The 56,176-nt window shown below is 39.7% G+C and overlaps 3 protein-coding genes across 3 annotated transcripts; all 3 read left to right on the top strand.

The window, feature by feature from the left end:
* The first annotated feature begins 1,653 nt into the window (after positions 1-1,653).
* Positions 1,654-4,797, top strand: LOC143875577 (zinc finger protein GAI-ASSOCIATED FACTOR 1-like). The gene is made up of 4 exons (XM_077377167.1): positions 1,654-2,439; positions 2,548-2,944; positions 3,073-3,245; positions 3,822-4,797. Exons 1-4 carry the CDS (start codon positions 2,304-2,306, stop codon positions 4,583-4,585), a joined length of 1,470 nt encoding a protein of 489 aa, XP_077233282.1. The 5' UTR covers positions 1,654-2,303; the 3' UTR covers positions 4,586-4,797.
* Positions 4,798-31,992: 27,195 nt separating this feature from the next.
* Positions 31,993-41,982, top strand: LOC143875664 (laccase-6-like). The gene is made up of 6 exons (XM_077377270.1): positions 31,993-32,106; positions 35,041-35,192; positions 36,168-36,412; positions 38,335-38,463; positions 39,171-40,148; positions 41,252-41,982. Exons 1-6 carry the CDS (start codon positions 31,993-31,995, stop codon positions 41,380-41,382), a joined length of 1,749 nt encoding a protein of 582 aa, XP_077233385.1. The 3' UTR covers positions 41,383-41,982.
* Positions 41,983-46,322: 4,340 nt separating this feature from the next.
* LOC143875576 (cytochrome P450 734A1-like) lies at positions 46,323-53,143 on the top strand. Its single transcript, XM_077377166.1, has 4 exons — positions 46,323-46,628; positions 49,316-49,560; positions 51,449-51,809; positions 52,486-53,143. The coding sequence occupies exons 1-4, from the start codon at positions 46,338-46,340 to the stop codon at positions 52,897-52,899; spliced, it is 1,311 nt and encodes a 436-aa protein (XP_077233281.1). The 5' UTR covers positions 46,323-46,337; the 3' UTR covers positions 52,900-53,143.
* The last annotated feature ends 3,033 nt before the right edge of the window (positions 53,144-56,176 follow it).

Below are 56,176 nucleotides of genomic sequence, written 5' to 3'. Positions count from 1 at the left end.
TCTCATTTTTACCATTCACCACTCCCTACAATTTGAAAGAGGAGGAAGAAAAAGAAGAAAAGGAAGAAGAAGATGAGAAAGAAGGAAAAAGAGAATAATCGATGTCGGAAAAAATGAAAGACGTTGAAAGAGATGAAATATGCTTAGAATTGGTCGATCTCGAGAATCTGGAAAAAATTAAAGGAGAAGAAGATGACATTTTTTGTGATTTATTTGTACTTGAAGGCAAAGTTGAATTTTGCACCGTACGACGCCAAAATCTAATCACCTCCATTTTAGTTGCCTTTCACAGAAAATTTAAGAAATTTTACATAATTTTGAGTCTTTTTTCTTAAGAAAATGTTTTTTTTTTTTTTTTTCATAATTTTCGTTTCCAAAGTTCCAAGTACCTACTAAGGATTTATTCTATAACCATTCTCAAAATCATTCTAGTGGAGCGAGAATCACATAATCCTAAATTCTTTCATGTCGACCATTCAATCATAGTAGCAAGTAGCAACTCTGTTTCGTTCCACAAATTCGAGCAATATATATATATATATATATATATATATATATATTTTTTTTTTTTTACCACAAATTCGAGCAATATATATATACTCTAGGGAACGATAGAATAATAAAAAAAAAAATTAGTTCCAAAGAAAGGTCAGTAAAGCAGCCCAAACATTCATCTTCACCCGAGGTTTAGAAGATATAAAAATGTAACAATTTGGCATCGATTTCTTTATAACAACACTCTAATCTCTTTGTCTTTTAACTGAAAATGGCAATAGCAGAGGAAATTAAACCTATTAAAGAAGTCGGCAAAAACTGGTGTCTTTAATAAAAAAGGGGTGTTGTAGTCAATACTACTATACTAGTCTCATGGTCCGAAAGAAATTCCGTACGCCGAAACCGAATTAGTGCTTCTAAACGGAGTGGCATATCCGTTATTTTTCTAAAGTTGATATCCGAAGTAGACATTTCAAAAAGAAGACAAACATCATCCATCCACGTCAGCGAAAAAAGAAAAAAAAAACATTTAATAAAATAAAATGATATCAGCACAACCATGTTATTATAATTGCACTAACCCATCTTGTCATTTATATTTTTAAAAGAAAAGACAAGCTGCGTTTGGGTGATTATTAAAGAGTGGTTGTGCTGATATCATTCTACTTACTAAAAGGGGAATGATTTATTTCCCCCATTTTCATCCTCTGGGCACCCACCTTGTAGTGTTAAAAAAGCAGACATAAAGAAACTAGAGGGGTTGGTCCTGGGAAGAAAAGGGGGCTTCCCTAAGAGAATAAAAGATGAAAACTCAGTATGTCCTATATGCACATAGGACAAACTAGTAAAGGTGGAATTACCGAATTTAAGGATGGGGTAAAAAAGTCTTTTCGAAAAAAATAGATAAAACTCTTCGAACAATCAAATCCCCTTCCTTCCGCTACACGACAAAGAACCCGGGTGCCACTTATTCCGACCCCTTCCGACAAATGCCGAACCTCCAGAGCATCGCATCTTCTTACACATGGACGAATCACAGCCGTCCGATTTGAATCAGCGGAGACTTGGGGTTGGGGCTTTGACCTTAACCTATGGTTAGAAAACTAACCCATAGTTAACTGTCGCCGCTTTATAATTTTTTTTCTTTTGTCTTTTTTTTCATTCTCTGTTTCAAAAAAGAAGAAGAAGAAGAAGCGTCTCTCTCTCTCTCTCTCTCTGGCAATGACTTGCAGGCGAAATCGGATTATCCGAGTCGGTAACTCGCTTTGAAGAATCGGATTCGAATCGTTTCGTTTCTTTTGGGGCTTGAGGGGGAAAAAAGGGGGAGATTTCAGGGACCAGAAATGGGAGTTGGGTCTCTTTTTTTCCTTTGGAGAGTTTTCAGGTTTTTGGTGTGAGAAATCTGATCTTAGGGATTGGATGTTTTGTTCGTGGGACCAGTTCTAGGTGGGTTTTCCGGCGAGGTTTTTCCGGCCTGTGGACTGGTGGTTGGAGCTAGGGTTTTGAATCATTAGAAGGAAATTGCTTTTGGGTTGGTGGAGAAGGAAACTGGTAGGTGGAGATATAAAAGCAAAGTAGAATTCCTTTTTGCCTTTTTCTCCGGTGACTAGGACTGGTAGCTGGGTAGTAAACCCTAGAATTAAGGTGACTGTTTTTTCAAGTTCTTCCAATCCAAACATCGCAAAACCCTAGAAATTTGACTCAAAGGATTCCTTCTTATTTACTCGGAATCAAGGGTTTTTATCAAAGGGTTTTTAGGGATTTTGGATTTATTATTGCAGCTGAGAGTGGATAAAAACCTAGAATTCATGGAATCCATGGAATTGGATAATTCCATGGCGACTTCGGCCTCTGGAGAAGCGAGCGTATCGTCCTCCGGTCAGCAAGTGGCCGCACCGGTTGCCGCTCCGGCAAAGAAGAAAAGGAGTCTCCCTGGAATGCCTGGTAATAAAATGGAAGAAAATAAATCAGAGAAATCTGTGGAATTCTTATGAATTTCTTTGTAATCTCTCTCTTTCTAATAGTCTTAGCCCATTTTTTAATTTTTCACAGATCCAGATGCGGAGGTGATTGCCCTCTCCCCAAAAACCCTAATGGCGACGAACCGATTCGTATGCGAGATCTGCAACAAAGGGTTCCAGAGAGACCAGAACCTGCAGCTCCACAGAAGGGGACACAATCTGCCATGGAAACTCCGGCAGAGATCGAGCAATGAGATTAGAAAAAGGGTTTATGTTTGCCCGGAGACATCTTGTGTTCACCATGACCCATCTCGGGCTCTTGGTGACCTCACCGGAATCAAGAAACATTTCTGCCGGAAGCACGGTGAGAAGAAATGGAAGTGCGAGAAGTGTTCTAAGAAATATGCAGTACAATCTGATTGGAAAGCCCATTCCAAAACATGTGGCACAAGGGAGTATAGATGTGATTGTGGCACTCTGTTTTCTAGGTCAATCTCATATTGAATTCTTCTTTCATTTCTTTAATTATTGATTAGGATTTCATCAGAACTCCAAAGCTAAAGGGTGTTACTAAAATGAGATACCTTTGTGTTTATTTCATTGTTGTTTTTTACAGGAGGGATAGCTTTATCACACATAGGGCTTTTTGTGATGCCCTAGCAGAGGAGAGTGCGAAGGCTCAGACTGTGGAGGAAGATCCGAAGCTGAAGAAGAAGGATGTGGGTTCTTCTGCTGTTTCTTCGCCTCGCACTGCTGTTGTACCTTCAGTTTTGCCAATCCAACAGAGAGGTAAGATTTTTTTTTTTTTTTTTAAATGGAAGTGGAGAAAGAACAAAGATCCGAGATACGGAGGGTTTTGAATTTTTCATTCTGTTTTTGTCGGATTTTCAATTTTTCTTTTTGTTTTTGTCGGATCTGTTAGATAAAATAAAAACCCACCAATGTTTTGGATTTTTTGATGTGGGTTTTGTCTGGTAATGTAAGATTAAAAGAGGGACTGAGGGAGTTATAAAAAAAATATAAAAAAGATAGGGAAAGAGAAAGGGAAAGGTATAAATCTTCTTTTGGAGAGTTCTCCTAAAAGTTCTGATTAACTTTCTGAAGTTTTTGGAGAGTTCTCCTAAAAGTTCTGATTAACTTTCTGAAGTTTTTATCAATCTCTGCTGCAATCCATAATAAAAGAGACGAGAAAGAGAAAGCCAGAGATTAAAAAAAAAAAACAAACTGAATAAGAAAAAGATTGATAATTGCTTTCTTTCATCTTTTCATTTTTAAAAAGGTACAACAAACAGAACCATTTCTTTACTTTCTCAAATAGTAACATGCTCTTATCTGGCTCTATTTTTTTTTGTTATTGAATCACAGAGCCAGAAAACCAACCGGAAATCTTACAGCTTCCGCCACCTCCGGCAACAGTAATCGGAGGAAACACCATCATGGGAAATAGTACTAGTGGTAATAGTAGTAATCTTTTTGCAAGCATTTTGGCGTCTGCCTCTACAAGTAGCAGCTTAAACAAGCCACATAACTCCTCAGCAATCTCTGATCTATTCAGTGCCATGACCCGTTCTGATAATGGCAACCACGAAGAAATAGCAGAACCCACTTCACTATGCCTCTCATCCAGAGACTCCACCCTATTCTCCCCACTCTCCACTACTAATTCAACTCAAAATCGCCCCCAGTTCGCAATCCCTTCACCCCACATGTCCGCGACTGCTCTCCTTCAAAAAGCCGCCCAAATGGGCGCAGCAGCTTCAAGTGCTTCTCTTCTTCGCGGATTCGGACTTTCTTCTTCAAATTCATCAGCAGCTCAACAGGAACAACAGAATTTACCATGGAACCATCGGATGATTGAGCCCGAGAGCACTGTTTCTGGGCTCGGCCTCGGCCTTCCTTATGATGGTGTTGGATTCCCTGAATTGATGGGCCAATTTGGGCCCAAACCAACTACACTTGATCTTCTCGGATTGGGAATGGGTGGTGGGGCTACTGCTGGTGGGCTTTCAGCTCTGATAACCTCAATGGGAAGTGGGCTTGATGTTAGCAACTCGTTTGGTGGTGGAAATTCGCCGGGAAAATCATGGGAAGGACCTGAAAGAAAGCCCAATACTCCAGCTCTCATGTAGTATTCTTCTGTGCAGGTAATGGTGGATACTGGATAGGGATGTTTCTATTTTGTCTCAGAAATCTCTTTTTGGTTGTTTAGTCTTCAATTTTTTTCTCTCTTATTTTGTAATCCTAGAGGATGAAAAGTTACAGGGTATTTAGTAATTTTATCCTTTTTTTTTTTTTTTAATGGAGTGATGGAAATTCAAAGTTCTGCTTTTTGTTTTTTGAAGTGGAGATTCAGATGCCCCCTCTTGGGATATTTCATTTGTTTTTTTTTGTTATTTGTTATTCTCATTACCTTTCTTTTCGGGGCTTTTTCTTCTTTTATTTTCCGCTTCATTTTGCAGCGGAGAGAAAATTCCTCGAATCGTCTGGGTATGCCTGGGATGAGGCTGGGTTCGTCTTTCTTCAATTGATAAGAGGGTTGTCCTGGGAGATGACCATAATATCCTCACGTTTACTACCTGAATGTAGGGGGTGGGCACGTGGGCCGGGCTCAGAAAACGAGAAAGATTGGTGCCCTTAAGCCTCTCTGAACCGGCCCAGTTAATGTGGACTGGTCATGAATACGTTTCATTTGACCTCCTTCTTTCCCTCTGTACACTCTCCTTTCTATTTTGGATGAAATTTGACTGCAAACGATTCATGTTTTCCCTTCTATTCTACCCCTTGATCTGGGTAATTTCCACTACTCACATGGGTAATTGTGACAGACAAAGAAGGAGTTTAAATGGTAAGACTGAGAGACCTGATCTGCACCATTCATATGACATTATTGTTTTCTGATTTGGGTCCTTCAGATTTGGGGCCCTAAATTTTTTCGCAAGTTAGCTGGAAACCATGCTTAAAAAAACTTGCGATGACAGAGGAGGAGTTTAAATGGTTAACATTACTGTTGATCGCATGTTTGTATGGTTGTAAAATTCTGCTCGGCTATTCTCTCGCGAAATACTTTTTGAAAAATTGCTTCTGACAATCCCTAAAATTTCTAATGGTATTTAATTCCTCTTAAAACATTATTTTTGTATGGTTCAAATGACTTGGCTGGTTCAGAGTCTCGCCCTTGACTTCATTGTGAATTCGGCTAAGGTGGGGGAAGTTTAGCTTTTATCATAGGGACCGTGGAAAAATTCTCCAAGTAATGTGACCTTTACCCTACCATCCCTTTGCCGACTGTTCTTCCGTTATGTTGTAAAGTGTTTAGGAGTACCCTAAAATATTGCCATATCAGATCAGATGTAGTTGATGGATGGAGGTTCATTAACAATTCACACAACCAATTAGCCAATTAAAATCTGGTGTCAAAAAAAAATCAACTCTCCTCCCATATCTTGCATCTGGTGTTTCGTGAATATAATATAAACAAGTTTATATTTATAGATATAAGCGAAAACAAACAAAAAATCTTTGAATTATTTATTTAGTCCTTGTGGACAAAATTTTAAATTTATAATTTAAAAATAGAAAATTTAAAATTTTGAATGCGAATCTATTAGGTTGCTAAGGCTCTCTTCACTTGCGTTCCCGGGAAAGCAAATCCCTGGAAAACATCTTTTTTCCTTGACAAGACAAAATTCTGGTGTTCACTTGCTCTCTCGGGAAAATAGAATTACACATGTGGAATTTCTACAATAACTCAAAAAATGACATGGAAAAGCCCATCCCCCCCACCCTCTTTTAGGGATTTCATTTCCGACAAAAGACACTCGGATTTTGTTTCCCGGAAAACTAGTGCAAAAAGAAGGGCAAGCAGTTTCCCTGGAAACCTTTTCCTGCGCAAGTGAACAGTCCAGAAACAGTCCAGGGAAACCTTTTCCTGGCACAGATTCCCTGGATTTCTTTTTCTAATGCCACGTCAGATTCCCGGGAAAACAAGTGAAGAGAGCCTAAGTGAGGTTGCTAAGTGGGAGATGACGGGTTCAAGATTCCAAGTCAGGCTTGAAAGTTTAATGGAATTTGAATTAAAGTCTAGTCATTTGAATTTATTGGGCGTGGGTGATTCTAGTGGCCAAAGTTAGGTTTATCTTGGGTAACAATTCCGATTAGGAACTGTGTAGATTAACTTTAGATAAATTGGATGCATGTAATCTGAAAGAAATGGTTAAAAGTGTTTAATGAACCGATATTTACAAATGCTTCACTTTAGCAATCTAAGTTTTACAAATGGCTCACTGAACTAAGATTTACAAATGATTCACTTCAATGAAAAAATATTTGTAAATCTTATAGGGTACTGATATTGGCACTACAATGTTTTGATAATTGTGCAAGCTCAACTAGTCGTTTTTTTAATGGGCTTCTGAGAGCTTTTTGGGAACTGTAATAGCCTTTGACAGCTGTTTAAATAATAAAAGACAACTAGAGTTTGAGCAATTATCAGAACATGGTAGTGCCAATATCAATATATTTGGTACAAATGAATTGGATGCATGTAATCTGAAATAAATGGTTAAAAGTGTCTACTTTGAACTAATATTTACAAATGCTTCACTGTAGCAATCTAAGTTTTACAAATGGCTCACTGACCTAAGATTTACAAATGATTCACTTCAATGAACAAATATATATAAATCTTATATGAAAAATGATATGAAAAACTTTAAAGTAGGAGCATAGTGGGAACAATCTCGAATACTCTTTAATAGTTTTCAATAACACTTTGGTAGCATACAAATCGGAAAAAAAAAATCTGTAATTATTCAAAAGACAACTCCCTTTAATGTGAAAGGGTTCTTTGGGTTACTTACAAAAAAACTATTCTTTTTGTCTCATAGAGACGGTTAATATTTTTTTTGTGTTTTATTTATTTATGTTTTATAGGTAAGCTGGGGTTTGGCGGAGACCCATATTGGTTTATTAAGATGAGATAGATATTACAGTCAAGTGCACAAAACACTAACCCTATCACAAGAATAGGGATACAAACCAAGATAATGATGACAAGACCCATCCTTTAATACAATATCTAAGAAAAAGTGAAAACACATAGCATCTCAGGAACCACATTAACCCATAATGTTCCAGAAGGTATACCATCCTCTGACTCAATTCCTGGCTCTCCGGCTCTTCCTCAACTTCTGTTGGTTTGTTTTCAGTGTTTCATCCCCACTATTAGGGGGATCCTCATTGAGGAATGGAAAATTACTTTTTTCTTTTCACCTCCTGTTGCGCTTCATCCTTCAAGTTATTATCTACCGAATTGACAGTAGAATCCTGAGGGCGCTCTTTGGAATTTTGATCTTCCTGGTCGCCTTTGTCATTCTTTGCATCTTCAAAGATAGAGTAATTGTTCATCTTCAGAATGCTTTTATCAATTTCTAGGGATAAGCCTCCTTTTGCTTGGTGATATTCCACTGTTTATAGGGTTGGAGATTGATGGGACATAAATACGGCGTTGCTCTCAGATCTCGCCACGTGTCGTCCATGCACCAATAGAGCCTAACCATCATGAAGAAAGGCGTTGGAAAATGTCAAGACTACACGATCACGACGCGTGTTGCTCTCTCGCCGTCCAGGCTTCATCATCACAAGTTATGGAAGGAAATATCCGGTAAAGCCACGCGCGCCGGCGGAGCAGGAGAATGGCCCAATCCTGCAAAGGAAGGTTTTCTCTTCATAATGATGAAAAGGTCCGCCCGCCTCCCTTTAAAAGGGAGGGAAGGGAAGAAGAGAGGGGGGCACGACGTCTTTTGAAAGACATCATTTTTCTCAGCTCCAGCATAACAACCGGAAAAAGAGGCGAGGCAACAACGGAGGAGACTAGGAACTTAATCCCACTCTCCCTGTTAGTCCCCTCCGATCCACTCATCCGCACACCCAGAAAAGAACCTGCGCCTTGGTCCTGGTAACCCTGATCAGACCCCCTCCTCTTCTTGCTGTCCTTTATATTGATTGGTCGAAGGATCTGACTTGGGTGTCGAAGTGGTCGTCCGGGACCCACCCCGGACCCCCTGACCCCCTTTGTTTGTGATTGCAGACCCCGTGGAGGCCCTCTACCGACCCGCGATCGCAGACCCGGATTCAGACGCCATCAGAGATGTATTTGCTTTCCTTGATTTTGGAGATTTTCTTGTCTCTGGAGAGGTCCTTCTCTGATTTTCCATTTGTGAGTCCCCTGCAGGTTGGGGATGTTGGATTGCTTCCTGGAAGTCAGGTGGCTCCCCTATACATTGCTGTTGTTCAATTGAGTCGAGAGTAGAGTAGCTGTTTCCTGGATATATAGATGTCATAGTGGTGCTTAATTTTGCTCTGTGGATCTTTTCTCGGGAGTTCATCTGGTTCAGCTAGGTTTGGGGGTGAGTAGATGTGCTCCATCACGGTATTTTTGACCTCTTTTGTTGTGCTGGCCTCCCGCTCGTCCCTCCCTCTCTGTTTCCTCAATTGCTTCCTTTTGGTGATAACTAACCGGCCTCCAATCTTTATGTGGCTTTGTAGGCTTTGGGAGTGTTGTAGTTGTCTTTGGGCATCTATCAGTGCTGTGGCTGAAGTTTTTACAACTTGTATGAGAGCCTGGCTTCGATTCATATTCTATTTTTTGTCTATGTTCGAGTCGAGATTGAATTTTTATGAAGTTGGGGAATTGAGTACCAGCTTCCACTTCGATGCAAAGACGGGCATCGTTGAGGCGCCAAGCTTCGGTGGTTTGAACGTCCATTTACAACAGTTTGCCAATAGCACTAGCAATCTTGCCGATTACAAACATGGGAACAAAGGGAAGCAGATATATCCTATACTTGATAATTATAAATGTTTACAACGGTTTGCCAATAGCACTAGTAATCTTACCAATTACAAAGATGGGAACAAAGGGAAACAAGTATATCCTGTACTTGATAATTATCAATAGGCAATACACAATGAAAAATAAATTTCTTTTCTTTTTACCTGGGATTTACACGTCAGCATTACTCTTTTACCATTAACCCCTTTGCTGATATCTAACATCTATCTCTATGAGAATTTATTTGAGGGTAAAATCGTAATCTACATACGAAAAGTACCGACACAGAGTACCTGTCTATGACAATTACGGAAAAAAACTACCAAGAAGAGATAAAGATATATGACAATGACGAAAAACTACTTTTTATTCCGCATGCATGCCAGACACTTGCAAAATAATGACAGATTCCGGGCACCTGAAGAGGAACAACAATTATGGAAACCTCTATCGATTGGAAGGCTAAGATCAACCTATATCGATTGGAGGGCTAGGATCAACTTATGGAAATGATTTTACGGGCACAACCAATTGATGTTGTGTTCCATCACATGGACGGTTTGAATCAACCTATAACCCTCTACAGATCGGAGGGTTCGGATCAACCTATGAAAATTATTTTTGGGGCACAACCTATGTAGGCAGTGGCCCTTCTAATGGACGGTTTGGATCATCCTATGGTACGGGCCATATCGTACATTTTAATAAAGAGAGGAGTGCGATCATCAAAATAGTAGTGCCATCCCTTTTCAAAAAAAAAAATAGTAGTGCCATTATAAAATATGGTAGTGAGGACATTAGCACTATATATAATTTGAAACCATCGTTGTTACTTGGATGTTTCCACGCGGGTCGGGTTCAATCCGAATTTGGGTTGGGTCGGGTTAAGCTTTTTCGCAAACCGGCTTGGGTTGAGTTGGGAAAAATCAACCCGAATTGAAAATCGGGTCGGGGTGGGCTGTCGGGTAACCTGATCCGACCCGAAACCCGAATTTGGGTTCCATCTGAAGAAGTTTTGTATGTGTGTTTTTCTTTTTAACATTGAAATAGTCTCCATAGTCCACAATGGACGGTTTGGATAATCCTATGGTGCGGGCCATACCGTACTTTAATAAAGTGAGGAGTGTGATCATCAAAATATAGTAGTGCAGATAACATTTCCCTTTGTTAATTGTTAGTCCCTGTTTGGTTTGGAGTTTGAGAACCGATTGTAAGTTAAAAATTGATTATTGGTGACTCACTATTGGTTCTAAAAATACAAAACAACCCGGCTTGAGTTAAAGTGATCAACAATTGGTACCATATCAAATTGGATCAACCCGACCCAACCCAACTCGAATTGGAAATCGGGTTGGGTCGGGTTGAGTTGGAAAATATGGGTTCCTCGGGTTGAGACCTAAGTTGCACCCCTAACGATGACGAAAAAACTACTTTTCCTTATTCACCATGTGCAGGTCAAATTACGGAAAGTGTGATATTATGAATGCAAGACACTTGTAAAAATATTGACGAATTCTGGGCACCTTAAGAGGAACAAGAATTATGGAAACCTCTATAGATTGCAGGGCTAGGATCAGCCTATGGAAATTATTTTACGGTCACAACCTATTTATGTTGTGTTCCATCACATGGACGGTTTAGATCAACCTATGATGTGGTATGTACAATTCTTTGTAGGCTCATGCATCGGGCCATACCGTACATTTTAATAAAGTGAGGAGTGCGATCATCAAAATACGGTGATAAGTGCCATTATAAAATATGGTAGTGAGGACATTAGCACTATATATAATTTGGAACCATCGTTGTTACTTGGATGTTTCCACGCGGGTCGGGTTCAACCCGAATTTGGGTTGGGTCGGGTTAAGCTTTTTTGCAAATCGGGTTGGGAAAAATCAACCTGAATTGGAAATCAGGCCGGGTCGGGTTGGGCTGTCGGGCAACCCGACCCGACCCGAAACCCGAATTTGGGTTTCATCTGAAGAAGTCTGTATATGTGTTTTCTTTTTCAACATTGAAATAGTCTCCACAGTCCACAATGGACGGTTTGGATAATCCTATGGTGCGGGCCATACCGAACTTTAATAAAGTGAGGAGTGTGATCATCAAAATATAGTTGTGCGGATAACATTTTCCTTTGTTAATTGTTAGTCTCTGTTTGGATTGGAATTTGGGAACCGATTGTGAGTTAAAAACTGATTATTTGTGACTCACTATTGGTTCTCAAAATCCAAAACAACCCGGCTTGAGTTGAGGTGGTCAACAATTGGTACTATATCAAATCGGGTCAACCCGACCCAACCCAACCCGAATTGGAAATCGAGTTGGGTCGGGTTGTGGAAATTGCAAATTGGGTTGGGTCGGGTTGAAACCAGTCGGGTTGAAAATGGGGTTGGGTCGGGTTGGGTTGGAAAATATGGGTTCCTCGGCTTGGTTCGGGTTGAGACCCAAGTTGCACCCCTAACGATGACGAAAAAACTACTTTTCCTTATTCGCTATGTCGGGGTCAAATTACAGAAAGTTTGATATTACGAATGCAGGACACCTATAAAAATATTGACGAATTCTGGGCACCTTAAGATGAACAATAATTATGAAAATCTCTATAGATTGGAGGGCTAGGATCAGCCTATAGAAATTATTTTATGGACACAACCTATTAATGTTGTGTTCCATCACATGAACGGTTTAGATCAACCTATGATGTGGTCTGTACAATTCTTTATCGGCCTATGCATCGCAAAGGATCTTTTGCTAGTATATAATATTTTTTGACTTTTTTGAACAAATGCACCCATTCAACTCATGTAATTTCAATCCTAACCCCCCCCCCCCTTTATGCTTTTAACAAAGGCACCCATTAGATCATATAATTTCAATCCTACCCCCTCATTTATGCTTTTAACAAAGGCACCCATTGAATCATATAATTGCAATCCTACCCCTCCTTTATGCTTTTAACAAAGGCACCCATTAAAGCCGTATAATTTCGATCTTACCCCCTCCTTTATGGTTTTTTAATTAAAAAACTATAGGGTGATCTTGACCATCCGACTTAAGATAAGAGGAATTATGGAAACATCTATAGATTGGAGGGCTAGGATCAGCCTATGGAAATGATTTTTGGGGCACAACTTATTTATGTTGTGTTCCATCACATGGACGGTTTGGATCAACCTATGATGTGGTCCGTACAGTTTTTTTGTCGGCCCGTGCATCGCACGGGTTTTTTACTAGTATAAGAATAAGGGATTAACTGATTTGACACGGGTGGCCTCTTTAGATTACACGTGGCATATTAGGGTTGTGTGGAACAACCCTGACAAAAGAGTGTAAATCGACTCCCAAATATGATAAATCGACTCCCAATGTGTCTTTCTCTCTCCTCTGGCTTAGAGAGAGAAAGAGGAGAGAAATAGACACATGGGGAGCCGATTTATCATTTTGGGGGTCGATTTATCACTTCCCCCGTTCCTTTTTTTTTATTTTTTTTTTCGATAATGACTATAGCTGTTCCTTTGACCAATATCAGATATGTCATAACACTCGAATCCAGCTTCTGTAAGAAGTGATTTTTTGTTATCTTCGAGTAGAGAGAAAAAGGGAGTGTCAGTATCAAATAATCACCGCCTTTTTTAAATGACCTTCTTGTCTTTTTCCCTTGCTTCTAATAATCCACATCTATCCTACCGTACCGTCCTTTTATCTTCTCATTTTTCTTTCTTTATTTCTAGTTTTCTACCTTACCACTTAAAAGTACGAAAATACCCATACCCTTTTATTTTCCCATTTTCGTTTCCACCTTGCCGCGTTAAAGTACGAAAATATCCATACCTAGCTCTCACTATCCAAATTTTCTCCTCGTGTTGTTAATCGGTGTTTGAGGCATAGAAAAAAAAAATGATTAGAATTAGAGAAATGATAATTCCACTCCGTTTGTTTGACGTTTCCTACAAATGAATACATTTTTCAGGGAAAGATAGTGAGAAACGGTCAAGAAATGCTAGGAAAGGTGTAAATATTACCACGTGCATTGGGTAAGCCTGGGGATTCGAACTCAAGTCTTTGGGAGCAAACCCACGACGCCAGCCAAAGTGCCAACCCGTACGGTTTTTTTGCATAAAGATTGATTCACGTAGCCATGGAAGTAACAATGTGGATTATTTATAGGATGGGATTTGCCAGGCAAAAGTAGACCTGGCAAACGGGTGGGTCGGGCCGGGTCAACCCGCAGGTGGTGCGGGTGCGGGTCACACGGGTCAGAATTTTGGTGACCCGCATTTTTGCGGGTCAGAAATTTGGTGACCTGCGCGGCCCGCGGGTGGGCCGGGTCAACCCGCGGGTGACCCGCAAATATAATAAGCAAATATAATAAGGGATTGTAATTCTCCAGATTTGACGTGATTTGACCGGACTCAAGTTTTTTCCGTAAATGTAATAACTCTATACATATTTTCGTATTTTTCTCGTAATTTTATAACTTCATAACCATTTATCCGTAATTTTTCATTTAAAACTTTATAACCCAGTTATTTTACTTTTCTGTAATGATTACTTTTTTTTTACTTTTTACTTTTCTAGAAACCTTCCCTGTATGACCATCTTTGCACAGAGTATTACCACCTATTAAAAAAAAAAAAAAACGAAATGTTATCAACACTACTGAGGCCACTCTCACTTTATTAAAAGTATGGTATGGCCCACACCATCGGATGATCCAAACCGTCCATTAGATGGGCCACAGCCAAAATAGGTTATACTCCAAAAATCATTTCCATCTGATGATTTTCCGAGTGCTGATAACATTCTCCAATAAATTCTTAAAAATTACTTTAAAAATGCGGGTGCCCGCGGGTTGACCCGGCCCAACCCATGTTTTTGCGGGTTGGGTTGCCCGCGGGTCAAATTTTGGCGGGTCACTAAAACCCAGACCCGTGCCCGCAAATTTGCGGGTGGGCCGGGTCGACCCGCGGGCATGGGTCGGTTTTGCCAGGTCTAGGCAAAAGGCATGTCACAGATGCTCTGTTTGGCTGCTTGAAGTTGGGTGGGAGATTAGTAGAAGTGGTCAGAGAAGACAAGCATGGAAGATTGGGAGAAGAAATGCGGAAGATTGGTACTGTGGTGATTGGTTATGCGGCAATCTGCGACAGATTAGCAGAAGATGTAGCCATGTAGGGTGCGATTACCAAAATGAAGGGTGGAAGAGAGAGAAAGGGAGAAAAGAGAATAAGATAAGAACTATTTGAGTTCTTCTCATCAAATTCCACCAAAATGGTGAAATTTGAGGAGAAGATTATGGGGGGAAACATCTCCGCCACGTAGGCACCACCTAGGATAAAAGGCAATAATTATGTAGAGAAGTCGTCTAGTGGTCAAAGATCTAAATGACAACCAAACATGCTTTGGGGAGATCTTTAGAAGATCTCAAGCATTTGAAACTCCTACAATCCGCTCAAAATGAGCAGTAAAGATTTTCTTATCACAATTTGAGAAGAACAGAACCGTAGTAAACCTAGCTTATACAAAAAATAACCTAGATCATGATAAAAACATATATCGTGTTATTGGTGAAGCCTGATCTCAGTTTAATATGGAAAGTACTGTACACTCTACCTTAACTGTGGCGGTCTCGAATTTTTTAGGGTATTTTTATACTGGGGGTAGTTTTGTACTTTCATGAATTAGGATTTTTTCTCTTTATTGTAACGCGTTTCAGAACGCCATATAAAAAGGATGTGATATCGGGAGAAGCCCTAAAAAGGTGTGAGGGTTTGTAATCTTTTCTTCAGAATAGTGGAATCGTTGGCTTGTCGCTCTGCCGTGGACGTAGCCCATACCAAACTAGTTGGGTGAACCAAGTAAATCTGTGTGTTCTGTGTGATCTTTCGTTTTATCTTTGCATCGTTATTCTGCTGGGTTGTTAATTCCTAACATATCGGTAGAGAAATCTTGTAATTTTTATATCTCAACAATGAATCGGATAATACTGGATTTTTCATCACGGTGCAATATAATCAAGAAATCCGACATTTAAAAGGGAAATGATATATAAGCCCCCATTGCTTCACTGGGCCGCCCCCTTAATCCCTTATAGGGTAAGAAGAGTAAGGCGAATAACCCATCGAAAAAAAGAAGAGAAAAAAGAGTAAGGCGAATATATAACTTCCCCTTTTAAAATTTTACTTCAGGTTCCTAGTGTTCATAAATCATAGCCATACTGTCATACATACTGGTGGGCCCAGACGTTTATAGCACATTTCATTGGTAGACCCATCTTTCTTCTCCAATCTAAACTATCATTTTCACTAAAGCCCATTAGATACCCAATTCCGTCAATACCCATGGAGTCCGACCCGTAAAAAAGCCTACTTAGATTGATTTGACATCCTTGTAGGTTTGCCTTTAGAGGCCTTCACTTCTGTAGGGTGGTGTTGGGTTGGGTTGAGGCAATCCTAACCTGATGCTACTTGAACCTCCAGGTTGAGGAGGGTCAACCCAAACCTTAGCAGCCTTTAAATCTCTCAACCCGTGCAACCCAATTTTCCAAATCGGGTCGGTTTGGGTTTGGGTTGGGCGAAATAAAAAATAGAAAGAAATAAAAAAAATGAATATTAGGTTTGGGTCCGGTCGGATAGGATCACAATAAAATTAGTGGGATAGGGTCGGGTGGGGTTAGAGTTGATAGATTTAAAGGTGGGTTGGTTAGAATTGGACCTAAATTAAATCGGGTTGGCTTTTCCTCAACATAAACCCAACAGAGAATTAAATGGGACTAGCTTTTCCTAACCCTAACCCAACCCAGCCCAAGGGAAGTCCAACCTGACCAGAGCCAAAATAAGGTTTAACTCGCCAGGTTCGTGTCAACTCACCTATTGATCAAACTATAGTGTTGACGGAAAAGAAAGGGTGGGCTTTGCTCAATACATATTGGATATGGCAACTCTAATAAGATAACCGGACCTTGTGCCAAATGCCTATAAATTAATACCAATTCCTATACTTTAATTTATCTAATTTAAGTGAGTACTTGAGGTGTTCGATGCCCACATCTCGGCCCATTGAGTTACCTTACGTCTTGGCCCATTATATGTAACATTTGCATTAGGTCTCAATATTGTCTGTCCATAGGGAGCTCGGGAGGTGATTGGGACAAGTAGCACTCGAGCTAAGGACCCTTAGCCCTTATGCACCCCTTCCTCTCCTGGGAGATTAAAGTTGAAATTTGATGGATCCAAGTAAGGGCAACTTGGGCCCCGTGGGAGCATGAGGACTTCTCATGAATGTGGCAAACAATGTGTTATGGTCATTCTTAGGCCCATTAGGAGGGATGGGAGCTATTGAGGCAGAGATTAGAGCATCCAAGCAACATTGAGGGCCCAGCTACAACATCTGAACATCAATATGAGGATTCCCTCAATGTGGTTAGACGAGAGAGAGAGAGAGAGAGAGAGAGAGAGAGAGAGAGAGAGAGAGAGAGGACATGTTTCACGTGGCGGTTTGTTGATGCAATAGAGGAGATCACATACAACTTGGTGGAGACGTACCGGGAGATAAGGCACTTGTGACCCTCGGCTGATGCGGAGATGGATTCGCTAGCTATAGCAGGAGTTGGGAGAGAGGAGCTCCAAATAAGTGACCAGCTTGAAAGGAAGCTCCGAAATTGTCTACCTAAGGGGTTTGAGTGTTGTATCTCTAGATTGTTGTATTTTTTGGGTACTTTGCCTCTTCCCCATTTGGCTGATTGAGCTTTTCATTAATACCATCACCGTTCAACAAAAAAAATGTCTACAAAAATCCCTAAAGGCTCTTTATTTTAACTGGCACAAGCTATATTGATATTTCCATTTCGGTTCGTCTTTCCAACTGCATCTCCTTTTAATTGGCACAAGCCCTTTATATTTTAAAGTAGTGTTTAAAAATTATATGTATGCTCGGCATAGGATACTCCTTGCCCTAGGTGGATTCCCGCTGATCCGGCTATGTTCAAGCTAATTTCAATTGTTCGAATTTGGGCGATCCAGCCATCAGATGTTGGAGGTCTTCTTAGAGATGACTGGTCTTATAATTGGTAGAGCTGATTCCAATCAAGCCGAGCTTAAAGCGCCCTCAACGTTATTTAAGGGTTGATTGGAAGCCATCCTAATCCCTGGAGATTTTTTTTTTGGTGAGTAAGTGCATTTGTGCTACTCTCATCCCTGCAAAATTTCGTAGATGATGGATGAAATTTGTCCTATCTTATATCGTCATGTTAGAAAGTCTGCAAATAGTGCATTTGTGCTACTCTCATCCCTGGAGATTTTCGCAGATGATGGATGAAATTGGTCCTATCTTATATTGACATGTTAGAAAGTCTGCAGATAGTGATGCCGATATTGGCTCATTCGGGTGACTAGGCTCAATTTGGAGGTGTTTGATTATCTACTTCCTCAGGGGCTCAGTGTTGTTGTTTTGTTGTAACTGAAACTCTCTCATTTTCTCTTGTAACCTGACCATCTCGGTCATGGTCATGATATTCGCTTTTTTCTTCTTAATAAAATTTTTGATCATTCCAAAGAAAAGAAAAAATTAAATGTAATTTTGAGTCCACTAATAAGTTTTGGACTCACAATCGGATCTCAAAATCGAAAACAAACAGGGCCTTTACATTTTTAGGTTTAAAGATAAATCGATTCTTAAGTAATTAAAATTCTTACTTGAATATATACAAATTGCCTTTAACCATTGATCATGAAGGTGACTGTATAGTCGTTCTCGTAAGAGACTCAAAAGCCTGAGTATTTAATTACAGAAATGGAAAGCAGATGGTGCCATAAATTCCCTCATCTAAATCAGTATACCATGCTAATTCTGATTTAATTCTGAATTCCAGCAATCCAAACCCACCCACCCACCAAAAGTATTGGGCACATTTATGGGATGGCTCCAACTCGAATACACACGGGTCAAATCTAAATACCACTGATTGCAACAGCTGAATACTAAATTGGATCCTAATGGATTAAAAGACTTAGGAGTTTACATTAACTATTTAGATTTGAAAAAGAAGTAAACTAAGACAAGGTAGAGGAAATTATCTCTTCCCCCTAATAGAGATCTTATACAAAACCTTTTGAAAAACGTTAAGGAAGATTTGAGTACAGATGTCAATGAATCCACTTAGGATCAGGTCCACCTGTGTCTTAGTCACAATGATTCAAATCCCTTATCGGTCAGATCGGATTTGGAGTGTCTTCGGAGTTCGGACTTACTCCCCATGTTTCGGTCAGGATCCATTTCATATCAGACCATCCACCACTATGTACAAGTGGGTCTACATAGTGGGCCTAATGGGAAAAAGTAATGGGCTCCACATGCATGTTATCATTATTGTTTTTCATGGGTAAGCTTAATTTGGCGGGGACCCCTAACTTGGAACATGCCAGAGAGGGAGAACCAAGGCTTAGCACAGATGAGCGACTCCACATGTATATTAGTTAATGGGACTAAGAATGAGATTGGCATAGTCACAAATATCTCTGTTATTCTTGAAAATATGGCGGTATTTGGCTATTTTTTTTTTTTATAAAGGGTAAAATCCAAAAATCTTTGTATTTTATTTTTTTACCAAGAAATTAACGATAGTAATTACTGTCCTAATTTTGTTATTAAAATTTATATTTTAATATATTTTATTTTTCAATTGTTTTCTTGATATAAACTCAAAATAAACAACACGTGCAGAAACATACGTCCGGAGAAATTCCAAGACAAATATTTGTGACTATAGTTACAGAAAGGAAAAAAAATAAAGGGAGATGACTTTTTCACCCCCTGTAGGATTATGCGCCTCCCTTTCAAAGTGATATGTGGTAGAATTTAACGCTTTTTTTTTATGTCAATTCACCTTAACAAGGGGGCGCATAATCCTTGAGAGGGGGGGGGGGTGTTTAAAAATCATCTCCCATAAAAAAAAGTACCAAAAATAACTTAAATAGTAGGTGGCGGTCTATTCCAATTGGGACCACGAGCATGTGGGACATCTCATGATGTTCTACAAAATCAACGGTCGATGTTATAGTAGATGAATGTTATCAGAGGATCGAGCATTCTATAGGTCATCAAAAGATCCAAAGGCTCAGATTAATACGGCATGCTTTCTAATCTCAGCCCTTGAATGGCAGAATTTTTATCGGGAATTGGAAGTGGAAAGGAAAAAACGAACCTACTTCATAGGGAGTTTCCCTTCTTATAGTGGTTGGTTGCCTTTTACTTGCTCAAACTGTAGCCCAAAGGAGAAGAAAGAGGATCGTAAGAGACTTGTGTTATTACTATTCTGCATATAGAAAATCACAAAAAGGCAAGGAGAAGGGTTCTCGTGGGATTGGATTATGAAATGCGATAAGAGCTTCTTTCGTTTCTATTTTCACGTTGAAGAGAGAGAGAGAGAGAGAGAGAGAGAGAGAGAGAGAGAGAGAGAGAGAGGGAGAGAGACTTTCTCTATATAGAGGTATCTCATGGGCTGAGAAGGGAGAGTTCTGGATGACTACAAAAAGGTGACAAATCTCCTTTTCTTCATTAAGTACAATCATTCTACTCCTTCCCTCCATCTCGGCTTATTAAGGATTGTAAGTTGATTTTTTTCCCTCTTCTTATTTCTTTCTTTATTAGATTTCTTGTTAGTTTTTCTTCCATAACAAAACATTGGGATTTTGCTGCTTTTCTTTCATTTTCTGCTTCTTATTTAGTTTTTTCTTCCGTAACATCGGGTTGCCTGGTAATCTGGTATGGATCTACATGTTCTTGTAATGGGCTTTGAGGTATTCCTGGTTTCTGTTTTCTTATAAAATGAAGGGTGTTTGGAAATTTTAAATGTGTACTCTAAAGCTCTAAGCATTTTGTTATGTCTGTTTGATAGGTGGAGGGTTTTTTGAGAAGGGTTTAATTATATTTTGATTTCAATTTTTGATTAGGGGTTCATGAGATTTCATGAGATTTTGACAGCGTAGGCTGGGGTTCAGCGGGGACACCTACCGATTTATTAGATAAGATAAATCAATAAAAGCACTAAACCAACCCTAAGTCAGAACATGCAAGAAAGCCGAGGCCTGCACATATGAGCAACAAACACTAAGCACAAGAGCCCAAAATGCTCAATACTTGTGAATTACATAATCAGCTAATTTTGACAGCGTTTACATTATTAATTTCTATGTATTTTCAATTGCTAGTTGATCTTTCCACACCATCTTTGCTACTCAATAGCCAGATTTCTATTATGCTAAACTAACACGGTGTAAAAAACTCTGATAAACAGGACTTGTTTGAGTCTTATATTCCTTAAGAGACCAGCTTATATTCCATTTGAAAAAGAAAGATGGTGATGGAGAAGAAATCAAAAGGAGAAATCCTCAACGACGACATAATTGGAGGTAATATATTTCCTCGCCTCCCTGTTAAGTCACTCTTCAGATTCAAATCCGTATCCAAAAGATGGAAAACACTAATCTCTCATATTTGGCCAAGTCCTCCAAACCTCGTCTACCACCACTCCAGTACATTGGCATTCCTCTCATACAAAGGAAATCATGTAGGCATGGCCGACCTGTCTTTAGATTTCGTTTTCGACAAAGACGCCGATATGATCATTGCATCATGCAACGGATTGCTCGCCTTTCATCGTTATAAAAATAGGATTTTCAGCCTTACCCTCCCTAACACCACGCAAGTATTATTAAGGGGTTGGAAATTTTATGTATTCAACCCTGTAACTCGAGAAATAAACTTCATCCCCGACCCCCCTAAGCCCAGACAAGTAGTAGTAAACCCCGCTGGATTGGCTTTTGACCCGTCCAAAGTTGCTCCTTCTTATAAACTGGTTCTCCCACTTAGAAGGCAGCATATGCACAGACCCGGACTGCAATTCCAAGTATTCTCTTCGAAGACTGGTACATGGGAGGTATCTAGAGCAAAGATCGTCTTCTCTGGAGACTGTGATCTTTGTTCTCATTCAATTTACATTAGCGGTTTTTTGTATTGGAGAACTAATTCCGGTAGCATTGTGGAGTTTGTGACCCGAATGGAAATCGTGCGAGTCTCATCCCATTTGAAGATGGTATGGTGACAGAAGATAATGTTGTGATTGGAGAATGGGAAGGTAGGCTTGCTCACACTATAATCAGAGACAAAGACAAAGGCAGAGAGATAGAGATATGGATTATGAACGAACAATGCCAATTTTCGAAGAGGTATTCGATTGGATTGCAGACAATACTCAGAAAGAGGGTAACACAAATTCTGTATCCATTGCCTTGTGAGGGTGGAAACATGGTGCTGTTTCGGATGGGATGGACAGTCTTCTCTTGTGATCCAAAGACAGGAGAGTTGAGAGAGTTCTCATTGCAAGATAGGATTATTTGTTCAAGCAGTGGACCCACCTTTGACTTCATGCTATACAAGAAAAGTCTAGTTCCATTACCTAAACCAAACGATCCTAATAGTCGTTTTCTTCATTATTTTTTATGAAAATGATATGGAGACTGAGAGTGCGCCCAATAATGAGAAGAATGTGCGTGCAAAAAAATTTACTTGCTTGCTGATTTTCCTATTCTTAAGGGCTGGGCTGTTGTGATTTTCCTATTCCTAAGGTCCAAAACCCATCTGTTGGGTCCCCTTCTTCATGTTTCTGTTGTGACCTTTCAAAAGATATATTTCTTGTCTAACATCAATGAAAGATAGTTTATTTACAAAATTATTTTTGTGCAATTTCAATTTTGTTAGTGGACGGATAACTGTTTCTGTTTTTTATCAAACAATTTTTATTGAAGAAAATTTGCATTGTCAAATTTATGTTCTAAAATCTCCCATATGAAATGCTTAGCAATCTCACAGACCCTTAGCACATACACGTCCCCTTCTGTGACCCTGTAATTGATTATGAACGTTGATCTCAGCCAACCAAGTAGCTTAAAAACTATTCGGAGGAAGTGTTTTTAACTTTCAGTGATTAACTTATCACCTGCTTCTGAATCCCATTGAAAAGTTCCAATATTTAAAGGACATAGGAAGGAACAAGTGACTTTTTCCCATTCCGGTAAAATCTAACTTCTCTGGGTTAAGGGCAATTGATAAATTTGCCCCCTTTCTCATAAATTTTTTCTTTGCTTTGCTCTTATTTTTTTGCTCTAACGGATTTCTATTAAAACCGATAAAGTTTTTTTTTTTCTTTGGGTAGGGGAGGGCTCTGATGATGACGATTCTATTTGAATGTTATGTTGTAGTTAAAATTCAGTACTTTTTTAATACAAAAATGTTCCTAGTGTTTTTTTTTATGGGTAAGCTGGGGTTAGGCAGGACCCCGACCAGATGTATTAATAAACCAAAGGAGATATACATGAAGATCCAAGGACAACCCAACCAGAACAAGGAAGGGGAACCCAAACAACAAAAACAGGAGCTCAAAAGAGCTACAAACTACAACAAATAAAAACAGAACATGGAGGACAAAAAACAAAAAAAAAACAAAAGCCTCAACACCAGCCTGCCAAAGAAGACATCCAAGCTCCTAGGGATATCGTAATTTTTTGGGAGTCTTGGAGAGGGAGGGCAAAACACAGGAGGAAGACGGACGAAGGAGTAAAGCCGGAGGCTTGCCTCTTTCTTTGAACGTTTTGCCAATTTTCTTCCACAGCTTCTAAGATGGATGGATTGCAATCTAAGTCTCCAAGGACTGAGAATTTGTTGCCATATTCTTGAATTTGAGGTGAAGGCACCCTAGTTCCTGAGTTTCTACCTTTTGTGGAATCAATGTTGCGGGTGGGGATCTCTGAAGAATGGCCAGCTTTGATTTGTTCAACAATAACTTCCTTGGATGAATTGAGCTGAGTTGTGACAGCTTCCCCACTTGTTATTACAGGTCTCCACACTTGTTCGGGGATAGGAGTGTGCTGATGTGGGGCATAGATGCACTCGTTAGATTTGTGGCTGAAATCTACGCAAATGTTGCAAGCCTCTGGTTTCCATTCATAAACTATTCTTTGAGTGATCATACCTGTGGATGTTCTAAGATTGATTGATTCTGAGAGGTTTTGGCTAGCCTCAACTTGAATGAACATCCTGGCATAATTAAGTCTTGAGGATTCGGCTGTATGGGTGTCCATATAGAGGGGCTTCCCTGTAATATTGGCAATCCGACTTAGTATGTGAGGGGTCCAAAATTTGAGGTGAAGTCCTGAAAGGCGGATCCAAACTGGCATTTCAAGGAGCTTCTTCTTCTCAAGGGAAGATACAGGAGTACACTTTTGAAGAATCAGGGGACTCCCACCATAACTTTGGCTGGATTCTTCAAGATCACGATAGCAGTCCTCCGAATTTGAAAACCTAAACAAGAAGAAACCTTCTTCTAAAGTGAACATTTCAATGTCTCCTTTAATTTTCCATATGCGGGAGAGGTTTTCCTTCAATGCAATGAAGTAGGGTCTCTTGCCTAAGGAGTACCCATCTAGACAATTAGACCATTTGAGCTCGGCTTCTTCCGTTTCTTCATCTTTGATGACTAGTTCCAGGTTTGCCACTTCCTCTTTCTCCGGGGAAATGAAATCAAGATTTGTTGGTGTTGGGACCATAGGTTGGGATTAGAATAAGTCTTTCCAAGGATTGCAGGAAGCCTCGGTGGCAACATTGGAAGCTGAAGGCCCACGGATGGCGCCAATCTGTTGCAGCCAAAATTAGGGATCTGCTGCTGTGGCACCGGAAGAACAACGAACCGCCTTTGCGCATAGCAAACGGTTAGAAGGCCAACCCGGGTTTTTAACTCCAGGAAGACCCTTTGATGTTTAAGTCAGTGACTGCAACAGATAATAGAAAGATAGACTAGAATAGTAAGTTTTTTTGGCAGCTTCGAGAATGACTGACTTTCCTTAAAAGTTCGCTATCTGAGAATGATTGGTTAAATTGGTCCCTTTCTTCTTTGGTGTTTATATTTTGTTTGTGCGTAGTGATATATGCGCCCCTTATTTTTTTTCTAGGGACAGCCAGCTAGAGGCGCTGATGTAATTCACATTGGAGTAAGGGTGTCAATTTTGGCTCGGGCTCGGAGGCTTGCTCGAGCTCGGCTCGAATCCTTAACGAGCCGAGCCGAGCCGAGCCGGCTCACCAGGCTCGTTAAGCTTAACGAGCCGAGCCTAATTTAGGCTCGGCTCGGCTCGGCTCGGCTCGTTAAGAATTTAATATATTTAAATATATATATTATATATTAATTTATACATTAAAAGGGTTGTCCAGGGAGTGAAAGGGGGGGGCAAAATATGTCACTTCATTTTTGGAACCCCATTTGTTACTAGGACCACCCCCCATAGTGTAAAAAAAGTAGTCAAATTACACTAGTAGGGCTGTCCAGGGAAGATGAGGGGTGTGAACATAATATAACCCGAGCTCGGTAAGGCTCGCGAGCCTGGCCGAGCCGAGCCGAGCCCGAGCCTGGTTCGAGCCCGAGCCGAGCTTTTGAGCTTAACGAGCCGAGCCGAGCCTGGCCAAGCTGGCTCGTTTACACCCCCTACATTGGAGTATGGGACCTGTGCACTCCGTTTGTTTATTTTGTACGGTACTTGTATTTACACGCCCTATTCATTTTAGATTTTGACAACAATTGAATTTGAATTCACATTACGTCAAAAGAAACTGAGTTGGGAACCAAGTTTTCATAAAAAAAATAAGAAGTTCAACAAATGGAAAATTCATTTACTATGGAAAAATTTTCTAAGAAAATATTTTCCGTATATCCAAACAGCCCTGCCTCTGATTTGGGACAGAGAGTGGAATCGAACAAGTAGCCTCTTCACTCGTTAGCAATCCTTTCTCCCTCAATTTTTTTTTTTGCTTTTTCTTCATTAAAATGGCAAAGCTAGCCCTCAAATGCTATGTGGCACGTGCAGATTTGATAGGTTCCACTCTCATTCTAGGGTTCAACGCGGGGGGGGGGGGGGGGGGGGTTCTTTTTTTTTCGGGAAAACCCCCTATGGTTTCTGACACATTCAACTTAACCCCTAGTATTTAAAAAGTTACAAGTAGACCCCATGTGGTTTCAATTTATGTAAGGTAGACCCCTTCATTTGACGGTTCGTCCAAAGAATGCAGGGTTAGGATGATCCGATGGAGCTGATTTTTTAGGCACACCCTATATATGTCAGGGCCCATCAAATGAACTCTTTGGATCATCCAAACAATGTGGGCCCACTGTGTTTTTTTTGTAGTGTTTGGATTCGGGTATGGGCCCATTGTATATGGCATCTCCATCTATGCTTAGGTGATCATATTAAAAAGAAATGCTATAAATTCCAACACCTCCTATTATTACTAAGGCCCTGTTCGTTTAAGATTATGACAATCAATGGTGAGTGCCAAACTGATTATTGGACTAAAACGAACAGGGCCTAGCAGTTCAATAATCAGTTTGACTGTCAAAATAGTTTTCATAATCTTAAACGAACAGGGCCTAGCACTTGTTTTGGGGCCACGACTCCTTAATAGTGGCCTAGATACCCAATTTAGTTCCACTTTATCATATGACAATCTCTGTAATAAACAAGATTATGCCAAGATTATAGCAGAAGAATGTTATACATAGTGCATCCGACATCACAAATCATCAGATGCACCGAGGAATTTTTTTTGTCGAGTTTCACATCTGTCCCGACTAGTTTAGCTATGAAATCAGCCATCCACTACCTGAGATTAATGCCGTTAAAAAGGAACGATTTCTAAACTCAGCCACACTATTCTGGACAATTGTTGCAATGGAAACGCATAATTTTATAACTCCCTGCAATGGAAACACATAATTTTATAACACCCACCCCCCAAAAAAAAAAAAAAAACTTTATTTTTCAAGTTTTTTAAAGGCAAAGAAAAACGTTAAAGGGGGTGAATAAATCCTCAAGCAGTGAACCATTCTCACAAAAACCGTGGAGGGTGGGGGGCGGATATCATTCCCCTTAAAAAAATGTCAGCTTTCACTCGGGTTGGGTTGCCCAAGGCCTCAACCCGAACCTGACCCAAACTCAACCTGGTTTAGGAAAGCCGAACCCGACCCAAACTCACCCCGGGTTAGGAAACCCGAACCTGACCTGATTTTTTTTTTTTTCAGGTTGAACCCGACCCAAGTTTGCACCCTTGCACCCCTACTTATAGCGTGGGTGAAATTTTAAGAAACTGGAAAGTGCATGTTTGAGAATAAGAAAGCTAAAATGATTTCGCCACCCATCGGATGGACCAAACTAAACTTTGATGGAAGTTCAGAAGGAAATCCGTGGGCGGATACCGAGATTCAAGTGGACAAGTAATATTATCCTAATGGTGTCGATTAATTCGAAAATCCAGGATATGCGTCGATCAGCCAACAAGGATGCCTAAGGGAAGGAACGACAATTGTTTTTGCCAACAATACAACTTTTGAGTAAGTGGTTCACTGTATGGGATCCGGCTTCGATTCGGATATCCTGGATTAGTGGTCAGATACTCTTATTAATTGTTAAACTAGTCCTGTATGAAGGATTAGTGGTCAGATACTCTTGTCCCCACCTCTTGTACCTGGGTTTGATCTTTATCAATAAAAGTTACTTTTCAAAAAAACAAAAACAAAATGTTGCAAGCAATGTAAGATGGCAGTGGCAGTGTATGGGTTGTGGAAAGACAAATATTTTTCCCTCTAGAATTTTCTCAGGCAAAATTTCGCTTTAAGATTATGGGTTTTCAAATTATGAAGAATGTGCATTTCCCTACTGACCTTACCATCTCCCGGAGAACATTCACCATTTGGATTTGGTCGAGGGATGACAATGTTGACCAATGTACCTACAAAAGATGGACAGTGATGTTAGAATTTTTGAGACTTAAAAAACTAATAAAGAACAGTCTTGGGTAAAGAAAGATGGAAAGACTAGGTCTTCTGTGGGTTAGACCAGAGTCTTTCTAACATAATGTCCGACTACAAAAGTTTGTAAAACAAAAGGGTTTTGTTAACGAGTTTACCATTTTCATAGTTTGTATTTTGATCTGTTTTTGTAAGTAGTAAGCAGCAATTTTTTATATGATATTTGCGCTCTGTACCATTTGGTATGAGCGTTTTATACCATAGCTTATATGAGCGTTCTATACCATTTAGGTATTATTAGCATTTGGAAGACCTGCTATTGTTTGATATTGGTTTACCCGTAGGGTATTACGCCTGTTGGCCTCTGTTTTTGCTATCTCACCATCTTCTGGTGTGGTGGAATGCTGAACAAGTGTATCCACGAAGAAAGTTGACTTCCTACGCAGTGTTGGGAGATGATATTTTATAGCTGACCAAGCGGTCTCCTAAGGGCACTCTTTAAGGTGAATTGGGAAAGGAATTTTACACATGTTTTGATAAAAATGACTCAAAACATTTGTAAAATTCCTTTCCCAATGCACCTTAACGAGTGCACTCAGGGCACCCGTTAACAAAGCCCATTAACTATTATACTCATATATTACAATTGTTTATAGAAAGACTGCAAGGGGCAGAACAGTTAATCGAAGTCCATGGTGGAGGTGCAATAATTTGCATAAGGCTCTCTTTCTTTCGACGTAAAATGCGCGTAAAACAAATTTGGTGCCTATCTTAATTGGAAAAATACATGTAAAATTTGTTTTACTTCCATATTTTACGTTTAGGCTCCCTTTCTTTCGGCGTAAAATGGGAGTAAAAACAAATTTTACACCTATTTTTATACTTAAAATAACCATAAAATATGTTTTACGTAATTCGAAAGAAATGGGCCTTAAGGGAAAAATCAGTTGATGTTTAAAAAAAATCAACATAAATTGTTATTTACCTCCGAAGCTACCAGCTGTTGTACTTGTAATAATATGTTCTCTTGTTCAGGTTAAGGTTGGGTAGTACCCTTGATGCAGGGAAGCATCGAGCAACAACACCAACATAAACATCAACACAAAAGCAACTAAAATAATCTTGTGGGGGTTTGAGAATCCATGCCACGGTTTGGATAAAAACTCCAATATAACATATGAAAGGAGCCAAGCAGAGCCAATACTCTCTTCACAAATGATGTCCCAAAAACTTAATTCAATTTAAATCTTTGTTTCCTCAAGTCTTACATGCAGAGACCCAAGACCCAAGAATAGCGATCCTAAATACTTGTTTAACAATTATTTTGCCTCTTCTATCTTAAGCAACAAAAATAAAAGCAAGAAATATGACTAGAATAATTCTAAAATAAAAATCTCGTAAAAGACAAACAACATCAGTAAAATGCCTCTAAGAGTTTTATCTCTCCCCTAATGGTGTGAGTTTTATCTCTCCCCCCCTTATCTCTCCCCTAATGGTGAGAGTTTTATCTCTCCCCCCCCCCACCGCGTCTTGATGCCATTAAGAGCTGCACATGCAATGTCTGTAAACAAGAGGTCCTGGTAAACACAAAGGGCATAGCCTCTCGAATCCCTTGTAAAATATAAATCACGAAGAGCGCCAAAAGATTCCAACAAATCCCTTGTATGTGTTTCAGTGCAGTAATATGGGAGGCCACCCACAACGATACGATCAGGCCCCTCAAGGAGGCCAACCAAACCGGGTGTTAGTCTCAAGATATGAGAAATCTGTGTTTTCCACCTGGGGCATACGGATTTGAATCTGAAAAGAGACTTCAGAGGGAGGCGAGGAAGGATATGAACGTCAATTATCTCTTTACGGAGGAGTTCTCCTTTTGATTTGCTTTTCATCTCCATGTTTCTTTTTCCAATCTAAGATTGGGTTCTCGAGGAAGATAGACTGGTAGGAAAGTCTTTGAATATTCCTTGGGAAAAATCGTAAACGCCTAAGTAGAATTGCAGGGCCGTATAAAGTTAACTCTCTTATTAACGTCTATAAAAAAGGGTAACTCTCTTATTAAAGTCTTTACATAGGGTTTTACTTGGGGTTATGCTTTCCGCTCTGAAAGGGATAAGTGGGGTGTCTAGTAGAATGGGATTCCATCAGAAAAGTTTTCTTGCCTTGAGGACTAACTTTTGAACTTTCTAAAAATATTAATCAAGAGAACCTTTTCTCTATCAAAATAGATAACGTGTGTAAAATATAAATTAAAAAGTGGCAGAAAGAAGAAGGTACAGATCTAAGCCCCTCTAGGCTGAACTCGAAGTCCTTAATTTTTATTTGTTATTATCAATTTTTAATTTGGGACTTTGATTGAGATGTTATTTAATCATTTTCCACTATTCGGCATGGACAGAGGTTTGAGTCCAATTTCAGTATTCAATTTTTTTACATTTACAGTAAATTGTGTTGTTAAATACTTTAGTCGCATTTTTTACTAGTCTCTATAATCTAATGATATAATTCCAATGTCAACAAGCTCAAAATATAATATCAATTACTACACATTTAATTGAATCAAAAACATATTCAAGATGCCAATATACCACACAAAATCTGCAATATTCCCTTACATCTATAATTTAATCCATATTTAAAAAAGACACCAAACTACTATTCAAATCTGATGCTAGGTAGTCATAATCTCAATCAAAATGGAAATTAATGTGAAATTTTATCAAGTCTTAGTCTGGATATGCTGCAACTAATCAAGATGTTTAGCAATAACAAACAGAATTAACCACATGCTGATATGAATCTAATTGGAACCAGGAGATCATGGTGATTTTGCCTTAACAAAATAATATGAATTAAAGGTGAATCTTGGACCGGTTTGCGTCGGTTTGAGGTAGACCTGACAAATAGAGATCCGGACCCACTGGTCGTCTCCCCCCCCCACCCCCCCTCTCAACACACGCACACGCACACACACACACACCCCTCTTCCCTTCTTAATTTACATATCTGGGTCACTAAATTAGTGACCCGTTGGCCCTTATTGGTCCAATCCAAACTGGCCGGGCTGGGTAAACCCGTGGGTGCCCGTAAAAACCAAAATGATCGAGATTTTATATTGTGTAATCCTTTACGGTCCCGTATTTTTCAGAAAGTATTGTACGGACCACATCATAGGATGATATAAACCGTCCTCGTGACGGAACACAACATAAATAGGTTGTGCCCTAAAAATCATTTCCATAGAATGATCCTAGCCCTCCGATCTATAGAGGTTTCCAAAAGTAATAATATGCAATTCCTCTGTAGATCAAAGGGCTAGGATCATCCTATGGAAATGATTTTTTGGGAACAACCTACTTACGTTATGGCCCATCACATGGACGGCTTGGTTTGGATCATCCTATATTGTGGGAATAAAAATCGCAAAAGAAAAAAAAAACTGGGTCACTTGCGGGTCCACCCGGCCCTTATGGGTGGGGTCTGGTTCACAAAATAGTGACCCGTACCACCTGGACCCGTACAGGTTGGGTGAAACCCAGCCCGGCCCACTGTTTGCAAGGACTAGTTTGAGGCCCAACTTGCCCAACCCGAGGATGGTCAACACTAACCCAAACCACCTCTAAATCTCTTAACCCTTACTAGACCCGTCTAACTTGTTTTTACGGATTGGGTCGGGTTGGGCTCGGATTAGCCTAGTGCAAAAACAGAAATACATAAAAAAAAAAAAAAAAAAAAGGTATAGCCCTAACCCAAATCCAATATTACCTAACCCCAATGCTAGCCCTACCCGATCTGAAATTGGGCTCACAATTGGTCTATATTTAATTTTGTGTCCAATAATCGATTTAGTATTTACAATCGGTTGCCAAAATTTTTGCCAACAGATTCTGAGTGCCAAACCGATTATTGGACTCAAAATTACGTTTAAATTTGAGTATAATAATCAGTTTGGCACTCACAATCGGTTTTCATAATCTTAAACAAACAAACAGGGTGAAGTGTGAACGGGCTCATAATCGGTTCTAAAATCCCAAAATACACCACTGGGATCGAATCTTCACAAACTGCTGCTTTCTCATGGAAAAAATACAGCTCAGCAAGCTCATGTTTTGCTTGATGCTCAGATAAAATCCTGCCCAAATCTGCTTATAAAGAGAAGGAAATCTCCAGCCAAACTCCATGATTTTGTAATGAGTTTAGCAAACAACACAAAATACAGAAAGATTAAATCAGGTATATTTCCACCCATTTCCAAGCATTTCCACCCACTCTTGTTTGCCTTTTCCTAAAATGACTGCATCTCCACCTTTTTTATTTGTCTATTTCTTCATTTTCAGGGAAAGGCAAGCAATAGTGGATGACAATATCACTTCCCATTACACAAAGTTAGATTAGGTTTACCTTTTGGAGTTGCCCACATATGACAAGGCTAAAACCTTCATAGAATCACAAGACTAGGAGACAAATGATGACACCCTAAAACCTTTAAAGCACAAAACCTCATTACCTTCATCTTAAGTAAATGAAAAAATCATGACCTAAGTGGAAGCTTTTGTTGGGTTATAGTTAAGAGTAGGTTTTGGTTTTTTGGTTTCTTTACACGAGCGACAAACTTAAAAACCCAAAAATGTTGGAATCAGTAGAGAGAAAAAGCTACACGCAAAAAGCCCTATCCTTATTTTATTGGAGCATTATGGGGATGAACACCAAAACCCTAGAATTACTTGTGCTTTGATACATAACCTTGTCTTCTCCTTTCACCAGTATAGTAGAGTTCCCATACCTACTGACTTGGAATTTAGTGTCCTTGGTTTTAGTTTAAATTGGAAGGCTTATGCACTAGAACTCCAAGAGCCACGAAGATGAGGAAAGCAAGAAGCCACTCTCTCTTACTGTATCTTCTATCTTTGTTCTTCAACAAATGCTTTGTTGATGCAGGGGCTAAGGGCGGTGTAGTTAGATTTTATGACTTTAAGGTGATTGCAAAGAGAGTAAAATAGAGCTCTGAAAATTAGAGCTTGAAGTGATAATTAAGCACTAATTTTTTTTTACTTGCATTTGCAAGAAGGCACTGATGTTTAGTTATTAATACTCACGAGTAACAGCAAGCTTACACCACCTACTTCTATAGTATACCCGCTATCTTTAGTTATGTACTTGGACCTTTGACTTGTTTCTCTCTCCGTCTGATAACTTAGTATTAGAAGTATATGATAACTTAGTGTTAGAAATATATGTAGATATGTAGAGAGAGTGGCCGCAAGTATTAAGAATCTGAGTTGTAGATATTATTTTTTCTTTACTTAAATAGGAAGGGGAAATGATATTTCCACGCCTTAGTCTGTGTGTCTATATAGAGTAGAGTTCCTGAGGTTAACCTCATATGAGGTGGCGCTCACAAAACATAAGACGCCCATTTTGTTTGGATGATCCAAACCATTCATTTGCAAGGCCCCATCATAGATAGGGTGTGTACCAAAAATCAGCTCCATTGGATCATCCTAACCCCTCCAAAAGTCGAGGAAAAAATGGGCAGATTTGTGAGCAAAAAGTGTGTATCCATTTTGCCCTCCACTTTTGAATGGGTTAGGATGATCCAATGGAGCTGATTTTTTGTACACACCTTATCTATGATGGGGCCTTTCAAATGAATGCTTTGGATCATCCTAACAATGTGGGCCCCTCATGTTTTGTTAGCGCCACCTCATATAATGTGGAACCCTTATATATAGGTTGAACCGAAATCCGTTAGGCGTAAAGAGCATGGTTTTAAATTTCGACTTAAGTCTGAAATTTCGGACCGAAATTTTGGATTTCGGTCAGCACCAAAACCGAAATTGGCAATACCCGGAATGGTAACGGATTTCGGTTCAACCTAAAAATCTCAATTTTTAAAATTATATAATATTTCCCCAAAATTTCGACTGAAATTTGGTATTAAATAAAATATTATGTTTTAATTGTGTATCAGTTTGCGAACGAAATTTCTGTTTCGGTGAGGGCCGAAACGCATACCAAAACCGAAATTTAAAACCATGGTAAAGTATGAAAAGATTCTAGAGAATAAGTATAAATAGATTCTTGATCGAGTGGACGATTGTCCGACCATATTCTAGCATGTGTGGAGGTCGGAAAACAGTGACATAGCTCGCGCGCAGGTGTTGAAAGGGATAGCTTGACAATTTGTGATTTCCCTCTCTGTTTGGTTGCCGGAATTTTTTTGATTCTTGGGACTTTTGTGGAATTTCCGCAGGAAACCCACGTTTGGTTGGTGGGTCCAAAATAATCCTAGGAACCAAAATAACTCCGCACGAAACCTCAGGAAAGACAAAAAAATACTCCCAGGAACTTCCAGGGAGTTTTTTTTCCTACCAATCTCCCAGGAGGTTTTTTGTTCCACAAAAATCTCAAGAACCAAAAAAATTCCGGCAACCAAAGGGAAAGGGGTTGTCTTTTGATATATAGTGGTCTTGACTCTATGCTTTTGTTTTTCTCTGTGTTGTACCCTCTTTGTTTTTTTACTATCTCAGTGGGCAACTTTTGCTTTAATGAAATTTTCTACTCTTAAAAAAAGTATAATATATATAGATGTAAAGAGAATAATTGTAGTATCAAAAGTAGGGAATGTAAATATTATTTTCTTTACTTAGATAGAAAAGGGTAATGATATACCACCACAGTTCCCAGCATTTCCGTCCCTTTTGATTATCTTTTTCTAAAAATACAAACAAAAGGGGGTGGAAATGCATTCAAGTTTAAGAAAGAGACAGGCAAAACAGTATAGAAACTCTGGACAATGGGGAGGAAATATCACTTCACTATAGAAAAATAGTTTGGAATATGGTAGAAAGTAGGTCTGGCAATGGGTGGGCACAGTCACTGGATCCGGTCTAGCATGGTAGGGCTGCAACTCGGGTCGGGCGGGTTGGGTTTTGGAGAACCCAACCCTACCCGAGAAATATCTCGGGTCGGGTCGGGTCGGGTTGGTTTTTTTTTCGGAAAACCCAGGATTCCCAAACCTGGCCCTACCCATGATAAATCTCGGTCGGGTAGGGTCGGGTCGGGTTTTTTCACGTTGACGTAATTTTTTAAGGAAAATTCTTGTTTGGCAAGGCAACTCAATTCATAGAAGCAGAAATTACACTCACATTACACTTGAATCAAACAATGTTGTAATTACAATCAAACAATGCTGAATCAAACACTTGAATCAACTCAACTCATAGAAGCAGAAATTACACTCACATACAATAACAGTGGGTGCGTGGATTTTCACTTTTAACTTCTAACTAACAATAGAAAAAAATGTACATATTATAACTTATGTAACTCGGGTCGGACCCCTTCAAACCCGGCTCGACCCGAGATTCATGCGGGCTTTTGAATGCTCAACCCAGCTCGACCCGAAACCCATGAAACCTGAACCCAACCCAGGCTATTTTCGGGTCGGGTAAAACCCGGCTCGAGTTGCAGCCCTACAGCATGGCCCTTTTGACACCTCTAGAAGTAAGCTAATTAAAGTGAAAGCATTCTTACATTCATTGCAATACCTTGGTTATAAGTACTCTTCAAAGACTTTATTATTTCTATTATGAGGGAAAATATTGGCAACAGCTGGGCCCAACAATGAATGCTACATTGACAAAAGTTTCATGCATCGGACAATCCTACCCCTCCATAGTCCATACTTCTATGGTGGGGGCCAACAAATGAATGGTTTGGATCATTGAGAATGTATCCCTTCATTAATTTTCCACCAAACTGAAAATTTTACCTGTTTTCAAGGAAAATTACAAGCCTCCGTGACCCTGTTTTTTTTTTTTCCATAATTTCTTTTTACCTAGATCCAAAGTCAAAACACCCACTAGATGGAATTTGTTTTGGCGCCCCTGAATTAATGAATTTTTCAGGTGGAGACTACTACCATAACCAAATTATGCAAGATTTCTACCATTGTCACTGTAAATGGGATGTACCCTGGTCCAGCCATATATGCTCGAGAAGATGATAAAGTGATCGTTAAGGTCACTAATCTCACTCCATACAACATCTCAATCCACTGGTGAGGAAACTCTAACAAGTTTTTCATAGAAATTTAGTAATTACTGCTATTATTGAATCCCCTTGATTTAGTAGCAAACACCCCTCCTTATTTTCAAGATTTCAGTTCTCTATCATAATTTCCAGGAAAATGATATTTACACACCATTTCCACCAGCTTCTTCTTTGTCTTTCCCTGAAATAGAAACCATTTTCAGTAAAAGGCAAACAAAGTGACAATCCTATCATTCCACCCACGCACGCACCTCCCCCCGCCCAATTTTCAGTAAAATTGGGTGGAACTGTAATCATTCAGGAAAAGGCAAACAAAAGGGGGTGTAGTGCTGGAAAAGGGGTGGAAATATCATCTCCCATCTTATAGTTCTTTCTTTTGTTACTAGCATATTAATTCTACTAATTCTCATCTCACTCTCTTGTTTCTCAATGAAAAAGACTATCTAATGTCTCAAGTCAGATAAAACATGTTTAGTCCCTGTTTGTTTTGGATGTTGAGGACAATAATTTGAATCCAAAAGTGATTATTGGACTCAAAGTTATATTTAGGCCCTGACTGAGAATTGATGAGTCCAAAACTGATTATTCAACTCAAAATTAAGGGAAGTGATATATTCTCCCCCTTTGCTTCCCTAGGCCATCCCCCTCTATTGTATTTTTTAGAACCTTTTTAGACTACAAAGGTGTGGCACAAGCAAGAAAAAGGGGTGAATCTATCATTTGCCAAAATTAAATGCAATTAATTGGAATCTAATAATCAGTTTTGGATTCAATCGATTCTTAACATCCAAAGGCCCAATTTGTTTTGGATTTTGAGAACCGATTGCGAGTCCAAAACTGATTATCGGACTCAAAATTATCCGTAATTTTGGATCCAATAATCAGTTTTGGACTCCAATAATTCCCAAAATAAAAAACAACTAGGGGCTTAGAATCTAAAAATTTCAAGAAACCATGGTGCTGAATGAGCTATTTAATGCAGGCATGGAGTTCGACAGAAGTTGACATGTTGGTTTGACGGGCCAGGATATATAACTCAGTGCCCCATTCAAGAGGGTCAAAGTTTCAGATATAGGTTCACTTTGCTAGACCAGAAGGGCACACTCTTCTGGCATGCCCATGTCTCTTGGCTAAGAGTAACTGTCCACGGGCCTCTCATCATCTACCCAAAGCATGGAGTTCCCTATCCATTCGAAATCCCTTACAAAGAGCATGCCATCGTTCTTGGTATTTTCTTGAAACTGCCCTACAACCCCTTTTGCTTGCCAAATGTGTGTGTATATTTCTTCTTTAATGTTTAAAAATGAGAACTCGTCCAAGTTAAAAAGGAGTCATTTAAGTGTGGGTCAACTTTTCATTAACTGGGCAAGTCAAAGGACTTTTTGATTAATTTGGTAGGCCAAAAGTCAGAGACTATGATGAGAACTCATGGGAAGATAAAACTGAGTCAACTCGGGAGAGTCCACGAATGACTCAAAAGAGTTTTAAACAATGTTCTTATTATAGTTTATGAACTTTTCTCATGTTTATTGTTGGATTTTTTTATTAAAAGATCTAAGTTTCAAATATTCCATAATTGGGCTGAGGCTTTAAGGTGGCTTTTCATATTCCTCGGTACTCCAAAAGTCATGGACAAAAGGACAAAAGAGTGAGCCTTTCTTGGTGACTCTTTGTATTCCATTTATGGTAGCTCTTTGGTTTTCTCTTTTTTAGTTGAATGCCTTTAGTTCTCTCATTAAAGGTGATTCCATAAAAATGAAGAGACTCTTGGCTAGCTTCTAATAAGAGAGAAAAATAGAGAAGGAAAAGGCTCTACACACTATTGCTGTGGTCTGGGAAAGGAAAGCCAACCAAGGGTGTGTCCCATATTGACTGCTAGAGCCCTACAGAAAAATGAATGAGTTGAGGTTGGCTTTAGTGCCTTAATGAGTCATGAGTATTGCGGATACTCTGAGGAGCTCACCTATGTGCGGGTGGAGATTTGCCATCTCCTATGTAATTTGAAAGATTGCTAGAGCCCACACAGAAATCTGTCATGATAAAGAGGTTGGCTTTTAAGCCTTAATGTGGTCTGAAGTACTACGGGTACGGGGTGTTTGACAGGAACACACTAAAAGACACACCTATGTTAGGGTGGAGACTATATGTCTTCTATGGAGCTGGCATACTCCTAGAGCCCTCGTAGAACTAGGACGAGCACTGTGTGTGTTATTTGTTTCAGGCAAGCTTGTGAGTAGTGTGGTAATTCAAGGCATGGTCCACTACGCACTCGTACTCTGAGTCTAGTCATGTGTGATTACTGAAAAATAGAAGGTGCGGGTTCAAGGCTAAGTCCACCATGTACTTACACTACACTTTATATAATCTATTTGGAAATTCAAGTCTTCAGACATTTTCATTATGCACAATGTGACTATAGCTTTCTGAGTTTGTGAATGATTTGAAACTTGTGGGGGATTGTTGGATTTTTTATTAAAAAATCTAAGTTTCAAATATTCCATAATTGGGCTGAGGCTTTAAGGTGGCTTTTCATATTCCTTGGTACTCCAAAAGTCATACACAAAAGGACAAAAGAGTGGGCCTTTTTTGGTGACTCTTTGTATTCCATTTATGGTGGCTCTTTGGTTTTCTCTTTTTTAGTTGAATGCCTTTAGTTATCTCATTAAGAGTGATTCCATAAAAATGAAGAGACACTTGGCTAGCTTCTAATAAGAGATAAAAAGAGAGAAGGAAAAGGCTCTACCCACAATTGTTGTGGTGTGTGAAAGGAAAGCCAACCAAGGGTGTGCCTCATATTTTTGGTGTGAGATTAAGATCTACATAAGAAGCCTCAAAGTGTTTTGTAGAGCCCGATTTGCTTAACTAGAGAGACTCGAAGCTTTGCCTTTAAAGTGTTTGGTAGGTGCACACCAACACTTAGTTGCTACTCCTGGAGACGGTTCGGTCGTCAGATCCTTGCACCGGAATAGGGCCGAATAACGTCTCAAGCGAAGCGTTCGAAGACGTACAATAGCTCTACATATATTGAGAATCATCTATATTCGGTTTTGTCTTTTTCATCTTTCTTAAATTTCCTATTTTGCAGTTTTTCATTTTATAATTTCCCCTATTTGCACCAACATTTATAACTCATGTTTCCTTTTCAATAGGAGAGTACTGGGTCCAAGATATCCAAGGCCTCGAGAGCTGGGTCAAAGAAACAGGGGCTGGCCCACCAGGCTCTGATGCGTACATGATCAATGGCCACCCCGGTCATCTCCACAACTGCTCCAAAAATGGTAACGAAAATAAAAGGCTACTAAACAATATTTTCATTGGTAAATGATATATTTTCCCCCTTTTCTTCCCCGAGCCAATCCCTTCTAGTGTTAAAAGACTAGTCATAGATACAATAGAGACTTGAGGGGTTGTCCCAAAGAAGAAAAGGGGATGAATGTATCACTTCCTATTTTAATTTCTTCATCAAAAAAGTTTATTATCTATTGTGGACCTATTAGAAATTTTTTTAAAGAGAAACTTCATTGTTACATCATGGTTTTCAAAGAAGGTATGAGAGACAGAGAGAGACAGAGAGTTTTGCGGAAGGGCATTTGCATGAGTGCAGCCACATATGCTCAGATTTTGTCTTATTCATTTAATATATAGTATATGTACTGTCAGTATATTGGGATTCGCTAACGTCTCACAAAAGGCATTTCGCGGAAGGCCTGTTGCATGTGAGAGCAGCCTGCACACAGTCTCACTTTTGAGACTGTCTTATTCATTCACTAGGTGGACATGCAACAGGCCATCCGCGAAATGCCTTTTGCGATGGACACTAGCAAAATCCCGATATATTTTTGAAAATATTGTTTACAAAAATAGCAGCATTTCCAATTCCCATCCTCTTTTGCATGCCTTTTCATGAAATTGGCTTCATTTCATCTACCTTTTCCCAATTGCAATATATCATTATTCTATTTTTATTTTTTTTCCCATTTTGCAGATGTATATACTTTAAATGTTTTACAAGGGAAGACCTATCTCCTTAGAATCATCAATGCAGCTCTTAACATGGAGCACTTCTTTGGGATTGCCAACCACCAAATGACTGTGGTGGAAGCTGATGGGGAATACACCAAACCCTTCACTACCAATTTCCTTATGCTAACCCCAGGCCAAACTTACAATGTTTTGGTCCAAGCAAACCAGCCCCTTGGGAGATACTTCATGGGAATGACCCCTTACATGGCTGCTAAAAATGTAACATTCCTCAGACTACCTTCCTATGCAATTCTCAACTATATTACCCCACAGTCTCTATCCTCGCCACCGCTGTTCCTTTCTACATCCAATGGGCTTGTCCTCCCTGCCTTCAATGACACCGAATCCGTTCAGTCCTTCACAAATGGGCTTCGAAACTTGCCGCCGAGCAACCCCCATAAGTTGCTCGGCGTTCCACTAAAGATCGATAAGAACTTGTTCTTTGCAATTGGGCTAAACGTGTTTGCGTGCAATTCCTCCTCCCCAGAGAAATGCCAAGGACCGAATGGAGGGGTTTTAGCAGCGTCTGTGAATAACATCACATTTAGGAACCCTACTGTTTCTCTCTTGCAAGCTTACTATAATCACCTAAATGGGTATTATACTGTGGATTTTCCAGATAAGCCTGCTAAGATGTATGATTTTGTGAATGAGGCTCCTAATAATTTTGGTGTGGATACTCAACCTTCAGTGGGGACACCACTGAGTGTGCTAGAGTATGGATGGAATGTTCAATTGATACTCCAAGGCACTGGAACTGTAAGCCCTGAGAATCATCCCATACATCTACATGGGTTCAGCTTCTATGTACTTGGGTCAGGGATTGGAAATTTTAACCCGAGCACCATGGATCTTAACTTGGTCGATCCTCCTTATCGGAATACCATCGGTGTGCCGTCCGGTGGTTGGGCTGTTATCAGATTCAAAGCAGACAACCCAGGTAAGATTTGATCTCAAACCCATTTGTTTTTTTATAATTTTTTATAGGGGTGTCAATGGATCCACTTCGGATCAAATCCACCTATGTCATAGGCATGATCCATTCAAATTCCTTATCGGTCGGATCGGATTCGGATTTTTCTTCGGATCCCATTTTCCACGTCACGATCACGATCCATTTTAATTTGGACTGTCCCTGTGTCCTATTATGTCCCACAAAGCTAAGTACACAATTTTTTTTTTTTTTTTAAGAGTTAGAATGCCATTCCACTCTTAGTGTGTCTATTCTCTATATGCATTTTCTTCAAATAAATTAACAATTCATTTATGTTTAATCTATGAGTAAAATAATGCTTGTAAACAATAAAATTAATCTAAATTAAGTACAAGAATATAATGTATAACTATTATCAAAGAATATGATGTATAACAATAACACTCAGTAATAACAAAATGATGAACTAATAGTATATTCATGACACCATATATGTTCAATAGTGAAAGCATAATGGTGGTGCTGCAATTTTGAGGTGATTATGGAGCGGCGGCCGGGACTTAGAAGAGGTGGTGGAAGTGGCGTATGGGGGGAGATGGTGGAGGGGATTGGTGGCAGGAGGAGGAGCCCATAATTTCTTCTTTTCCTCTCCTCTCTCTTCTTGAAATCTCACAGCAAAAGAAAAAAAAATACCCTAAAACACGAGAGGCGAGAAGTCGCTTTTGAGTCGTGAAATCACAATCCACTTCATTAATTAGAGGTTTTGACGAAAATACCCTTTAAAGAAATAAACATTATGAAAATTTGGAGGGTATTTTGGTAAAACAGTTCGGATTGTGATTATCCAATGGATATCTGTTACAAGCCCATATCCAACTTGAAAATTTTCGGATCCCACATTTGATGATCCAAAATATGCCCATGGATCCTATTGATGTGTTTAGATCCTGCTCATTAACGTTTGGATTCAGAGGATCCATCGGACCGTCTGGATCCATTGACACCCCTAAATTTTTAATAAACTCTTTCTAAACAATTCTGGATATTTTTTTCAAATAATTGACTCATGCACTGTATTTGCTGACATGCATGCAAATGGGTTCCTACAGGAATCTGGTTTATGCACTGCCATTTAGAGGTACATACAACTTGGGGCCTTTCCATGGCTTTCCTCGTGAAGAACGGCAAAGGCAAAATGCAGACTCTACCTCATCCCCCTCTCGATCTCCCCATCTGTTGAGAGACAAGAATATGACTTTCTAGACTTCTTTCTGTAATTGGTATAATGTAAATTCAGGAATAGTAATACCTTTGTGTTTATTATCTCTTATGAGTATTTTAGGTAGAGGGTATATAAATTGTAAAGCAATAAATATTAGTACATATTCGAATTTTATTGTTTTTATTATATTTATTATTTTTCATCATACTGGCATCAGAGATATAAGGTGTTGGAAGGAAATCTGGAATAACAAGGTTGGTGAGGAGATACTATCCTCTAGGTGGTCTTCCCCTAACCACGGATGGTTGAAGCTAAATTTTGATGGCTCAAGTTTGGGGAATTTGAGACCCTCAGAAATAGGAGGTGTTTTAAGAGATGAGAACAGTATCACATAGTTGGCCTTCTCAGGTCCAATTGGTTTCAAGGACTCGAATGAAGAAAAAGTGTGAGCAATTAACCAAGGGACAAAAATGGTGTCAGATAGAGATGGAAAATCTCACAGTGGAGGGCGACTGTCTCAAAGTCATTGATGGTTAGAAGGCCGATCGATCTCCTCACCCATGGAGATATTCAGAGCTCATTGATTAAATAATGGATTGGGTAGATGGCCACTTTAGTCGATTTAATTATGTTAGGAAGTCAGCGAATGGAGAGGCGGATCGCCTTGCCCATGAAGAAGTGGCTAAAGGGTTACTAGAGATATATGACTTTCTTCCCCCTTGAAGAGAAGCCTTGTATTTGTCTCTTTCCTTTATTTTGTTTGCTCTATCTTGTTTCCTCATGTTAAAGTATAAAAGATAAATAACGCCTTTCTCCAACTGCTTAAACTTTTGGAGAAGTTGGTAAGTTATAACATGGTATCAGAGCCAAAATTCTCGAGTTCAAACCTCCCGGATAGCAAAAATCCACATGCAATGGTCAGCCCAAGGTGGGACCACATGTGCCACGTGTTTACCAATTGGGCCACACGTGCGGGGGAGTGTTAAAGTATAAAAGATAAATAACGCCTTTCTCCAACAGCTTAAGCTTTTGGAGAAGTTGGTAAGTTAACACCTCAATCTTGTATGCATGAAGGACTAGGTCGTGGCTGCTTTTTATAAAGAAATCGCACCATTTTAACAACAACAACAAAAACATCTTAGTTGGAACAATCCCAAAATACTAAGGCTCTGTTCAGTTGAGTTTCATGGGTCAAAAGCCTTTGGAAATGACATGGCAAAAAAGAAAAAGAAAAAGAAAAAGAAAAAGAAAATAAAAAGAAAAGAAAAGAAGAAATAAGTGTTTAACCTGACCCGAACTCAACCTGACCCGATGGGTTCAACCTGAAAAACGGTCGGGTCAGGTTGAGTTCGGGTCGGTTTCGGAGTCGGGTTGACTTTTCCCAACCCAGGTTGAGTTCAGGCTGGTTCGGGTTGAGGGTTTGGCAATCCGACCCGAGTAAAACCCGACATTTTTTATGATTTTTTATTTTTTTAAGCTTAAAAACTCCGATTGGGTCTGGTTGAACTCGGATCGGGTTGGAAAAAAGGGTTCCTCGGGCCGGGTCGGGTTTGCCACAACCCGGCCCGAGTTGCACTCCTATTCTCCATGCTACTGGAATACCAGCCGAAGATGGTGAATCCCTGGATATCAAACTATGGAAAGCCTCTCTCTCTCTCTCTCTCTCTCTCTCTCTCTCTCTCTCTCTCTCTCTCTCATCTATCATGTGTGACTCTTACCTGAAAAATAAAATATCAATTGTAGATTTTTTTTTTCACTTCTCAAACTTTTTTTGCATTTATGGTAATTAAAGTGGGAACTGCTAGCATCCATCGCAAAAGGGTTTTCGCAGCTGGTCTGTTGCACATCAGACCAGCCACCTCGTTAATGAAGACAACAGCTTTTGTCTCCATTCACGAGGTGGCAGGTCTAATGTGCAACAGACTAGCCGCGAAAAGCCTTTTGCGATGGAGCTTAGCAATCCCTATTACAGTGAGATCAAAATGGATTCTTTTGTCTGCCTACTATCATAAAATAGGGATTTGAATGCACTTCTTATCCACATAAATATTTCTGTAACCTTAACCATTTCCCACTCCAACCTTTTCTTAGAACTCTGTCTTCTTTTGGGTGTAAACCATAGTTGTAAATTCTGTTTCGGTCGCCATTTCGTTTTGGCCACCGAAACGGAATTTCGGTGGGATTTCGGTCATTTCGGTGCATTTCGGTCGAAACTTTTCGTTCACACAAAAAATATATTAAAAAATATGAGAAAAATCCAAAAAAATAAAAAATCAATAGAAAAAGATGAAAAACTAATAAATAGTCCAAAAAGAGCCGTTGCAGGGGCATTGTCGTAAATTGAGTTGAAGAAGAGGGTAGACTTGTAGGAAATTTAGTAGAATAGATAGTGTAAGTGAAAGCAGAGAAGAGAAGGAGAATCACTTATGTGAAGGTGGAGGAAAAGAAGGTAGGGAAAATGCTATTTATAGAGTTTTTTATTGATTGTGCATTTAAAAATGACTAAAATACCCTTCCCAACAGCTATAAACGGTCACATTTTGAGGTTAAAATGGTCAAAAACCAAAAAGAGCCGTTGCAGGGGCATTGTCGTAAATTCTGCAAGTCAAACTAGCCGTTATGGACGATTTCGGCCGGAATGGAGAATTTCGTCCATTCCGGACGAAATTCCGGATTTCGGAAAATTTCGTCCGGAATGGACGAAATGGAACGAAATTTCGTCCGAAACGAAATTTTGTCAATTTCATTCCGGAATTTGAACGAAACCGGTTCGTTTCGTCCATTCCGGACGAAACGAAACGGTATTTACAACTATGGTGTAAACTGTAAACCTTTTAGACATGCATTCTTGCACGTATACATCTTTTCCCTGTATATATACTTTTGTAAACAAAATCTGAAGAGAAGGGAAGAAGGTGAGGGATTCTCTCTGGAGTTTTGAGAGAGAGAGAGAGAAATTGTCTCTACAGGTAGGGCAGATAAACTATCTGCGTTGCCCCTCAAAAATTCCTATGGGCCCACATGATTTGGATGATCCAAAGCATTCATTTGATAGGACCTTACATAGATAGGGTACGCACAAAATATCAGCTCCATTGGACCAGTCTAACCCTTCCATATGTGGAGGTGATTTTTGGTACACACCCTAACCTATCTTTAATCCGTTTTGCTAGCAGCAGCCCACTTCCAAAGCAAGACTTTTTTTAATAGTAACGGCTGCTAGAAAGATCCTCGACGTGAAAAGAAATAAAAATAACACTGGTGGTGGAGTATCAAATATCAATCCCGACCCTGGGGGTCGTGGTGGTGGTTCTTCGTGACAGTGGTGGTGGAGTCTCAATTGTGACACTGGTGGTGTGGCGGTGGCTCTTCCTAACAACACTGTTCGTTTTTTTATTTTTTCTTGATGGATCCGTAGGTGCCCATGGGCGTATCTTCCTACAATCGTCTTTGTATTCATTTACGCAAGATTCCACGTAACAGCTTCCCTTTTCTTATTTTTTTCTAGAAATTTTGATTTGTTTTCTCGAACTGCGGAACCATGTAGCATTTCCACCAGACAACCACATAATTTATCGAAATTGGTGAATAGCAGAAGGCAGTTCGCTACCGGGCTGTGGCAGGCGAGAGCTGCCACACAGGCTCAGATTTTGTCTTATTCATTTAATTCGCCTGAGGTGGCTGCTGCTGCTCTCATATGCAACATCCTACCCATGAAATGCCTTCTGCCATTGTCCCAAGCCATTCCCACACAGGCAAAGAAGGTCAATGCAAAACGGGAATCCGAGAAAACAGATGAGAGCCTCTCTCGTGACAGAATCCCCACAAAAGTTGTAAATCAATTTAAAATTGGCCAAATCTAATGTTCTTCTCACTACGCTTTGATAATAGCACAAAGACACCTTGTCTTTTATTATTTACCCGGCTGTCAAAAATTATTACAATTTCCCAAACACTCTCCGTAGCCAATTAAAAAAGAAAAAAAATAAGATGGTTCGAGCAATTATAAAAATGCAGTAGTGCAATATCAGTGGCCTCGTATCAATTTAAAATTGACCAAATCATCGGGACCAATGTTATTCTGTTATTCGCACTACCCTTTGATAATAGCACAAAAAGACCTTGTCTTTTATTGCTTAACCAGCTGTAAAAAATTATTACAATTTCCAGAACACTCTCCGAATCCAATTAAAAAAGGAAAAAAAAAAAAGGTGGGCCCTTGAAATTATAAAAATGTAGTGTGCGAATATCGGTGGCCGATATCAATTATAAAGCGAAAATGTTTTGGGAAATGAAATATTCCCCTCGTTTTCTTACCTGCACCGCCCCCTTCTATTGTAAGGGATTTGCTAGGGACCATCGTAGAAGCCATTTTGCAGGCCTGCTACTGCATGAGAGGGCAGCCAAACAGTCTCACTTTTCAACAGATTTTGTCTTATTATCTGAGGTGGCTGCACTGTCATCCAACAACCGGTCCGCGAAATACCTTCTGGATGATCTCTAGCAAATCCCTCATTGTAAAAGGCGTAGTCATAAATGGTAAGGAGTTTTTGTCCCTGGAGCATGAGTTTAGATGTTCAATCTCAGCTTACCTATCAAAAACACACCCTAGCAGGGTGGTCTAGCGAAGAAAATGGGGCTAATATGTCACTTCCCATGTGCTTTTATTATTTGAGCCCTCTCCCACGATAAACATCCACTTTATATAAGCACGCATAAAATCCTCCCTCCACTCTCTCATCTACCAATACCCACAACACATCATGGCTCTTCCCCTTCATCTTTTTGCTACCTTCTCTGTTTTCTTTTTGTTATTCTCCCTCCTCCTTAGAACCATACGCTCTTTGGTCTGGGTACCATGGAAACTGGAGGTCCACTTTAAAAAACAAGGCCTAAGTGGGCCTCCCCGGACTTTCTTCTTCGGAAACACGGGCGAGATTCAAGAGCTGAGTATCAAGGGTAAAGTTGGCTCCATGCCTTTGGTTCACGAGATCCTTCACCGAGCCTCTCCATTCTATGACTATTGGTCCAAACTCTATGGAAAGACGTTCGTCTATTGGTTTGGATCGAAGCCGCGATTGGCAGTAGTAGATCCAGAGCTGATCAAAGAGGTTTTACTTAATAGAAGTGGCGTCATTGAGAGGGTTCCCTTCGACCCCATTGTGAAGCAGCTCTTTGGAGATGGGATGCCTTCTGTGAACGGTGAGAAGTGGGTTCGCCATAGAAAAATCGGTAACACGGCTTTTAACATGGAACGAGTCAAGGTCTCTCTCTCACTCTCCAAATCTTCATTAAAAATTATCGAAGTAAAATGATAAAATGATTAGGAAAATGCTTTAGGCCATTTGGATAACTCATGCTTTTTAATTTGGATTTGGATTTGAGTTTTGGATACAAAAATACATCAATCACCCTCATGCTGATTTGGAAATCTAAGGATCTGATCCAATTCCAATTCTCAACTGCAAATGTGAGAAATCCAAATCTAAATCATGTGGGTATCCAAACTTGTCCTTAGTTTCTTTATCCAGGGGTGCAACTTGGCTAGGGTTGGGTTGGGATTTCCTTGTGTTGTGTTTGGTTAGGGTTGAAGATTTAGTTTCGGTTATGAGTTATGATTGAGCCCTTGGGGAACCCGACGTGACCTGAACCCAACCACCAACCTCTAATTTTGTTCTGCTTAACTCAGAGTGCAAATTGGGTCGGGTTCAACCTGATTTTGGCTTGAGTTCTGTTGGCATTACATGGAATTGGGTATGCTTATAGTTGGAAGGCCAGTCCGAATTAATTTCTGCTGGTTAGGGTCGAGGCCAAATGGAAGTTGCAATATTTCAAAATTGTATATAGAATGACTGTAAAGGTAGAAACTAGACCGGATAAAATTTGATCGTTATGGGTAAATCCAAAATCTTTGTAGATCGAGCCGATTTCTTAGAGATGGTTTTTTTTTTTTTTTTCGAATTTTTCTGTTTGGCCATAGGTTTACTCAAACCAATTGGGGCCCATCTGTGCCATCTGTCAATTATTTGATCGAATGATTCCTGGCCCTTGATCCTGGCATGAGATGTGAATTGCATCATGAAGTTTGTAAGATCAATGGTATTGAATGCCTTTGCATCTCCCCGTGTTGACCCAAAAAATGTGTGCTAGCATTGATCTTGGCAATCCCTAGCAAACCAGATTAACTTATCTGCTAGCAAAGGATGTGGCCATGTGGGTTGCATCACGAAGTTTGTAAGATCAATTGTCCTTATTGCACTTACATCTCCCCATGTTGGCCCAAAAATTGTCTGCTAGCATCGATCCTGGCACTCCCTAGCACACCAAGATTGACTCTTTCGATTTTTTATATGGGGTAAGCCCGTATGGTCCAGTATTTTTCAAAAAACGTACTATACGGCTTATGCCATAGGATGATCCAAACCATCCATTTCATGGGCCACAATGTAAATAGGTTGTGCCCAAAAAAATCATTTCCATAGGACAATCCTAGCCATCCGATCTGTAGAGGTTTCCAGAATATGCATACCCTCTATAGATTGGAAGGCTAGGATGCCCATATTTTCCAATATTTTCAAAAAAAAAAAATACTATACGGATTACAACATAAGATGATCCAAAACCGTCAATTTGATGGGCCACAACGTAAGTAGGTTGTGCCAAAAAAATCATTTCCATAGGGCAATCCTAGCCCTCCGATCTGTAGAGGTTTCCATAATATGCATATCCTCCACAAATCAGATGGCTAGGGTCCTCCTATGGACATATTGTCCGGCCACAACCTATATATTTACATTGTGGCCCATCAAATGGACGGTTTGGAGCATCCTATGGTGTAATATGTACAGTACATTTTGAAAAATTCTAGACCATAAGTTACACCATATAAAATCTCTATTTTTTTGAAATAAAATTTAAAAAAGGTCCCTATAGTGAGTGCACGTGAAGTCCAATATTGAAAAAAGTATTTTAGGCCCACCTCACAGGATGATCTAAATCATTCATTTGTTGGGCTGCAATGTAAATAGGTCGTTCCTCATAGATTATCACCATAGGAGTATCCTAACCGTCCGATCTGTAGAGGGATTGCACATTATAATAACCTATATTGATCAGAAGGTTAGGATAATCCTATGGAGATGATCTACAGGGTACAACCTATTTCAAATGTAAATAGGTTGTTCCTCATAGATAATCACCATAGGATTATCCTAACCCTCCTATCTGTAGAGGGATTGCACATTATAATAACCTATATTGACCGGAAGGTTAGGATAATCCTATGGAGATGATCTATGAGGAACAACCTATTTAAAATGTAATTAGGTTGTTCCTCATAGATAATCACCATAGGATTATCCTAACCCTCCGATCTGTAGAGGGATTGCACATTATAATAACCTATATTGGCCGGAAGGTTAGGATAATCTTATGGAGATGATCTATGAGGAACAACCTATTTACAGATGGGAAAAACCCCAACAAATGAATGGTTTAGATAATCCTGTCAAGTGAGCCATACTTTCCGAAAACTCAAAATTCGCCCGCACTCACTATATATGTGCGGAAAAACCCCGTTGAACAAGAAATCTGATCCAATAACACGATCAAAGACAATATGGAAATAACCACATAAAAACACGAGAAGCAATGCACAAAGAGAACACGCACAATTTAGGATTACATCCCCAAACATCGATCCAGACCCAGACCGTTCATAGACGACTCTAACACTAGGTTGCTCATAAATCATCACTTACCAAAAAAAAAAAAAAAAACAAATCAGATCAAATAATCCCAACCGTTCAATCAGTAGCCTGCAAACTGAAATGCACTTGTCTTTGTCTTGATCGTGGGCTTGCAAACCACTTGTCGAAGATCTGTCGGCCCACGTGTTCACAATCCAATGGTCCACATTTACCGATGCTTGTTGGCTATGTGTTGATTTCAGGAATGGGTGCCTACAATCACAGAGAGCACGAGAAACATGTTGGATAAGTGGGAGAGGGAGGGAGGAGAAAAGAGTGAATTTGAAATAGAGGTGTATGGGGATCTCCTCGACTTCACGGCTGATGTAATCTCTAAAACAGCATTTGGGAGCAGTTTTCAAGAGGGAAAGAGGATTTTCAAATTGCAAGATGAACAGGCGGTTCTCGTCTCGCATGCACAGAAGAGGGTGTACATACCAGGTTACAGGTGAGGACATAAAAAAAATCGGGGATTTAGAGAAGGGTGATGATATTTTCACCCCCCTTGCATTACATGCACGCTCCCCTCTTAACTTGATTTGACATAAAGTTGCTACTTTTCACATCAACTCAGGTTAAAAGGGGAGCGTGCAAGTAATGCAAGGGGGGGTGAAAATATAATCTCCCTTTAGAGAAATGCTAAAATGAAGGGCGCCGTTGGAAAAATCAGCTGCATGGGCACCCCTATTGGATCAACCTCATTAAAGTGCATATATAATTTCGCTAAAAAACTATAGTATATAAGTATTAAATACAGTTTGATGAAGTGGGTCCCACGAACTAGACAAAGTATGTCGTGAACCATGGAAGCCAAAAACACACACCTAACCAGACGTTCCAAGTGGATCCAATAGGGGCACCCTTGCGGCTGATTTTTGCATAATATGCAGATCTTATATAGACCGGTCTAGGATCATCCTCTAGAAATGACTTTTAGGGCACAATGTTACGTTGTGGCCCATCAAATGGGAGGATTGGATCATCTTATGGTGTAAGACGTAACTTTTTGAAAAATACTGGACTATAGGGGCTTACACCATAAACTAAAGAGAGGAGTGGCCATATTTGATAATGGCACTCCTCTCTTTAGTTTTATAGTGTAAGGAGATTCTGTTGGATCAAATATCAAGGGGGGTGCCTCTAGGGGTGGCAACGGGGAGGGTCGGGGCCGGATGTTGGGGTCCCCTACCCCTTCCTCTCTGCGGGGAATTTCCCCCCTCCCCTTCCCCTTCCCCTCTGCGGGGATGGTGGGGAATCCCCCTCCCCTCTCCGCATCCTTCGGGGACAAAATCCCCTCCCCTCTCCGCCCCGCCCCGCCCCCTCTTTGGAACCCAACCAAACCAGCAAACAGAGCTTCTTTCTTCTACGTCCATTACAGACAATATTGTGATGAATGCTATGATTCTATTCATGTGATCAACAAACAGATGGACAAAATCAGAAATGCATGGATGAGACAACAAACATAAATAACAACAGGACCTCATCTTTCAGCAGTTTTCTACATAAATTATGGAATGATAAATAGGAAATGAGCACCAGGATTACCTTCATTAACAGGCAGCCAATGTGCAAAAAGTAACTATTTCAGTAGTCACAATGAACTTTAAAAGTCCATAAGTGGGCGCTCACACACGCAAAATAATGTTCATTAGTTCATTCTGTATAGCATGTTAACCCCCAGATGAGCATGAGAAATGAGAATGGAGAAGAGAACAAAATCAACAAATGACTTATTTCTTTAACTGCAATTCAGTCTTGTGCTGACATGAAACAAATTTCTAGTAGCTAAATTTTTCTTGTTGAAAATCAAAACCTGCAATCCAACCCTGAAATTCTGTTGGCACTACGATTTTTTGATAATTGCATACACTCAGCGTCTCAGGCTCTCAGCTTGTCTTTATTATTTCAACATCTGTGAAAAGGTTATTATAGTTTCCAAAATGCTCTCAGAAGCTAATTAAAAGGAAAAGACAAGCTAAGTTTATGTTTAGGGGAATCTTGTAGCCAATCCACAGAGTTTCTAGTAGTTTTCCTTAAAAAAAACACTTAAATTTTTTTTTAAAAATGGCATTGATTAGCGGGGCGGGGCGGGGCGGGGACAACTCCATCCCCTTCCCCTCCCCGCACCGGGGAATTTTTATATTCCCCTTCCCCTCTCAATCGGGGAATCCCCTCCCCAAACGGGGCGGGCGGGGGCGGATCTCCTCTTTTTCGGGTGAAATTGCCAGCCCTAGGTGCCTCTTGCACCAGCATGCCCCATCGGGCACCATATAAATCTCCAAACAAACACCCCTACGCATGAACATAATTTTTTTAATTACTATGTTTTGTAGGTTTGTCCCTACGAAGGAAAACATGAGGTTGTGGAGATTGGACAAGGAAATCCGGCAGTCTTTGCAAAAGCTGATAGAGAACTATGGAGAAGTGAGCGAAAAAAGGAAAAATCTGCTTGGTTCGTTTATCTCCACAAATAAGAGCCTGAATAAAGAAGAGAGAATTAGGGTGGAAGAAATAATAGGGGAGTGCAAGACATTTTACTTTGCTGGGAAGGAAACAACTGCTAACCTTCTCGCATGGACCCTTCTTCTCTTGGGATACCACCAAGAGTGGCAAACTAAGGCCCGCGAAGAAGTCCTCCATCTCTATGGTCACCATCAGATTCCTACTGCAAATACATTCAACCAACTCAAGATTGTGAGTTCCATTTTCAATTTTTTGTTTTAATAACTATGGAGTGTCATTATCAAATCAGGGTAGATGGAATGGAATTAGTACATTGTCTGGATCTCAAGGTGGATCCGAGAACGATGATATTTGGGTGTATACTCTAATTAAGGTGTCATAAGGGCCGCACGGCCCCTGGCCCGGCCACGTGGCTCACTGCACGTTTGACACCTTGATACACTAATGTCAACACTCCTGATTATTCCTCTTTAAACTAGGGGATTAAAAAGAGTTTAGAGTGTAAACTAGTTTTTATTAAAATTGTGTATTGGGGATTTGTCAATATCAAAATTGAGGTTGAGTCCGTAGATATGAATTTCAGACTATTAATGGGTCTGATCCATTGGCTAACCCGATCCTTCGTATGTGTTTACATCCGTCGTGTTTTGGTAAATACACCCATGTCATAAAAAAGGGATTTGCTAGGGATCATCGCAGAAGGCATTTTGCGGGCTGGCTGTAGCACGTGAGAGCAGCCACATAGTCTCACTTTTCAACTGATTTTGTCTTATTCATTTAATTCATCTGAGGTGGATGCTCTCTCATGCAACAGCTGGCCCACGAACTGCCATTTGCTATGGTCCCTAGCAAATCCCCATAAAAAATAATGTACTTGTATAATTAACAAGTAACTTTGTATTTGCAGGTAGGTATGATAATTGATGAATCTCTCCGTCTATACTCTCCAACTCCTTCACTTCTGAGGGAAGTACACAAGGACATTATGTTAGGGAAGCTCCATGTTCCGTCGGGCACACAACTCTATATTCCATTGATTGCTGTTCATCACAATGCTGAAATATGGGGTGAGGATGCCGAAAAATTTAATCCTTTGAGGTCCCGTGAAACTGCGAGGCATCTTGCCACATTTTTTCCGTTTGGAATTGGGCCGAGGATATGTCCGGGTCAGAATCTAGCCTTAGTTGAGGCAAAAATTGCCTTGGCGATGATTCTCCAACGGTTTACTTTCGCCGTGTCCCCAACTTATGTTCATGCCCCAACTTGCGTGCTCACTGCACAGCCTGGACATGGAGCTCACCTCATCTTTCAGAAGATTTAAGTTCGAAAGTGCAATTAGAGATGCAACTTATCTTCTCAGTGGAAGAAATGTGGAAGAACATATGTGCTGAGTTGTTTAATGTTTTTATGGTTGGATCTTAATTGACTCTGCAGTAAGTTTACTTCAAAAGTTCTACTCGTTATTGAAAGTTTTCCTTATCTATCTAGATAAAGCTCTACTTGTGATGGAACCTCACTGGAGAGCTTCAATTGTATACCCTTAAAGAAGGTTTTTTCCTCTTCAAGTTTTCAAATGTTGATGATTGCACTCGAGTTCTTGAAGGCACTAACTAGTCATAACTTCGGTGGGGGTGGGGGGAAGACCGCTCATCCTTCAAAGGTGGACACCTGATGCTTCTCTTGAGAAAAAGAAAATTACGGAACTTCCTGTTTGGATTCGTCTCCCGGACCTTCACTTGTATTTTTGGACTCCTCATATCTTTAGTAGAATCGCCAGTGTCATTGGGGAACCTCTCTCTATGGATTTCTATACAGCAGAGGCTTCAAGACTTAACTTTGCCAGATTGTGCATACAAGTTAAGGCTGATTAGCATCTCCCTGACTCCATCAACCTCCAAACATCCTCATGAGTAATTTCACAAAAAATTCTATATGATTGGAAACCTATATCCTGCAACATCTGCAATGATTTTAGTCACAAGTCTTCTGGTTGCAGCTGCTCATTGGATCAGCACCCCCCCTCCTCCAAAGCAAGCTTGGAAGCAAAAAATGCCCCCGAAACTTACCTGAGACCTCCATTGTAGAGGACCCTCAGCTCCCCTTGAACCACCATATTGACAAGAGTCGATCCCATGACAAATCTGATAAGAATCCTCCCCCCCCCCCTCGAAGCCCTACTCTCAATGACAAATTCGCATTGGTTGATAATGTTGATAACAGCATCGCCCCCAAGGAGAATGATCAACATCACATTGGCAAATCAAAGGAATGTTCCTCCTCGGACCTCATTGATATAGAAGGTAATTGGCATACGGTTCAAAGGAAAAAACGGAGGTCTCCAGTTCTTCTCCGCCCTTCCTCTTCCTCTTCATGCGTATTGCCTTCCTTCTCCATAATCCCCCCAAAACTCGGCTAACATTGGGATTCTGATTTTCTTCTTCGGCAGGCCGGTCTAAGCAATGTCTTGTTCGTAAGCCATTGTTATGCTGCCTTGTTACAGTCTTTTTTTATTTTGTCTTTTAAGAGTTTTGCTTTTGTTTCGTTTCCTTGTTTTAGTTCCCCCTTCATGGCTGTGGGGTTGCTCTCATGCTTCGAGTGTATCTTTCTTATTTATCTAATATATCTGGTAGACGTCTGCCTAACCCCGGCTTACCCATAAATAAAAAAAGTTGTACTTGTCACTGTCACTGCAGGAAAAACATTTTGGGGGAACAATTTTCCCTGGGATTTTTTCCTCTCCACGATTTAGTGGGAGATGATATAGTTATGATTTATCTAGATGGACAGAAATTGAAGTTTCTTCTCAAGGGGCGTTTGGTAAAAACAAATGAGTACAAAGAAGAACAAACAGAGTGGTAATAAGAAACCATAAAAAATTAACACATACATGGCCGTAATAATCAATAGGATGGTAAAAAAAACATATGTAAAAAATAGCTCATAACTACAACTGTTAAAAAATAACAAAAGGTCGCTAATTTCTACAATTAAAGAATATCTAACTACTACTATTAAAAAATCAGCAACATTGTCCATAAATTGGGCAAAATTGGCATTAAATCGACAAAGTCGACAAAATATTGGGGCAAAAAAAATCAGGCCAAACTTGAAAAAGTCGGATCGACCACAAAAAGTCTAGGTCGGCTGATCTTTTGCCTATTTTTTTCATGGTCAACCTGACCTTTTGCTGATTCGACCCGACTTATTCTTATGAGTCGACCCGATTTTTTATCATTCATTCTTCTTCCACCCTTTTTCTACTATTTTTATTGCTTCATCCATTTTAATGATTTTTAATTGGCTCAACCCACTGTCTACCGACTTCGACTTTGCACTGGTTTGACCAGTTTTAACTTGTTGACCCATCGTCTATTGTAATTTTTACGATTTCACTCGCATTTAACTTAATTTTTCAGTTAAAATATAATGAATCATTACCCATCAAAAAAAAAAATATATATATATATATATATATATATATATATATATATATATATATATATATACTAGTAAAAAACCCCGTGCGATGCACGGGCCAACAAAGAACTGTACGGACCACGTCATAGGTTGATCCAAACCGTCCATGTCATAGAACACAACATAAATATGCCCCAAAAATCATTTCCATAGGCTGATCCTAGCCGTCCAATCTGTAGAGGTTTCCATAATTCCTCTTAAATCGGACGGTTAAGATCACCCTATAGATTTTTTATTAAAAAACCATAAAGGAGGGGTTAAGATTGAAATTATGTGGCTTTAATGGGTGCATTTGTTAAAAAGCATAAAGGAGGGGGTAGGATTGAAAATATGTGAGTTGAATGGGTGCATTTGTTAAAAAAAGTCAAAAAAGTGATGTGTAATTCTCATAGAATTTTTCAAAAATTCAAAAAATTCTCTTCTTTTCTCTTCTCCTATATATATATATATATATATATATATATATATACTAGTAAAAAACCCGTGCGATGCACGGGCCGACAAAGAACTGTACGGACCACGTCATAGGTTGATCCAAACCATCCATGTGATGGAACACAACATAAATAGGTTGTGCCCCAAAAATCATTTCCATAGGCTGATCTTAGCCCTCCAATCTATAGATGTTTCCATAATTCCTCTTAAATCGGATGGTTAAGATCACCCTATAGATTTTTTATTAGAAAACCATAAAGGAGGGGGGTAAGATTGAAATTATATGGCTTTAATGGGTGCCTTTGTTAAAAGCATAAATGAGGGGGTAGGATTGAAAATATGTGAGTTGAATGGGTGCATTTGTTAAAAAAAGTCAAAAAAAGTGATGTGTAATTCTCATATAATTTTCAAAAAAATCAAAAAATTCTCTTCTTTTCCTCCCAGCTTATAGTAGTAGATATATATATATATATATATATGAGGAATAAGATTGTACGCTCGACCGTATTTAAAGTTAGGTACGGTAGAGTGCCAAATCACATGGGTCCCCCATTTTTGGTGGGCATCTAAACCATTCATTTGCAAGGCCCCATCATAGATAGGGTGCATACCAAAAATCAGCACCATTGAATCATCCTAACCCCTCCAAAACTGGAGGCCAAAATGGGCAGATTTGTGGACAAACA

Source organism: Tasmannia lanceolata, unplaced genomic scaffold, assembly GCF_043159265.1.
Source record: "Tasmannia lanceolata isolate RefF3 unplaced genomic scaffold, GAP_Taslan_0.1 ptg000004l, whole genome shotgun sequence".
Lineage (NCBI taxonomy): Eukaryota > Viridiplantae > Streptophyta > Magnoliopsida > Canellales > Winteraceae > Tasmannia > Tasmannia lanceolata.
Note: the sequence above shows the minus strand (reverse complement) of the source record. Positions and strands in the feature narration are given on the sequence as shown.

Coding starts and splice junctions, on each gene's coding strand:
- LOC143875577 (XM_077377167.1), top strand. CDS start 2,304: ATGGAATCCATGGAATTGGATAATTCCATGGCGACTTCGGCCTCTGGA. Junction 2,440..2,547: donor GAGTCTCCCTGGAATGCCTG/GTAATAAAATGG, acceptor AATTTTTCACAG/ATCCAGATGCGGAGGTGATT. Junction 2,945..3,072: donor TGTGGCACTCTGTTTTCTAG/GTCAATCTCATA, acceptor TGTTTTTTACAG/GAGGGATAGCTTTATCACAC.
- LOC143875576 (XM_077377166.1), top strand. CDS start 46,338: ATGCCTTTGGTTCACGAGATCCTTCACCGAGCCTCTCCATTCTATGAC. Junction 46,629..49,315: donor TTAACATGGAACGAGTCAAG/GTCTCTCTCTCA, acceptor TGTTGATTTCAG/GAATGGGTGCCTACAATCAC. Junction 51,810..52,485: donor CATTCAACCAACTCAAGATT/GTGAGTTCCATT, acceptor TTGTATTTGCAG/GTAGGTATGATAATTGATGA.
- LOC143875664 (XM_077377270.1), top strand. CDS start 31,993: ATGAGGAAAGCAAGAAGCCACTCTCTCTTACTGTATCTTCTATCTTTG. Junction 32,107..35,040: donor TTAGATTTTATGACTTTAAG/GTGATTGCAAAG, acceptor TGAATTTTTCAG/GTGGAGACTACTACCATAAC. Junction 40,149..41,251: donor ATTCAAAGCAGACAACCCAG/GTAAGATTTGAT, acceptor GGGTTCCTACAG/GAATCTGGTTTATGCACTGC.